This window comes from Pteropus medius, unplaced genomic scaffold (assembly GCF_902729225.1).
Source record: "Pteropus medius unplaced genomic scaffold, Ma_sr-lr_union100, whole genome shotgun sequence".
Lineage (NCBI taxonomy): Eukaryota > Metazoa > Chordata > Mammalia > Chiroptera > Pteropodidae > Pteropus > Pteropus medius.
Window position 1 is genome coordinate 4,329,930 of NW_024340848.1, and position 72,089 is coordinate 4,402,018.

At 35.2% G+C, this 72,089-nt stretch overlaps 1 protein-coding gene and 2 pseudogenes across 1 annotated transcript; 2 read left to right on the forward strand and 1 right to left on the reverse strand.

Moving 5' to 3' along the window:
* Window positions 1–11,987: 11,987 nt before the first annotated feature.
* Window positions 11,988–12,106, reverse strand: LOC120582769 (uncharacterized; annotated as a pseudogene).
* A 21,650-nt stretch (window positions 12,107–33,756) lies between these two features.
* Window positions 33,757–33,875, forward strand: LOC120582795 (uncharacterized; annotated as a pseudogene).
* A 14,807-nt stretch (window positions 33,876–48,682) lies between these two features.
* LOC120582659 (spidroin-1-like) lies at window positions 48,683–54,755 on the forward strand. Its single transcript, XM_039837987.1, has one exon. The coding sequence runs from the start codon at window positions 48,683–48,685 to the stop codon at window positions 49,784–49,786; it is 1,104 nt and encodes a 367-aa protein (XP_039693921.1). The 3' UTR covers window positions 49,787–54,755.
* The last annotated feature ends 17,334 nt before the right edge of the window (window positions 54,756–72,089 follow it).

A 72,089-nucleotide genomic window follows, 5' to 3' on the forward strand; every position in this document is an offset into this window, starting at 1 on the left:
CCCTATATTCATTTCAGCATTGTTTACAATAGCCAAGACATGGAAGCAACCTAAGTGTTTATTTATAGATGGATAGATAAAGAGGATGTGGTACATATATGTCATGGAATACTACTCTGCCATAGAAAAGAATGAAATCTTGCCATTTGAGACAACATGGATGAACCTAGAGGGTATTATGCTAAGTGAAATAAGTCAGACAAATACAAATACCATAAGATTTCATTTATATGTGGAATCCAAAAAGAAACAAAACAAATGACCAAACAAAACAAGACAGAAACAGACTCCTAGATATAGGAAACAAACTGGTGGTTACCGGCGGGGAAGATTGGGGGGAGAGATCGAGGGGGAAGGAAGAAATAGGTGAAGGGCATTAAGAGTTACAAACTTCCAGTTATAAAATAAATAACTCATGGGAATGTAATGTACAGTATAGAGAATATAGCCAATAATATTGTAATAACTTTATGGTGACAGATGGTAACTAGACTTACTGTGAAGATCATTTCATAATGTATATAAATATTGAATCACTATGGTGTATACATGAAACTAAAAGGATATTGTATGCAATTATATGTCAATAAAAAAGGATTGAAGTAAAATGAAATAGACTTGAATAGGGTGAAAATCATGTTATTAACATCATAGTTTGCTGATTAAATACTGGTTACATATTAGCACTTACGTATTATATTAGTTTTAGGAAGAAAATACCTTTTAACAATTCCTGTTCGTCTCCTCTAAATTTCATAATTTCTATTCATGATATTATAAAAGTATTTTTACTTTTGAGATTTAAAACATTGAAAAATAGCTCCATGTCTCAAGCCACTGCAGCTTCAGAGTTAGGAGGCATCAGTTTAGCTTTTAGAGACACCGAAGTATCAGCCTTTTTCTTTCAATTTGCGGTTTAACAGCATTTCTGAATATCACTTAACAAACTCACTTTCCTTTCCATTCAACTTCCCCTATTCATGTTTTTATTCATTTATTTATTCATTCAGCAGATATTTATGCCTATCTGCCATGTGTAGCAGCTTTGCTAAGTGAAGAGATACAAATAAAACATTGTCACTGCTTTCAAAGAAATTCATTGTCTAATAGGTAAGAAGAAATATATGAATTTAATTCAATATGAATTTTTTAAGTCGACAGTTCAAAAGAAAACCAAAGGCATTTTTGTGGCATCCATATGTGAATTATCATGTCAAACCCCTACTTTAAACCTCTCCGTGGCTTCCATAATTTTTAGGAGGCACTTGAACTCGGTGCACATGACCATATGAACATCCCTGGACTACCTTTGCCAGGAAAGCCCTCTCCTGTGGCCACAATGACTTCTCACAGCCCAAGTTATGCCAGGCCTCTCTTCTTTTCCTATGCTGTGCCCTCTGCTTGGCATGCCCGTTTGTACTTTCTCTTTTGCTAGATAATTCTTATTCTTTGGGTCTGAACTTAGGAGACTTCTCTGGAAAGCCATCTCTAACTCCTTATGTTTATTTACATCCCTCTCCTCTTTGCTCCCGTGGAATTGTGTACATATCTTATAGCGTTTATATTTCCCTTTAATTTATTTCCTGATAGACTATTCAGTTCTTGAAAGCAACTATCTTCGACCCTATTATCTACAACAACGCTTTCTTTCATAATATCTACCTTGTAATCTCAGCTGATTTAACATCTTATAAAATGAATAAATAAATATACCTGTATATAAAGATACAGGTGGAAGATAACAGAAAGTATAAGAACACACAGAAAAAGCACACAACATAAAACATGTATGAATTGGGGCAGAGAGCACAGAGGTGAAAGTTCCTCCACAGAGGTAGTGCTTCCTGTGCCAAGCTTAGAAGGGTAGTTAAGGATAAGCCAGGCACAGTGAAAGAGCGGGGAATGTGTTGATATGAACAAGTGTCTTCACGCTGAGGAAACATCACGCAATATGGCACACAAGTGAAAGTGAGAGTATCCAGTTCTCCCAGGTAGATTGACCTTTTGCTGCTCCTTTAAAAACAAGACAGAACTGCCTACCCACAGCCAAATGTGGAGTGTGAGGTAGTTACATTTTCCCTTTGGTACTACCTACTATTAGGTTATAACCGTTTGTGGGTCTAGGTTAGATGTTCCTCACCTCCCCTCATTATTTCTTTCCTTCCTTCTTTGCCTCTCTTTACCTGGCTCTCTGCTTCTCTACCACTCTCTCCTCCTGTTTCCATCTTCCTTTTCTTATAGTCCCCATCTCTGTTAAAATAATGGCTGATTATAAGCATTTTTGCCCTCAAATTTCAGAACTTTTTTGGACCTTAAAGATTATCCCGCCCAACTCCATTCTATAGAAGAGGCATATGGGAATCAAAACAGAACAGACTCTTCTAATTTCTTACAGTAATTGTTCTTAGTGTTAAAGCAAAAATACAGGACCCAGTCTCCTAATTTCTCATGTAATAGCTTTAGATTCTATTCTGTCAAGCTGCTACGACCCTACTGGATTTTAGGAATCTGTTGAAGCCCAGAAGAATAGTTTTAAAGCTCTGATTCCTCACAGCATGACAACAGATTTTCTCAATATGGATGGTGATATTGACTTCCTGGAGATTGAAATCATAGGAATGTGGGAAACAACATTATTTTAACATTATAAATGTAGAGCATGAATATTTCCTTTATGTAAAATATTATATATTTTACATCAAAGCACAATATATGTAGCAGAGTGAAAAATTAACTGTATTGATGGCTGGCATAGGCATTCATCTTAGGAATTCTGTATTTGATGGAGTGGCCCAGGTCATGTGAAATGAGGAGAAGATTAGCATGTGGAGTTAGCAAGACGTTTGAGAAACTACCTCATACTTCAAGACCTCTTAGCTTTTCAGTAAAATTATTAAACTCTTGAAATGTTTTGTGTAGAATGATCTTTGGTGTAAACTAATGAATGACAGGCCTGTTTGCTCAAGCTAGTTTAAATCACAAGTAAGGAGGAATTCACTATGGCAGCTGCTACTAATACCTGTTAGCATAATAACCATGTGCTCTTCTTCTTAATTAACAGAACTTTTTTTTTAAGGTTAAATGTGTCCAGGTACACAACATACAACAATGAAATATAACTGAAAAACTGCTGGCGATTTGGCTTTCATTCTATAAGTGACTCTTCAGCTCTTCCTTCTATTTTTTTCCTACTAAAAGTGTAGTCGGGAGACTGAAGGTGAAACAGCCATCTTGCAACCAGGAGGATAAAAGCTGTATGTTGAGGACAGAGGAACAGAAAGAAGAAAAGAGGTGGAGACAATGACGACGCTGTAAAGTTAGACCGAGGAAAATAATCCCTAACTTGACTGAGTCACTGCTGTTGCGTTTCTGTTACACACTGCTACGAGCAAGTGTGTAACAGATTGATACACACTTGTATCAACAGATTGATACACACTATGTATCAACAGATTGATACATACTAATTGATACACACACAAATATATAGGAGAAAGGAGAGACAGGACCACAAGGAAGTAAGCTGGAGGGGAATTTGTACAAATCATGGAGAGGCCTTTGAATTCTCAAAAAACCATGAATTAGAAAATACAAATAAATTACACCCAAAATCTGAGGAAAATGCAAATTCCAGTGTATATCTTTGCAGCATGGTCTAACAAGGATTTCAGTTTTAACTATATCTATATTTATCCTAAGACTTGGATATATCTAAGCAAACGTATTAGGAGGTGGTACTAGGAGGTAGGAATGGCAGGAGTCTATAGTCCAAGAAGACTTCTAGAGAACTCATTCTTAGAGGAGAAAACATAGAGGTGTAGAAAATTATTTCAAGGATAAAGGATTGTTGTCAGAGGGAAAAAAATGATACATAGTATTTTTATATTAGATTGTTCTCTGGCCAAATGCCCAAAGACTCCTGCCTGAGTCCCAGGACAAGAAGGCTGCAAAAGGAAAGAGTAAAACTAAAATGAGCTTTCTCTAAATACCCTCCTGTGATAGCTATCACTGCAGTGATGGCAAAAAGATTGGTGTTAGTGACAGGCATTGCAATGACAATTTCAGTAGTCTCAAGTTCAGCTATTAGACATTTTGGATCAGAGTTCTGAATTTCCCCTACACATAGCATGACCACTGACACTACCTGTGGTAAGTAGAATTCTAAAGATGTCCCCTTAGCAAAGATTCCCATCAATAGGTTATTCAAACATGAATCTAGGTTACTGCTGTGAAGGAACTCTGCATATGGAATTAAGGTCCCTAATCAGCTGACTTTAAAATAGGGTTGACTCAATGTAGTTACATGAAATCTCAAAAGCCAAAGAGAAAGGTAGAAGAATAAAGCAAGAGAGTTGAAAGAGAAGAGGAAGTCAAAGAGATTCAAACTATGAGAAGGACCTGATTTGCCTTTGCTGGCTTGAATGATGGAGGGTTTTGAACCAGCAAATGCAGGCAGTCTGTAGAAGCTGTGAATGACCCCCACTGCCAGCCAGCAAGGGAAAAGAATCTCAATCTTCTGGCCATCTAGAACTAAATATTCCCAAAAAACTCCATTAAGAAATGCAGCTTCCCTCCCCGATAAGAAAAAGCTAAAGGAGTTCATCACCGGCAAATCAGTATTTCAAGAAATGTTAAAGGGACCTCTTTAAGAAGAAGAAGGGGAGGAAAAACCTATAAATATGAATAATAAAATGGCAATAACTTTTTAGATACCTATCAATAATCACTATAAATGTAAATGGATTAAATGCTCTAATTGAAAGACATAGAGTAGCTAAATAGATAAGAAAAGAAGACCATACGTATATTATCTACAAGAAACCCACTTTAGATCAAAAGACACACACAGACTGAAAGTGAAGAAATGGAAAAAGATATTTCATGCAAATGGAAATGAAAAAAAAAGCTGGAGTAATAATACTTATATCAAACAAAATAGACTTTAAAAGAAAGGCTATAATAAGACACAAAAAAGGACATTTTATAATAACAAAGGAATCAATCCAACAAGAGGATCTAACCCTAGTAAACATTTATGCACTCAACATAGGAGCATCTAATTATATAAAGTAAATATTGACTGACATAAAAGGAAAGATCAACAGCCATACAGTTATAATAGGGAAATTTACCATCTCATTGATACCAAGGGACAGATCTTCCAGACAGAAAATCAACAAGAAAACAGCAGCCTAAAATGACACATTAGACGAGATGGATTTAATTGATATTTTTAGAGCATTTCACCCCAAGCAGCAGAACATACATTCTTTTCAAGTGCACATGGAACATTTTCTAAGATAAGACCACATGTTAGGCCACAAAACAAGTCTCAATAAATTTAAGATTGAAATCATATCACGTGTCTCCTCCTACCACTATGCTATGAAACTAGAAATCAACTACAAGAAAAAAATCTAAAAAACATATAAACACTTGGAGGCTAAAAACATACTACTAAACAATGAATGTGTTAACAATGAGATCAAAGAAGAAATCAAAAGATACTTGAGAAAAATGAAAATGAAAACACAACATAAATCTATGGAACACAGCAAAAGTAGTCCTAAGAGGTTGATTCATAGCAATACAGGCCTGTCTCAAGAAGCAAAAAAAATCTCAAATAAATAATCTAAACTTACATCTAAAGGAACTTGAAAAAGAACAACCAACAAAGCCCAAAGTGAGTAGAAGGAAGGAAATAATAGAGATCTGAGGAGAAATAAATGAAATAGTGTCAATAAAACAATACAAAAGATCAATGAAACCAAGCTCATTCTTTGAAAAGATAAACAATATCAGTAAACCTTTAACCTGATCCATCAAGGAAAAAGAGAGAGGACCCAAGTAAATAAAATCAGAGATGAAAAAGGAGAGTGACAATTGACTCTACAGAAATACAAAGGATTATAAGAAAATATTATGAACAATTATATGCTAACAAATTGGACAACCTGGAAGAAATGCATAAATTCTTAGAAACATTCAATCTTCCTAGACCAAATCAAGAAGAAACAGAAAATATGAACAGACCTATTACTACTAACGAAATCGAATCAAAAAACGCCCAACAAACAGAAGTCCTTGACTTGATGTGAATTTTACCAAATATTCAAAGAAGAATTAATGATTACCATTCTGAAACTACTCCAAAAAATTCAAGAGGAAGGAAGGCTCCCAAGCTCATTTACAAGACCACTTGATTCTAAAACCAGAAAAAGACATTACAAAAAAAAAAAAAATTATAGACCAATATCCCTGATGAACACAGATGCAAAAATCCTCAACAAAATATTACCAAACTGAATTTAGCAAGACATTAAAAAGATCATACACTATGATCAAGTTGGATTTATTCCTGAGATGCAAAGGTGGTTCAATAGTCACAAATCGATTAACATAACATACCACATGAACAAAATGAAGGATAACAATCATATGATCATGTCAAAGAAGGAATAGGGGGAACACACCTCAACATAATAAAGGTCATATTATGACAAACCTACAGCTAACATCATACTCAATGGGGAAATGCTAAAAGCACTTTCCTTAAGATCAAGAATAAGACAAGGATGTCCACCTTTGCTGCTTTTATTCAACATAATATTGGATATCCTAGCCACGGCCATCAGACAAGAAAAAGAAATAAAAGGCAATTATTTCTCCATACCTCTACTAAACTCCCATCTCTTAGGGCAAAATCATACTGTTATTTTCTTGTTTGTCTACTTCTATTCCTCTAGCCAAGTCTTCTCATTTTTTTTTTCTATTTTGATACAAAAATTCTGACACCTTTTCTTTAAAATAGTAACAGTTTGTTTTCTAATAGCTTTGCAAGAACAATGGTTGCGTTTGATTATTGCTAAGGCCATTTTGCACAACAAGCATGTATTATTCTGCTCAGACTGTCCTAGCAAAATACTACAGATGGGTGATTTAAACAACAGACATTTATTTTCTCACAATTCTAAAAGCTAGAAGTCCAAGATCAAGGTACAGCAAAGTTGGCTTCTGGTGAGACTTAATTTTCTGTCTTACAGATACCCACCTTCTCTCTGTGTCCTCACATGGCCTTTTCTCTGCAAAGCACAGGGAACGAGAGAGCTTTTTGGTATTTCTTCCTCTACTTGAAGGACCCCGGTCCTATGGGTTTAGGGTCGCATGCTTATGACTTCATTCATTTAAATTTAATTATCTCTATAAAGGCTCTATCTCCGAATGCAATTACATTGGGGAGCTAGGGCTCAACATAGGAATTTCGAAGGAACACTTAGTCTATATCAGGACAATAAGGTCTAGCCTTACTTGCATCTCAAGTATTAAGAGTTACACTTAAAATAGGCATGTAGAAGTTGTGCTCTTGGCAGCTTTGATGTTTTTTTTACCTTGGATATATTCATGGCTCCTTACTATCAAGTTCACTGGGGATAACTGTAGAGACTGTGTTATTTCTCTTTCAACTTTCCGTGATTTAAAGTTTGATGTTTTTCTATCTTTTGTAATTTTATTGCTTTCACATTTGTCTTTAATTCATGTTCCAGTGGAAATTATTGAAAAGTCTGTTCTGAAAAAAAACAAAAAACAAAAAAGAAATCACAAAACTGAAACTACTGTTTCTATTTTTTAAAAAATATATTTCTTTAAGTGAATAGTATCGAGGTTGAGAAAATTTTGCTTTACCTTAAGTCTGTAGGAACAATATGTAGTCCCTGCTCTAGCTCTGCTGCATTTGGGAAAGGCAGTCAGCTGAGGGGTCAGGAACTTCACCATCTCGGCAGGGATCTGCATCAACCAAAAATACAGGTTCCTTCACTACCTCTCTGCACAAGTAATGCAGTTCTAAATCAAAGCCCCACAGAATGCATAAACCAAAGGCATATTTGGAGAAAGACTTCCAAAAATATTTAAAATATTAATTCACTTTTCCTGTGAATTAATTGTAATCTAGATATTGACTATGCTATTTCTGAAGTCTCTGATCAATTTAAAAAGAATAAATTTCAACCCTGATATTATTTCAACAGGTACTTTATAAACACCCTTACTGTGAGAGAAGTGAAAGTTACCATTATTAACCTCAGGAAAAAATATTGTAAAAATAGCCATTCTCCCTATATTCTTATCAACCGATACCAGCTAATATTGAACATCTAGAATTTTTAAGTTGATATTTCAAATAATATAATTAGGTCTGGTCTTCAACCTAATTTACCCCTTAAACTGTATTATTTATCCTTTTTTTTTCTTACTCGCATAGTCACTCTGGAGATGTAAAAAGGAATTTCTATTTTACTCTTCAATCAACACTTTCTGGAACCATTTTGTTTCATTCTTAAATCTGTATGGTAAGTACCCCCAAAAAGCTTTAAGCCAATAATCCTTGCTTTGGATTTGTGATTATCAAGATAATGTTCTACAAAAAAAATCACAGACATAATTTCAAATCAGAATCCCAGATGATAACACAATGACCATTTAAATCAGAGGTTAGCAATTTTTTTCCTATAAGTCCAGATAGTAACTATTTTAGGCTTTGTGGGTCATAAGGTCTTTTCTGTCATAACTACATAACTTTGTCACAGTAGCACAAGAGCACCCATAGACAATAGGAGTGGGTAAGGCTGTGTTCTAATAAATCTTTATTTACAAAAATAAACCCAAGTGGTGGCTGGATTTAACCCATGGCTTTAGTTTGTGTAGCCTTGATTTAATCAAAGTGTGTTTCCGGTACCAGCAGCATTAACAGCATCTAATAGCTTGTTAGAACACAAATTCTTATATCACACCCTGGATGCACTGAGTCAGAAACTCTGGGGATGAGGTTGCAATCTGTGTTGTAACTAGCCTTCCATGTGATTCTAAAGTTTGAGCACTAGTTAGTTGTACTATTAATATTATACAGTAATATAAATTTTCATTACCATGACAGGTTTGCTTATATAACATTGGTTGCAACCTATTAAAAGCAGTGATGCTTTCCAATTTTATAAGAACCATATAGCATTTTTATAACATTATACAAATTGAGCCAGGATGTTGTATTCATGAATAATGAGCTCTTACACACTAAGACCTTAGCATATTCCTCTTTCTGTACTCTATTCCAAGCAGCACATAGTAGGTGCTCAAAAAAAACTTTTTGAAAACTAAATGAAAAATAAGAAAATATGAAAAATAATGTACTTATTGATTTTCCTCAGAAGTATAGATGGACAAAGAAATTGATTAACTGTGCTTACTGCAATTCTTTTGCTTTCTAAATATTGAATGAATAAATGAATGACTAAAAGAGGGGGTAAGAAAAAGTCAGATTTTTCAGTGAATGTTAAAATAATATTCTCTATGCCTAAATAATTTATAAGTGTCAGAAATGGGAACATTCATAACTTCAAGCACTGACAGACATTATGGAATAAAAGTCAAAGGTTTATATTCTTCCTTCTAGTTTGAAATTTCTCATGATTCTCTGTCTCCAAAAAGTGAAAACAAGGTACTTGGAAGTAAGAAAAATTTCCAAAATGTAAGTGCAATTTTGGGATAAAGTTACTAAGGGAAAACAAAGTGAATAGTTCCTCAAAACAGTAGGTACTTTCTTCATATGCACCCTCGCCTCCCACTCCTAAACTGCATCCTCCCTAAGCCAAACCTAACCCCTTAAGGGTGCCCCATGGAAACAGGCTGGAATCAGTACAGACATGGTAAATCTATGTCTTCTAGTAGAGGGCATTTTTCAGCTTGTTTGGGACAAGTATCAATCTAGCAAATGTCAATGACAGAATGTTTTCAGAAATCAGGGTCTCTAGAAATTCTCTATAAAGAAGCAACTTTAAGTGCTGCAGAATTTACCTGTTAGTTTTTTCTTCCTATTTTCCTAACAGTTATTACTTTGTAACACTGCGATGGCATATAGTAGGTATTTAATCAATATCTGTTAAAAGAATGTGTGAATCCACAACACATATATTTTATGTTATTTATATACCATATATTACATATTAAATATCCATCAGTGGCTTCATATATAATAATTATAAAAAACTAGACACCGTAATAAAAATACTGTTCATCTATCTTTGGAATTTTGGGCATGTATCTATCTTTATAACATTACCCAGCAAGGATATCAGCAAAGTGGTGAAGTAGGATATACTAGCCTTTGTTCTACCACATAAAACAAAAATTAAAGATCTAGTCATGAACAAAAATAGCCCTGGAAGGGCTCAATAGTCCAATTAAGGGCCTACTGCAACAGAGTAAAGCAAAAATTGGAGAATAACTTTACATAAAGTATCACTGGGGAAATTGATCCAAATAGCCTACGCAATCTTGAGAAAGAACAAAACTGTAGGCATCACACTTCTAGATTTCAAACTGTACAACAAAGCTATAATAATCAAAACAGTGTGGTACTAGCATTGAAAGAGACAGATAGACCAATGGAACCGAATAGATAGCCCAGCAAGAAATTCATGTGTATATGGTCAATTAATCTTTAACAAGAGTGCAAGAATACACAATGGAGAAAGGATAGTCTCTTCAATAAATAATGCTGGGAAAACTGGATATTTACATGCAAAAAAAAAAAAATGAAACTGGACCCCTATTTTAAACCACCAACAAAAATTAACTCAAAACAGATTAAAGACTTACATGTAAGACCTGAATCTATAAAACTCAAAGAAGAAAACATTGGGGAAAGGATCCTTGACATTGGTCTCATAAGGATTTTTTTGGATATGACATCAAAAGGACAAACAACAAAATAAAAAAAAAACAAATAAGTAGACTACATAAAACTAAAAAGTTTCTGCACAGCAAAAAAAAAAAATCAACAAAATGGAAAGGCAACTTACAAAATAGGAGAAAATTTTTTGTAAACCACTGATACGGGGTTAATATCTAAAATGTATAAGGTACTCATATAACTCAGTAGCAAAAATAATAATAATCTGATTTAAAAATGGGCAGAGGACCTAAATAGACATTTTTCCAGAGATATATAAATGGCCAACAGCTACTGAAAAAATGGTCAAGATCACTAATCTTCAGAAAAACAGAAATCAAAATCAAAATGAGATAGACATCACCTCATACATATTAGGATGACTATTATCAAAAAGTCAAGAGAACTAATGTTGGAAAAACATGGAGAAAGGGAACACTTGTACATCATTAATAGGAATGTAAATTGATACAGCCACTATGGAACACAATATGAGAGTTCCTCAAAAAGTCAAAAATAGAGCTACCACATGATCTGGCAATTCCACTTCTCTAACTGAAAAAAATGAAATCAGTATCTCAAGGAGACATTTGTACTCCCACGTTCATTGAAGCAGTATTCACAATAGCCATGACGTAGAAACGACACAAGTCTGTTGACAAATGAATGAATAAAGAAAATGTGATATGTATATACTATCGATATATTATGTGATATAATATATGAAATGTTATTCATCCATAAAAAAAGAAGTCCTGCCATTTGTAACAACATGGATCAACATGGAAAACATTAGGCTAAATGAAATAAGCTAGGCAGAGGAAGACAAATGGAATCATTTATATTTATCTAAAAAAAAAAAAAAAAAAATCAAGCTCATAGAAATAGAGAGTAGAATGGTGATTTCCAGAAACTGGAGGGAAGGAAAAATGAGTAACTGTTGGTCAAAGTGTGCAAATTTTTAATTATAAAATGAATAAGTTTATAAAATGAAAGAATTAAATGCTCCAATCAAAATTAAGATGGCTGAAGAGATAAGAAAACAAGACCCTTGCATATGCTGTCTATAAGAGACTCACTTCAGATGAAAAAACACACACAGACTGAAAGTAAAAAAAATCTGGGTTAGCAATACTTAGACAAAATAGACTTTATTATTTTATTTTATTTTATTTTATTTTTTTGGTGAGGCAACCCTTGGTTGACCTCACAGATTATAAGGAACTTGTCAGTTTACAATCCCTTAATTTTTTACTTTTTATGCTTACAGCACCTGGTCTTCTCAGGTGGTCTTCCATCCAAGTACTAACCAGGCCTGACCCTGCTTAGTTTCCAAGATCAGATGGGATTGGGCTTGTTCAGAGTAGCATGGCTATAGATTAGACAAAATAGATTTTAAAACGAAGGCAAACAAGAGGCAAAGAAGGACCCAGAAATCTCACTTCAGGGTATTTATCTGAATACATTCAAAATACTTCTTTGAAGGGACATGTGCATCCATATGCTCATTGCAGAATTATTTACAACAGCCAAGATATGGAGGCAGCCTGGATGTCCATCAGTGGAAAGAGGTGGTACATATATACAATGGAACATTACTCAGCCAAATAAATAAATACATACATAAATAAAGTCTTGCCATCTGCAACAACATGGATGGATGATGTAGAGGGTATTGCACTGTGTGGAGTAAGTCAGATAGAGAAAGACAAATGCCATATGATTTCATTTATATGTGGAATCTAAGGGACAAAATAAGCAAAAAAAAACAAGTAAACTCATAGATACAGAGAACATTTTGAGGGTTGCCAGATGGAAAAGGGGCTGGGAGGTGGGTAAAAAGGAGGAGGGATTAAGAAGTACAAATTGGTAGTTACAAAATAATTATGGGAATGTAAAGTATAGCATAAATATAGTCAATAATATCGTAATAACTATGTATCATATCAGATGGGTACTAGATTTATCAGGGTGATCACTTCATGAGTTATATAAATGTTTAATCATGATGTTGTAGGCTTGAAACTAATATAATTTGTATGCCAACTATTATCGAAAAATAAAAGGCAAAAAAAATAAGATGCATAAGTTTTGAGGATCTAATGTACAGAATGAAACTGAAATTGATTGCCAATTATCTGAATATTTATAAATATAGAATCTAGTTATTTAGAAACAAAAATATAATAATTTATATATTTGAGTTATTTATCGAATTACCTGACAATTTTGATTATTTAGATATAGCTTAAAATTTTAGCTATACAAGGAAGATTTGGTTCAAGATAGTTTCAAGGAATTAATTATTAAGTAACTTCAACCATTATTAATTTATGTATGACAATCTAATTAAATTCGATTAGTATTTTTTACAAAGTTTACTGTGTGTGTTTAGTATTAGTCTTTTCATAATATAATTTCACAAATAAAAGTAATTTTGGTTATTGAAAATATGTCCAATTTGCTTTTATTGTTGCTTTTTATTGTTGATATAAGTTTTAGAACTTTCATTGCTGACAATACTTTAGATGTCTTATTAAAAATTAAATGGAAATATTTCAGAGTTGCCCATTATTTTTCATATTCTCCAAAAAGCAATAATAATATCAAGGTTTTCATCCTTGGATCAGCACAGTGTGTCATTTAGCTAAGTCAACTGAAATCTTTTTATGTAAATTATGGAGCAGAAACATTCATTTATCAACTGAATATCAATGGACAGAAGAGGTACTTGTTACAACTGATAAGGGAATCTTGTGTCTATGGGAGAAAACGGTTGTGTTTTTATATCTTTACAACTATCAGTCCTCTGTTGGGTTAAGATAAGAACTATTATATCAACTATATTCATCAGAGGCAATAGTAAATAATTTGAAAAAGTGAAATAGTGAGAAACTAAATGTGAAGTAAATAAAGTAGAAAGAGTTTTTACAGATTTTTTAAAAAAAATTTTTTTAAATATGACAAGTTCTCCAGAAATTATAGTTAAATAATTTTATGCATTTCCTTAAAATATTATATATCAATTGATCTGTTGCTCTATCTATACCTAAATCAGTGTTTTTCAGAAAATATATAAAAACATAAATGACATATAATTATCTAAAAATAACATTTTAAAAGCAATAAAATGTAATGCTTCATAAGTAAAATGTTACATGCTGTTCCTTTTCAAATTTTGAATTATTTAATATAGTAAGCTTCATTTTTGTCTAAACTGACTTCATAAAATAATTTTAACAGTTTAAGTATAAAAATAGTTTTAAGATACAGAGATTTTTAAAAATTTTTATTTGAAAATAATTTCAAGCTTACCAAAAGTTGCAAAAATTAGAACAGTAAAAAAGTCCATATACTCTTTCACTTACTGTTAAAAATTTATCCCATTTGCTTTATGATTAGATCTGTGTATGTGTGTAAGTACATGTGTGTTTTCTGAAACACTCAAGGGCAATACACTTTATAAACCTTTTCCTAAATATCTCAGTGTATATTTTCTATACTGAATAGGAATAGTATTTACTTAACTATAGTATAATTACTAACTTCAGCAATTAACTTTATTTAATAAGTCAACTGTTATTCTTCCAATTTTGTCAATTGACCCAATAATGTCCTTTATAATAATTTCTCCTTTAGTAAAGAATGAAGACTAGAGTCAGGTATGGCATTTAGTTAAACTTCATTAGCCTTCTTTAGGAAGACTAGGAATGGAACATTTCCTTAGCCTTTCTTTTTCTCTTACGACACTGACACTTACAAAGAATAAAGTCCTCCTTTTTCCCAATAGGCCATTTCTCATTTTAGATTTGCCTGATACTTCCTCATGATTAGACTCGGGGTATCCATTTCCAGTTAGAATATTGTATTGGTGACTTTGTGTCCTTTCAGGGTGACATGAAATGTATATCTGCCCCTCAATGGTGATATTAATTTCGGTCACTAATCAAGGTGTCCTCTGATCACTAATTTTTTCCCGTGTAACTAAGAAACAGTTTGTGGGGAAACTCTTTAAGACCATGCAAATATTCTGGTACTCTAGATTTAGTATCCACTATTGATTCTTTCCTCGTCAGCTCTTTACTATGATGGTTGCAAATGCTCATTTTCTAACTCCAACATTCTCTCCACTTTTATAAGCCAGCCCTCAGCATTCCACTGTGAGAATTTCCTTTCTCCAATATGCATGCATACCTTCATTCATTCATTCACCTATATATCCACCAACTGAGGCACTCATACATTCTGCTGCTTTTTTCACCAGTTTATAATTATTGGACCTAATTATTTTGGTGCTCAGATTCTCCCATATTTGGCCAGTAGAAGTCCTTTCAAGCTGGATCCTATGTCTTGTATCACATATATTTCTCTGTTTCACTTTCTTTCTTATTTTTTTCTTTAGTTCCTCTTTGCCTTATGGCATACATAACAAAATTTTTATTATAGGCTCATCTTATACTTACCTTGACTCCTCTAAGAATAAGTCATTTTTCCAAGGAGCCCTGGCATGGTATTAGAGACCAATAAATGAGTGATGGGGGTGGTCTGCAAATGTATTTTTATTAATAGTTAAAAACTAATTAAATCCTGTAAAGTTGAATTAGTTCTTTAACTAAATGAGATTTGTCTTATACATAAAGGAAATACCTAGTTTTATTTTACCATGTATTGAGACTTTGTACAGATAGTAAAAATATCATGGAGCTTTTCTGGCCCCCAGAAAAGAACTTTTTGAAGATATTTAAGCTTATCCCATGATGGCATTTTTCAGTGCTCCATAGAAACCACTAGATATTTCAAGATATTTCTTTAAATGGTTCAGATCAATCTAAAAGAAAAATTTGTTCTTTGACTGGGAAATTCCTATAACTATTTTGATGAAGGAATAAATTATTTCATATTTTCATGCCCTAATTTCCCCCTAAGGGCCCAATCCACCTTAAAAAGAACTTGAAACTCTACATTTGCATGTCTGCATGCATATATATATATATATATGTCTGCATGCTTATATATATATGTTTCACTTTAACATATCTCATTAAGGCATGAAACAAATATGAAGATTTGTCTCACCCCCTCTAAAGTAAGATATTTAGAGTGGTGAGGCTTGATTATAGTTATTTCATTTTCCTGGGAGCACTCTCTATGATCCCCATTTTTGTCAAGACTAGAATATGGTCCTCCTGACTTACTCTATTACAATTTCTTGCCTGATGACTATCTTCCTTATTAGAGCGGAGGCCCCTAAGTGCAGAGACCAGTATGTCCCCAAGGCTTATTATACTGCAGAACTCAAAGAAAGATTTGTTAACTGATTTAAAAAAAAACCGTGATCTAACATGGAACATTGTAGACATTATTATCAATCTTCAGTGTGTAGATGTATGTCTCAGCTAAAAACCAAAGACCACATTGCAATTTCAGTGAAGTTGGGGAAACTAAAGAAAATTTTGTAGAGTAAATTAGAATTTACTTTAGCTTAGTGCCTAATTATTTTATGAATTTCCACCAATTTGATGTTTTTGGTTTTCTCAAATATTCATTATTGTCCCAGAGTCTTTTCTGCTGATTTTAATAGACAATAATGAATCTATGTGAAACAAAGGACTCATTAAACCCACAACTACTAAGGGAATGTATGTAATAAAGAACTGGACATTAGGGTAGATCAAAAAGAGATTTAAATGTTTTTAAAATCCTAGTTAATAATACAGTGCTTTTTAAATTATTGTATAATAACATAACCTGGAATTGTAAAGACTTTTTGCCCTTCTGAGTGGAATAAGTATGGCCCTGCTAGAAATGCTACTTCAAATTGAGATTACAAATATCTCTTTCTTAGATTTTAGAAGAAATTATATAAAATGACTCTGGATTTTTGGTTTTGAGCAGCATGTTACCCTTGCCACGTATTTTTTACAAAGAGAACTGAATCAGGAACCAAGGTGACAGAATTGGACTAATGAATAGAAATTAACAAAAAAGTCAATAGTAGACCATTATAAGGGAAAAATTTTTTATAAACAGCATTATTGTTTTGAGGAAGTAATGAGGAATTATTTGTTCCTTTCTCTTCAGAAACTATACAAAATAGAAGCCAAGAATATGAGATACTGGAGATATTAAAAAAAAAGACTAGTTGACAATTTAGGAAGGATGGATGTATACAGAGAATTCATGCATACTGTAACTGGACAGACCAGATGATAATAATAGTATTAATGACTATATAATAATAGCTACCATATTTTAGCATCTATCACATACCCAATGGTATAAATCCATGCACACAGTCTTATTTAGATGAATTTTTCAAAACGTATTTTTATAAGGATCTACAAAAGTAAATATTACTATCCTCATGTTATAGAAGAAGGTACTGAGACTATGTGAAATTAAGAAAGATGATAAGTGAAGAAATTGAGATTTAAACTTGCCACTACAAAAGCAATGAAATTTTCTCAATTAATAATGTAGATTCTAGATAACTAAGAAATTTACAACTTATATTTCTATAATCAAAATTTTCTGTCCTGTACTGTCATGTTCTGCATGGAACTGTGGGTATTCTTTTTAAATTAATTATTTATTGAACTTTTACTTAAGTAAGTGGTATCTTCAAAATAATAATAATAATAATTAATAATAATAATAGCTAAGACTTAAATGGTACTTAATGTATCAAGTGCTGTTCTAATGTACCCTTAGCCAAATTTCACCATTATCCATATTATTTCTGTATTTGAATATTAAAAACACTTGTGCATATGTCATATATGGATATAATTACAGGAAAATTTTTACCTCATTAATTTCATTTCGCTAATCAAATAACCTAGGCCAAAAATAGGAAATTATATATTAAAGAAAACTTCCTCGCACTATTCCTTGCCTATAGGGAAAGTAAGTGAATTTTCTGCTGTGATTTCATAAGTACTGGGGAAAACTTTCAACTTGCAAACTACTGAATAAAGAGAATATTTTTGTTTAGAACTCTTTATACTAATTAATACCCTACCGATTAATGCCTTTCTAATAGCGTCTCCTATCAAACATTACACATTAAAAAATATAAGCCCATTACAAGCCAAAAATGGAAGATGGGCATGAAAGGGATACAATTTCTTATTTTATAGTACATGAGCCTGCTGGGAAAAGAAAGACCTCCAGGTATTTTAGCCTTTTCTCTCTATTATCCCAGTGCTGCATCATGTTTTCCTTCACTAGACTGTAGAACAAATATCCAATACACTCCTTAGAATATTCATTCATTCATTCACTCATCCATTGATTCCTTTATTCAATACCTACTATGTGTCGTGCACTATTTTAGACCCTGGGGATATCAACAGACAAGAGACAACGTCCCTGTCCTCATGGAACTAACATTCATTCCAGGGCAATTAGAAAGACAATACACACAAAAATATGGAATTTAAGGCCAAGTTTTTAAAAAACACATTAAGAAAAATAAAGCAGTGTAGTTATTTTTCTCATAATTTTAATATAAAACTGAATTGTGATAGGAAAGACAGCAGTGAAGCCATGCCATTACTCTGCCTACAAAGTGAAGGTGGTATGTGATTATATATTTCTAGGTTCTCTATAGTGTAATTCTAAATTATCATTTGCTGAGAGAAAGAAAACACTGTATGTTTCATGGTTTCATTTGAGTTGCAGGAAACCTGAAATATTACTTTTGAGAAAATTCTTATTAATCAAGTCTTTTGTAAGGAGGAGGACTAACCCACTCATTCCATTATTTCCTATAGCCTGGCTTCCTAGGATATCTCCTTTATACTCAGAGACAGCTTGCCAGGAGAACGTCTGTATTTCCATGAATACAAATATAGACCTTTCTTTTAAGCGAGTTTCAGTAACCAGCATATATATTTTCACTTTCATAAAGTATTACCTTCAGAGATGCAAAATGTCACTGTCAGAAAGGACTCGTTCTGCTCCTCTCTAGTGTTACTAGCCGAGATTTTAACTGCAAAACTGCCATTTTTTTTCTTTTATGAGACTTCACCAAAGAATTTTAGATTTGCTCTCACAATTAAGTCTATTTGACAATAAATTCTCTTCACTCTTGTGAATAATCTTATACCATACCCCATCCCAGATTTATTAGAGTTCTAGTGCCTTGAACATCAGTCAAATCCCAGAGGCTAGGCTCTCTCTAACATAGGCAGAATACTAAGGACAGTCCTAAAGTTGGATGGTTTGAATTTTCATGAAGAAGGATCTTTTGTTCTCCTCCCAGGAACTAAACAAAACGTATCACTAGGCCAATTTCTGGAGCCAAAGTTAAGGAGTCAAGCAGAGGCTATTTAACTGAGAAGTAGGCAAGTTTTTAAAGGGAAGAAAGGAAAAACAAAATAAAAAAACTGTCTCTCTTACTTGTATTCTCGGATCATAATCGTTTTAATGGTACCTGTGTTTTCTATAATAATTTCATTTTTCTCCTTTAATAATTCATTTTGTAGAAATGTAGTGATGGCACACTATTTCAACTGTATACATTATCCCACCCACATATTTCCTAACTTGTTCATTTTTTGTCCCAGAACTGAGTACAGTTGCTGTCTACCTCTAGATTACACACCAGCCCAAGGTTCAGAGGATAAGTGACAATGGATATTTATTCAACCCAGCCGCACTGTCTGAGACTCATTCTGATGGGTACTAGTCCAGTGCCAGCACAGCGTCCTAGGTCTGATAGGACCTTTGTCTCTGTTTCTGTGTTCTTCTTCTGCCTAATACTCAGTCAGCCATAGAACTGAAGCCCTTGCAATCTCTCACCAACTCCAGTTCCAGCATCTGGAACCCTTTCGCTAAACTTCTTAACCAGTGTCTTGATCATTACTGCTCATAGAATAAAATAGTAACACAGTTAGGTAGGCATTCAGAAGGCTCGGACGAATCTGGAGAACTGTATGATTATAACCAGCGTACTTCTAAACTTAGCCTCATCCCCAATATTTGCTTTCTGGAAATTTTATACTATGATCATGTGCCATATAAGGACATTTCAGTCAATGAGGGATCCATCTATGATGGTGGTCCCATAAGATTATAATGGAGCTGACAAATTCCTTTTGCCTAGTGATGCAGCAGCTATCCTAACATGATAGCACCAGCATGAAGTGTGTCCCCAAGGTGGTCTGGCCTGTATTACCTGGCTTTCAGGTGTGACTCACCCCTTTCCTCCTTCCTTTCCTCTCTCCCTTCTCCCCTTCCTCTAGATCTCCTCCCCCCTCCCTCACCTGTCTGTCCCTCCACCTGTCTCTCTGCCGCTGCACCCAAGGGCAGTCCGAGAACAGCCAGCAGCCTATGGGCCAGAAGGCACTCTCTCCTCAGACACCTTCCTGGGGACACAGTTACAGTAGAGTCCTGCATTTACTCACGATTTGTGCTGATGCTGGTGTAAGCAATCCCGCTGCGCTGTCAGTCGTATAAAAGTACAGCACATAGATTATGTACAGTACAGCAGTTCTTCAAAAACGTTGTTTCATTATAACGTTGATAGGAAAAAAAATCTGTTTCTGGCTGGGGCCACCGTCTCTGTGGAGTTTGCGTGTTCTCCCCATGCCTGCATGGGTTTTCTCCAGGTTCTCCCATTTCCTCCCACATGCAAAAGATGTGCATCTTTGGTGAACTGGTGTGTCTAAATTGTCTCTGTCTGAACAAGTGTGGATATGTGTGAATGCACCCCACGATAGAGGGGTGTCCTCTCCAGGGTGTGTCCCGGAGTCTTGAGCCCTGAGCTGCCAGGTTACGCTCCACCCACCCTGGACCCGGAACTGAAATACGTGGTGGGGGTGGGAGATAATTATCTCATTTTTATTCATCTTTGTTACATGTATGTATAACTCACATTTATTTCAATATTTAATTTTAGACACGTTTTGGGTCTTCATTTAGAAGTTTGGTGATGTTTTTGTAACCAGAAATATGCCATAGGAACTTAACTCTGGTTTATATTATTAGCTTATGGTAAATTCGCTCCTTCACTTAAAGTCACATTTTCTAAGAAACTATCGACATTAGGTAAGGACTTACTGTAAATAATACGAAAACAAATGGCTTTGTTATTGACATATTTTACTATACTTTAATTATTATTTTGGAGTACACTCTTTCTACTTATAAAAAAAAAGTTTGCTGGAAAACAGTATACCATATTATGCCAGCAGCAGCCTAATAGACTTTGCGTTTACCATCTCTTGATTGCATTGTCTTCTCTTGTGCTTTAACTAATCTCTTGTTGTCTTATACAGTAATATGCTATAGAAACTGTAGCCTAAAAGCAATAGGCTATACCATGTAGCCTAGGTGTGTAGTAGGCCACACCATCTACGTTCGTGTAATTGTACTCTGTGATGTTTGCATGATGAAATTGCCTAATGTCACATTTCTCAGAACATATCCCCAAAGTTAAGTGGTGTATGGCTGTACTTGATTTGATTGTACATTATAAAATCAAAACACTTCATGAATTTTTTACTTTTCATCATCAAATTCTTAAAGAAATATTTCGTCTTTAAATCAAAATATTTGTTCTTCAAAGGATATAATCAGAAAGGAAAATTGTAATGATATTCTGAAAAACAGACACAAAATTTCATCTTTGTTTGTACTTATCTCAAGTTAAAAATCAATGGAAAACTATTTCTATCCAAAACAGAAGAAGATAACCAAATATTTTGAAATTTCAGCATCTTAAAGACAATAAGATAGAAATATGGCCCTGTAAAGGATGTCAAGAAGTATTCTAATATCTTTAAGAAATATTCTCACTTCTGTGAAATAATTTAACTGATAGAAATGAAAGTATGTCCTATTGTTTGACATGATAGAAAGCCAAGACTTTTTGTAATTGAAAACTTAAAGACATTTCACCAAGCCAAGAAACTTGTACCTTGTCTATCCATGCTCTAGTACTTTATTTCAATGTTCTTATTGTCAATGTCAGGCAGAAGAGTATCACAAGTAAACAAGAAAAATGAAAAATGAAGGAAGAATATTGCTGAATAGTACAATCTAAGCAGGCTAATTTACAGAAGCATTCATGTTAGCACTACATACTAAAATAATTCTGTCTTTAATCAAATTTTAAGAATTTAAGCATCAGCCATGTTTCATTTAATTATTTATACCCTAAAATACCCATGTTATTTATTTCTGTGTTATATAATGAATAATGAAGCTACTTGACAATTCTCAATACTGAGGCATGAGAGAATTTTTTTCCTCTGGATACTCGTTAAGAGGACATAATAATATAAAAAACATGTCATTATAATAATAAACACAGCTATTTCTTTTTAACACCTCTCAATGTAAAGCAACGGTTATGCATTAAAAATAAGAAATGCTCCATAAAAAAGACTGTATGGAGATAAAGGGTTTGTAAAACAATATAGTCCAGGTATACATTTCTGTTGGTCTTGTTTAATTTTAAAGCATTTTTTTTTCCAAATTTTGTTTTGGAAATCACGTACTGATGAGAATCGGGAAGGGAAAGTGAATATAACATCTTTAAAGAGAAAAACACATGAGCACAATATTTTGCATATAGGTAGAGTTTTTTTAATAAATGCCGTGATGCACAACCATGGACTACACTGACTATTGCTTTTTAAATTCCAGATCCCCACCCATTAGAAGTTCAGGAATTAATTAAATGGGCTGGGAACTGGCAGTTTAAAAACAGTGGATTCTGATAAGTTCCTGGCAGTGGTGGTGTAGTTTTCGAATCTCCCTTAATTTGTCCATAAAAACAGCCCAGAGAGGCAAACAAGAATAGCAAACCCAGAAATCTTTGAACAACACGTACAACAAAGCTTCACAAACCTTACAATGTGAGCACAAAGGGACAAACCATAAGGACCTACAAGACTGAGATGGAATTAACATCTGAGTGGCAGGAAGCAGAGGGAAGAGAATGGGCTTGATAGCCCTAAGAATAATAAACATCCAAATTGCCATAGGGTACTCACTGGAAATTGTGGCAGGCCAATCTGAAAAGAGAAGCTGAAACTACACAGTGTTTTTTCAAGACCCAAGAGCAAGATGTTGGAACAGGTTGTGGTCCTATGGTACCTAAGCAGTCTAAACCTTATAGACTATTAAACTAACATACCAAGCTACCTTCTAATTTTACAAATATAATACAATAATCATACAAAGGAAATAACTTTTCTTTTAACTGAAGTATTGATAATTATGGCAGGGCAGCAATACCAAAGCTGTTTACCCCTAAGAATTACCTAGAGTTCTCCCACATTTTAAGTGTCTTACAATTAATTTCAACTCTTTTCTTTTGTTCATGCATTAAATAAATAATTAAATTATATGTCTTAAAATTGATGGCAACTTAGATATGAAAGCATACAGTATTTTTCTGTTATCTGCCAAATGGTCCATCAAATGCTTTACCCATGAATAAGGCATTATTTTCTGGTCAAAGAAAAGAGATTCGACTGGTACAATAGAATTCAATGCTACCTCCACCTAGAGACAGCAAAAATTATAAACAATTACTATTGGGGATAAAGAAAAACACACTCCCAGCTCTGTTACACCATACAGTAAAATATTTGATCACTTTAATTATATTTTTTAATGTTTCCCAATATTTCAGGAATTTATTTTCTGAGATAGTAACATTTATAATGACAAGTTATGCATTGTTTAATAAATGTCAGTCCTATGGAAATCAGGGCAAAGTAGAAATCTGAATAAAATTGAACACAAAATCCATAGTACTAATACCATTTACATCACTGGTGCTTACTGCCATTCTATAATTTTTTTTTCTGATGCTCATAAACACACAAAAAAATGACTTATTTTAAGTTAATGAATATTAAAGTAAAAATAATATGAATAGGAATTATAACAAGGTACTGTTGTGACTGTCATAAATTTTTTATATGATTATGTGACAGTTCATCAGCTGATGTATTAGTCTGGGCCTAATGAAGAAACAAAAATTACACAGTAATTTAAACAAGGGATGTTTAATATAAATCATTATTAGGTTATGATAGGGCTATAGCTATAAAGATGCAAAAAGAATAGTAAAGCGTACCTTAGCTTTGAGGGAAAGTGCTTAAAAAAGGACAAACATGTATGAAGGGTCCCCTTCTTAAGACTGAGGGTCACACCTATTGGAAAAGGTGTGATGGCAGCCCACTGAATGGCAGAAAATTTGGCTGCACTACTGGGCCTGAGGTGGTCCACAGTCAGCAGAAAAGCAAGATATGGGAGAGCCACAGCTAGCAGGAAAGTTTGCAAAAGGAACAGGGTTGCTGCTGCAGGAGAAAAACCTGGAGTGTGTGGTGTCAGCATCAAAAGGGCTGCTAAAAGATGGCCACCATGCCCAGGCCGGGTATACAAGTTTCCCTGGGAACCATGTGCTCTGGTGCAGGCCTGGTCTGAGCTGCACTGCACATCTTCGTACACCCACACCACTGACGAACCATGCAGCAGGAGCAAGAGAAGGAAAAACCACACACACAGGAGTCACGGAGTTACACCCTTCCTCCTAGAATGTCCCTCCCATACCCTGTACTGACTAAATTTACACCAAGCTCACATGCTTAAAGAAAACATGCTTAAAGAGTTCAGTACAGACTCTCAGAACAAGTAGTGAAGGGTGAATTTGGAGCTGAGAGGCAATAAATTCATGACTGGCACAGCAAGCAATTAAAGATATCTTGGAAGTGTTTGCTCTAAGAAAGGTATTGTAAGCCTTGGGTTAGATATTAGGAAAAACACTGTCATTAGGAAGCCGTATCGTGTAGCAGGAGGAAGGGAATAAAAAGGAGAGAACTGATGGAAATTCGAAATTATGATCATAAAGGATATGCCTAGAAACAGAGTTCTAGGTAGTTGGAGGTAAAACACCCTTTATTTGTATAGTAAATTTACAAAATGCAATATGTTATCTTCTTTTGATCCTCATAATCATCTCGTGAGATTGATTGAGTTATTACTATTGTTGCCAATTTATAAATGAAGAAACTGGGGCCCAGACACATGAACAGACTTACCAGAGTCCCAAAGCTAATATCATAGGATTTGATTTTAAATTCTTAGAAATGCATGTCTAGTACTATAGTACTTAACCCGGCTTGGACAATGAAATTATACTAGAGTTGTGTCAGGGTCCCATTGCCCAGAAACATGTTGCAAAGTACAAATGAATCAATAAATAGGAGTATACTCTCTAAGTTTAGCCATTTTTGTAATTCACTGAGATAGCAGCTACTTCTCTTCTGCAATTCTAAATAATCCCCATCTTCTCACAGCACCCCCTAGTATCCTTCCTCTGTCTCTGTCTCTCTGTCTCTCTCTCTCCCTCTCTCCCTCTCTCTCTCTCTCTCTCACACATACACACATGCACACACACGAACACACACACATACACACACACACACACACAGCCTGGGCATAAAGTTAGTGCTTATCCTAGAAATTTTGAAAGGTCTAGCTGTAAATATCTTTAAACCTTATAAAAGTCACTCCCGGCTGCTTTAAAAATAATTTTTGTATTGTGCATCCATCCCTTGGAAGAATTAACAGAACACACAAAGGTAAAATTCAACAATTTGCAAATTCTAGTTAGATTTGCTAGATATTAATATATCTATTTTCCCTGACTAAATAAGTTGTTTTGTTGTCGTTTAAATAATTGTTAATGTCATATAGTTAATTTCAGACTCAATCCATGAAGCCTTTCGAACTTACTTAAATCTTTAGTTCTACTGACTACACCCTGCTCTAAGTATTTAAATTGTGTCTGAGGGTTGAAAATACGAGAATTAAGGTAAAAAAAAAAATCTGTCTCTGCCTAATATATCCAGATAATAGAAAGGAATACTTTATTTTGTTTGAGTAACAGATAATTTCCTCTGCTTTCCGAGTCACTTTGGATATTTTTATAAACAAACAATCACTATCAACTGTTCGTTTTGTTTGTTTTTTATCTTTTGGAGGTATTTACGGTGCAATCAAATTTTAATTGTTATGTCCAGTTTGGATGTGATGTACATCTGACGCTTTCCTTTTCTTTGGTTCCCTGAGTGGGCGTTACTACTAAATATCACTACCAGAGGGTTAGGCAGGTTAAGGATAAGTCGGTAAAACTAAAAATCGCTACTAGAGACAAAAATTTTTAGAAAAGAGTCATGTCACTGGCTAATTTATAATTAGAGTCTCTGACTATTTAGTGAACAACAGCAGAAATAATTTAAAAATGTGTCGTCTTCAGAATCTTTATATGAATGAATGTGATTATGATAAAGAAGACAAAGAAACGAGCATATTTTTCTGTGGCTGCCCTTTCCTTCTGTATAACTTCTTTCACATCTGCGTAAATCTCATACTTGAAGCAACTTATAATAACAGCAAAATTTAATACCAGTTTTCTAAATTACTTTAAATAAAATAGCTTTTTAAAAAAAAAAATCTGAGAATCTAAACATGAGAAACATTTAACATGGGACTTTCTTCACAAGATTTTTTAAGTAAGTGTTTTGTTCTTCTTTTTAATCATGCTATTTTAACATCTGAAAAACAATTTCCTGTGGTCTCTCCGTAAAGTTGCAAATGCCATGTCAGCGAAGGCAGAGAGAACCAAACCCTGCTGTATGGAATGAATGGTAAGGGTTGTAAATGATGGAATGAAAGTGGCTCTGCCACAGAATATTAAATATATAAAAAATTATATTTAATAGAACAAAGGTCATTACCACTGAGTGGGAGAAAATGCCACATGTTCACACTAAATCACACTAAAATCAAAAGACATTTGAAAATAAAAACTTTGAAAGTACTCTCAGGACACAGATGGATCTTTTAAGAGAGCTCTTCAATCATTCGACTCTGGTTTCTGCAGATGCTTCTCAATCCAGCCTGACAAGCCCCAGATTTTGCCTCATTCTTACCTGCAGATCAACATAGATTTCCAGGCAAAGAAAGTGTTACATATTTGTTATTGTTAGATGATATCTCTTTTTTTACCATTATTTTAAATTTTGCAAATTTTTACCATTATAATTTTTTATTTTCTTGAAACCGTTAATAAAATATTTTCTCATCTTAAATAAACTAAATATGTAGGACTTTACCTGACTTTTTAAATTTTTTCAGGTTAACTCCAACATTTACAATTAACACAAAGTGACAACAAATATTCAATGCAGTCTCTCAACTATTTGTATTACATATGATTTTCTAATTTATTTAGAACTTTAAAGCTAATGAATTTAGTACTATGTCCTGTGTCTGATGAGAATCACATCTTTGAACTAAAATATTTTTTTTCAACCTTTTAAATTATCTAAACTTCAGAATTATCATTAATTACGAATAGGTCAGTTTTGATCATTTGGGGCAAACTTTTCAACTATCATTTGTTTTCTTTAACAGTGCTTGCAGAATTTTGGCAGTATTTTTTGTGAAAAACCATTAGGATTATCATTTCATTCACATGGTGATAATAATTTTCTTTTTAAGTTGACATGCTTTTCTGGTGGCTAAAATAATTTTCATCTTTGTTTGTATGTGCCTACTACTAATTATTTTAAAGTCTGTAAATGTAAAACAATTATTTTAAAGTATATATTTTGTGGTTTACTGTGAAAGATGAGTTAGAAAGCACATGGAAATTCAGATATGAATAGTTATGCTACTTTGGATTATGAATAAAAAGGCAATTTTTAAAGGCTTTTTCTCATGCAACCTTATTCAGAAAATAACATTTAGGTTCGGTTTATATGTACAACATCCTTCACCCTTTTCTTGACTTTAAAATCACTAATTAACAGCTGTTCCATGACTTAAAATAGTCAAGCCGTGCATACTATAGCTAAGGACAGAATGCACAAATTAAATAAAACTGGTACTAAATTCATTGTTTCCCTTTTGAAAGACAATTGTTAAATTGGATCCTACCTCTTGATTCACTGTCATGATGAGAGCCTGAATCCTACTAAGAAACTGTAAATTCATAAATACCTGGCAAACACAACATGTTTTCGTTATACCATTAAAAATATTAGTAAAGAATAAAACCAATTACTAAGATACTATTTATTGCCTGATCATATATTAATAAATATTAGAAGACAGTAAGTTAATTTCTCCTGCATTGTAAGCATGATTCTTTGCAAAATTCTGCAGCAAAACAATAAATTCATGTTGTCTTAAATTTATATACTCCCATGAAATATTTGGGTGAAAATGCTGAATTAGTTAAATACCCTCTTCATAGCTAATAATAATTATTTTCAAATTACATATTATTTGCTAAATACTTTTTCAAAAAATTATAATTTTTACCATATTTTTATTGTAGAAATAGCATCCTTTAATTATGTATGGCAGAGATAACAAAATTCATTTTGTGGATTTCAACTTGGTTATAAAATATTTTCTTTGTCATTCTCTTGTAAGTTCTATATTTCTTGGAATCATCCTTTTTTGCTAGTTTGTAAATTAAGATCAAAATGTTACATACCTAAAATATATTGGAAACTTGAAATCAGAACCACTTGATATGACAATTAAATCCAGACTCTTTTGAATGAAGTGTCTTTTTCACATTTGGCAAATAAGTTACTTTGTCACAATGATTTAAAAAAATATTTCATCAATATAATCTGGAATAGTGAGGAAATAAAAGTTATTGTTTAAAAATGTAAAACGAGTATATTTTCTTTTTGTAAAACAAAAAACATCAAAAGCAATTCACAGAGGGAATGTTATTTCAAGAAACTTTTAAATGAGAAAATGTCTGACATTCTTATAACATCAAAGAAAAATTATAATAGAATTAACAAAAAGATTTCCCCAAAAAACTGTAATCAGCTATCTCTTTTGCACTATTATAGTTCTTACAAAATAAAGAGAAAATGACTTTGGGGTTTGTTATTCTACATATAGTATACCATATATTCCGGTATACCTTCACACTGAGCAATGAAGTTCAAAGCTCTAATTAAGAGAAACAGGAAAATGTTCTTCTTTCTTTTTCAGGTCTACTAAATTTTTCCTTTTTAATCAACATATCTTACATTACCATAAACAAAATCGTATGTATTCCCTGGCTCTCCTCTTCCCACAAGAATTTAAGATTTAAAGAAAATGAACATTAAGCTGCTTCTTTCTTCCAACTGCAGCTATTCCACAGCAATTCAGGATACAGATAAATCTACACATGGCTGCCTTGTTTTGAAAAGTTGAATTTAAACATCCATACACAGCTGGTGGGAGTATAAACTACTAAAACCAATGTGGAAAAATAATTTTACTTTACTTGGTAAAGTTGAACATAAGCATACCGTATGACCACTTTTGTATATAATACTATAGTCTGGAGAAATTCCTCCTCCTGTGCACTGTGAGGCATGTCCAAGTTCATAGTTATATTGATCACAACAGCAAACAAACAAATAAACAAACAAACAAACAAACAAAAATTACTAGATAATTCAAGAGTCCAATGGCAGTGAATAAGATAAATAAATCGTATCGTAGTTATACACTGGAACATTTTATGGGATGGAAAATCAATGAACTACAGTTATGAGTATCAATGAAAAAGTTTTAAAAATAAACACAAATTAAAATTAAAATTAAAATTAAATAAAAATTAAACAACAGAGGACTACAAATTATTCCATTGGTTTCAATTTCAAAAGCAAGCAAACTAAACACACATTGTTTAGGAATAAATCCAAGTGAAATAAAATTATAAAGAAAAGCAAAGCAATAATTTCCACCAAATTCAGGGTAGAGACTATTTCTAAGAATGAGATAAAGGGATACAAGTGGGAGAATGTGCACTCAGGTGACTTCAAAATTTCCTGTAACGTTTTGTTTCTTGAGCTGAGTCATGGTTGGGTACACAAGTGCTCATGTTTTTGTGGGGGGTTTTTTGGTGTTGGTTTGTTTTTCATAACAGCATTCTGTTTTTGTTTTGTTTTGTTTTAAAATTTACATGTGTACCATATTTCACAATGAAACAAAGAAAATGAGGGAAAGAAATTATATTTAGTCATATAAGCAGTTAGCAAATTATTAGTAACTTTCTGATTGTTTTCAAAGTTACGGTGGATCTCAGCCAAGAAAAGGAAGGAAGAGGCTTAGAGCTGACAATACACATTGAGGATAAGTGTCAGAATGATGGTGAGGGAGAGTTTGAAAAAGCTGACCTCCCAATTGCTTTATGCCCTTTAAAGAGCACAATTCTCTTTTTCTTCCTCTCCTTCACCTCCACCAATCCCCTACTCTCACCCCCTAAACTGGAGAACAACTTTAAATATGTACACATTCACATTTTTTCTTGCAAACTAAAGAGCTCAATCATCGCAACTTGTGCAATTATTTATTTAGCATTTACAATGTACCAGGCACCAACTTTCCAAATAAAGCAATGAAGAAAACAAAAACCCAAAATTCAAAAAATTCAAAAACATCTAACGTAGGGGCCGCTTATAAGATTAACACCATTGGTTAGTCTGTTAATGAAAAAAAAAACCCGTTTATTTGTTTTTAAATTAAAATAATTTTAATTACATATACATAGACACCAACACTTCATTCACCCATCTTTTGACATATCATCTAGTCCTTTTCGTTGAGTAGGAGCCCACTGATTAGAATGCATCTTTCTTGCCTAAGCCACACACATAATGCATTGTGTACAATTTCCAGGGTCAGTTTCTTTCAAGTGGAATAAGAACTTAAGACAAGCTAAAAGTTACAATAAAGACATGTTAGCTGAGAGCAAACTTCTTTGGGTTTTGTGTTTGTTTGTTTTTTTCCTCACAGCCTCAATCTTCCACAACCAACTTAACAGTGCCTTAATCACTTGCCTTTCACAGATCTTTCTAAACATTTGATTTCGTTTTCCAAAAAAATAACTGTTTTCTTTTCAAACTTGTCTTGTAACTTTAAAATAAATTATGTCGTTAAAATAACAACTGCAACTGACATAACAGGTTTGGAAACTGACATTGTTTGGGGTTCAAACTCTGTTGATAAGCAAACAACTCAGCTGCTGGAAGTAGAGATGAGCCAACTTATCAACCAGAAAGGATCCTGCTAGCATTAAACATTCGGTGTCTTTGGCATCAGTCAGCATACTATTTTAGGAAAGAAATGAAGAAGCCCTGTTAACCCAGCCTAAGTTAAGATGAGGTTGGTTAAGAGAATTTATACTATCAAATCGATAATTGCAATAATAGTAAGGGATTGTGAGTAAGAAAACGTAATCTGGAAAATAATGTAGAAAGAAGCTTCCTACAGAAAAAATTCTAACCCCTAAGATCAAACTGACAGGCAGTTCAGTGGACCTAAATTCTGCCCTAAGATCCGGTGGTTTTCAGTCTGTGAATCAGTTTAACAGATGCAGAATCCCCAGGACATTTGTATGTTACCAATATTACTTGCAGTGTTTAAAACTGTTTAAAAACAAAAACAAACAAACAAAACAAAAATTTTTAAAAACTAAGAAAAACTAACACAGAAAATATTAATTAAAAATAGCAAAAAAGAATGGCACCACTTCTAATAAGTCCCCAAAGAAGACTTATGACTTTGATTAGCTCCCGAAAGAAAATCATGTCAGAAACCTATTGGCAGAAACCTATTGACATCACACTATTAAATACTGTATGTGGAAAAATGAAAAGCCACAGGGTACTAGATCATATTCTGAAAACCAAAACGATGGACCAAATCTATCTGAGTTTCCCAACATCCCTTTAGAGTCTGCAATACTGATATGCCTTTCTTTTCTTTCTTTTTTTTTTTTTTTTTTTTTTTTTTTTTTGAATGTATATGGACTTTTTTGCTTATATGCGGACCAAGGGTTGCTCCCATGGCACCAACCTGGAAAGACACAGCAGAAAGGGCCCCGAGTGACCTAGAGGAAGCAGGAGGGGAAGAGCTCTGGGCTCTTCACTTTAGAGACAAGTACCCTCTTTCAGTAATGCCATCAGCAGGGGCAGGAACCTCCCAAGTGAGCTGTGAGCCAGAGCTGCAGGCAACGCACCTGCACCCACCAACGCTATGATGTCTCTGGAAAGAAGTCACTTTGAAACTTAAAGTTTCAAATTATGAAAAAAACAAAAACATGAAAATGCAAAAACAAAATAATAGAAGTGAATACATTGTAATAAATTTTAAAAATAAATCCATAAAAAAGTGAAAAAGGCTGATACGTGCACCACCTTCACCCTATCCCAACCCCCGTTCACCTCCCACTGGCTACCCTTCCACCCAACCCCATCCTTATATAGATGGTCAGGATTGGGTCTAACGGAGAGGGTTTGGGAGCTGTGAGGCCAGGGCCCAACTGCCAAGGGTGCAGTTTCAGCCCATGCCAAAGAGATGAGGGATTGTGCCTACCTCCAGGTCCATCACTTCACTCCCAGTGATCTTTGGCTAGAAATGAAGTCCACAACTGGGACCTGGAATTCTCATTACTGCCCAGCTTGCAAGCCTCTCCTCTGGGAATCTACAAGAAAGGCTCTTCCCACCCCCTTCCCTAGGGACTGAAGTCTGGAGGACCCTGGGCCTCTCAGAGCACTGTGCTGGCCCGACTGCTCTCTATCCCTCCTTCCCGGCTAAATCTCTCATTGACCTGCTTTGTGGAGTTAAATATTCTTCCGACTCTCCTGAAGCACCTGAACCCAGATTGTTTTTCTAAAAGCATGCTGCTTCTTTTCACTATTCCTTCCCTTCGAGTCCTTTCCCTCTCACTCCGTGTACACACAAGCACAGATTCACATACCTTGCCTTGCAGACTGTTCTGAGTGTGTTCATATAACTATTTCCAAAGCTCACCTTACTTATTTTTTTTTTCCCCAGGAGATTGCAATACTGCGATATTTACTATAGACTACAGGGGAGGAATGCTACCTATGGACAGTATAGCCCCACCTCTAGGCCCATGTCCAGCGGGACCTGGAGTTCCTGTTGCCTTCCTCAGACAGCTAGAAGCAGGCTGCTGCTTCTAGCTGAACTAGAAGTTGAACTCCAATTTAAAATGGAAACTTCTCCATAACACACGTGTCATCAGATGTGTGCCATAGACTATCTTTGTTTGACTGATCCTGTGATTTTCTCCCCTGAATTTTTAGAAGTGTTGAATGGTACAGAGTTTTGTTTTCATTTGAAATACATTTCAAAATAGTTGCGTTTTAAGAATTTCACAGGATTCGGTGGAAAACTGGAGACATACTTATATTGAGGTAAAATCAAACTTTGGCAGGGAAAAGGTTTGGGATCACTGGCATGCCCAAACCTAGGCATTAGAATTTCGCAGTCCTATCTATTTGTTTTTATTCTTTAATTTGTATTTTGATTTTATTGGTTTAACCTCTCTGTGCTTCAGCTCCCTCATCTATCTACTACCTCAGAATTTTTATGAGGATTAAATGAGTTAATATTTGTAAATATCTATAAAAATGTTAACAGTATGCGAATATTTGATGTTGATTCTCAAAAAGTTATACTTCTAAGAAGGCTGTGTAATAAAAGAATGAATGAAATGCTTAAATATCGTTTACTTAATTGCCAAGGTTGTTTTTGTTTTGTTTCGTTTTGTTGTTTTGATATTAGAATTAGGGTTAGTTCTTTTTTTATTCTCAGAACTATAAACAATTTTAAATAGTGATTGAATCAGAAGAAAGCTTCAGTCAATTATTAATCTAGCCTCCATTCAGTCTGGTTTTTCCATTGATTTCTAATGAGATTTTTATCTCAGAATGGAAATCATTGGTAAATGTCATGTTTAAGTATAGTTATTTTACATATAAATGGTGCACATAATCTTTATCAGTAGTGCCCACAACTGACTGAAGATGTAGGTGGGTCCAGAGAGCTGTTTCTTCACCTCCCAAGCTTACTGATGCACATGCCGAACATATAATTACAATTCTATTCTCTCCCTCTTCCTTATTTGTATCTGGGCCAACAAAACTTGGCATGAATTAGAAACATGGATGGTCTATGGCCATGCCACCTTGAACAAGCCCGATCCTGTTTGATCTCGGAAGCTAAGCAGGGTTGGGCCTGGTTAGCACTTGGATGGGAGACCACCTAAGAAGACCAGATGCTGTAGGCATAAAACAAAAAAAATAAGGGATTGTAAGCTGACAAAGTCCTTGCAATCTGTGAGGTTGACCAAGGGTTGCCTCGCTTAAAAAAAATAAAACTAAAAAAAGAAACATGAAACTATTGTCAGTTGCTATATTCATTCTTTTTTTTTTAAGTATTAAGCTTGGTCATTTTTCTTCTTCCACAAGTGTGTAAAGCTGTTCAAAATCCCCTTCATAGTTCTATTTTTGTAGACTGTTGAAAAATAGTCAAACTTTGCCAAGACATACACAAAAGAGTCCACCAGCTTAGATCATCACCATAGGTCCACATCCATATTTTTTTACAGAATTCAGTATAAATAAAATAGATACAACAGGTCATGTGCAATTTCAAGCAAGCTGATAGCCCCTCTCCCCTTCTCTCTAACGCTAAGTACTGCCTCTCAAAAAATAAAACTCTAATATAGAGCATAGTATGCAATATTTTATTTTGTCCACTAAGGACAATAACAAAAACTTTCCATCATCTTAATTTCAAAAGAAGGCAATTTAACACAAAACAATAAAATGGACATATTTAAGAATAACTAACAGTCCTTAATATGGAATGCATTTAGGATTTTCAAAGTAACTACATTGCTCTTATTTTCCTCTTTTCATCATAGCTTAGGAACCTTGTATAATCTGTTGAGAGAATAGTGTGAGAGACACTACCATAGATCATGTTATCTATAATACACTTGTCTTTGTCCGCTTGGGCTGCTATAACACAATACCATAGACCGGGTGGTTTAAACAACAAATATTTATTTCTCACATTTCTGGAGGATGGGAAATCTAAGATCAAGTTGCCAGCAGATTCAGTATCTAGTGAGAGTCTCACTGGTTCAGTGAGATCTTCTCGCTGTGTCCTCACAGAGTGGAAAGAGCTACAGAGCTCTCTGGGGTCTCTCATAAGGGCAGTAATCCCACTTATGAAGACTCCACCCTCATGACCTAGTTGCTTCCCAATGGTCCCACCTCTTAAAAGCATTACACTGGAGGTTAAGATTTCAACATATGAATTTGGGAGAGAGGACACAAATGTTCAGTCCACAGCAACAGTTTAAGCACATACAGCCCATATCTCCTGAGCACTCCACTTTTACCCCTTCAACATGAGATATAACAAACTGATCTCGGTTTTAGGAAATGGTGCAAAGAGTTACTCTTTACTGTTTTATAAAATCAAGTCAACTAACTCTTTTTAAAACATCAAATATTACAAACGAACTTGCTAAATGCTATAGTAATCAGTATTTTATATTGATGCTTAGAATTAAGCTTCATAAAAATTGACATGTAAATTAGCAACTTCATATAAACAAATGCAAAATGGTTAACTTGCATTCTAATTATGTTAACATTACATACTTTAAACACATTAACAAAAGCACATAAGTGTGCATTTTATTCTGAAATCTCCAAGACCTTTTCTTTAAGTATAGCTTCACTGATTCGAATTTTGTTGATTAGATCATGTCCTTCACATATAAACTATATTCCAATTCATCTTCTGAGATTTCTAATATTGTTTTCAGCAAAAACAAAACAAAAACATATAAAACATTATCAAAATAATATGAGACTATAGATTTAGATTTTTGGCTTGTTTTCTTCATACTCTTTTACAGTATTTCACATACATTTAAGTCAACAGTGTTTTTTGTTTTTAAATCCTATAGGGGTTCTTTCTAAAGCATTCAACTTAGTTTTCTTAGAAACAACAATTTTCCCTTCCAACTCTTATTCTATTAGTTTATGTAACATTTAATGCAATTACATAATTACAATAACAACTAGCATAAATCAGTTTGGAAACAATTGATTTTTGGCAAGTCCCCAACTCTGACTGGTGGGATCAGAAACATAGAACTTACTGAAAAAAAGCCTACTAGCTCTAGCGAATACTCTGTGGCCTTGGGTCAATATGTCTTGCAGAGGAAAGAGAGAGTTTTGATTAATGTATTGAATATAAGAACCTATATGTCTGAGTTAACTATTTTCTCATTTAATTTCATTAACTACTAGAAAAGCTAATCATGAATGGAATACTAACACTTTAGCATTTCCACATCATTAAATGACACAGAGAAAGTTATAATAATTATATTCGTTAAAAAGATAATTTTTAAAACAAAATTGTATCTAGAATATCTTGGCTTTTAAAGGAGAAAGAGAGAGACTATAGGTCTCGAGCAGCAATGTTAGTTAGATCTACTCTGTTTCCTACCCAAATTTTCAAGCTGACCATAGAGAAACCATTATATAAACAAACTTCATTTCATTCATTTTGCCCTCTGTATTTTTCAAAAACTCATGATTTTTATCACCCTTGTCATTTATTTTTTCTTTCAATCCCATAATAAATATTTTAAGGTCCTTTCTAGATAGTCAAGGAAGTATTTTTGACGTTCAAAGTTCTCCTTCTCAAAGTATAGCTATGCCTTGTTTCAGTCCTTCAGGTTCTGGTTTGCTAGGTTGATAAGTTAATAGTTAATAAGGTATATCAACATGAATATAATGTGAATTCACATTAAGTAAGGAGAATTCACAAGCAACATCTAAAACTCAAAACATCTTTAATTTATTTTGACCCAGAAAGTCAGTCTCTGTGCGAATGAGAGAGAATTTTTGGCATACTTGTTAAAATATAAGTTTCCATTGGAAAAGGTGCATGCTATATATAATTTCTAGAGGAGTACTACTCTCTTTTTAAGTCCAGCCAAAAAGGTTATTCTTAACAGAATAGCTAAAGTCACACCCTTATTGAAAGGCACCTAGTCACCTATAACCCACAAGCCACTGGCACCATGTTTCCCCTGAAAGTTAGAGGCATAAATCAAAGCAAACAAAATCCCCAAAAGTTAAGCTCTCCACTCTACGAAGTTTGGCTGAAACTCTGCCTTTCCCCTCTACCTCTTCCCCTAGCATTTCTGAAGCTTTCTGTTTTCTTTCATTGGCTTTAAAGTTACATGAGCTTCGCTTTTAATCTAAGGAAAAAAAAATAATTCCACAAATTTTGACTGAGATGTCACTTTTACATTGCATTACCTCTTTAAACTGGAGTTCTTTTTTAAAGTTCTTTTCAATTGTTCGATTATTTTTAATAAAATAATTTATTACATCTTCTTGTATTGTCAAACGTGGTTTGTTTTTAAAATATTTATAATATGTCCTTATCCATCATAAAGTTATAATTTAACAAGCATGCCAGATATATGCATGATACATATATATACACACACACATATATATGTGTGTGTGTATATATATACACACACACACACATATATATGTGTGTGTGTATATATATACACACACACATATATATGTGTGTGTGTGTATATATATATATACATATATATATATATGTGTGTGTGTGTATATATATATATATATATATACACACACACAGGCTTCCTGGATCAAAAAAATTTTTAAAAAGCTTTTTTTCTAGTTTTGAATGTAATTTCTAAATTTGTCCCACTCCTTTGGTGAGATCGTTTTGTGGTGTGTCTTCCGTGCAAGGAGTAGGAGTCAGCCTTAATAATTAGGTGCCTACCAAAGTAGGCTTCTGAACTGTCTTAGTTTATACGGTTTTGAAGCCTTAGAGAAAGATTATATGTTTCCTTCAGTGTAAGCCACTAAAAGGAATTATAAAATTGATGTTTCTATAAAGCCTCTTTCAAAATATATTGACACTGTGGTTGATGGCCTGCATTACTAATGGTTTATAAGCAAGATTTGCAAAGATAGCTGATTATATACACGGTTCATTTTATAAGACTATTTAAAGGCTTTTGGTTGGTAAAAGTGCTATAAAGTATTTCTAAAAATACTTATAGGGTCTACCGATACAAAAAAGAAAAGTTAAAGAGTTCCATTGATCCAGATTCCTATATCCTATGAGGATTGGCCTGTCTCTGATTGTTTCATTGCATGAATAGATTAATTCTTAGTAAATCAGAGAATCATAGTGAATGGGACAATGCAATATGTAATTATGCCAATTTACTGAGGTGTTGGCATTTTTTTGTACCTATTCTGAGTAATAATAAATTCATATCTCTCAGAATAAGGCCAGAATTTTAGAAACAGTCGAGTCTTTTTCTTTCATGTGCACACATATGCCACTTAAAATGAATTAAATTTCAGAAGATTTAACTTAAATAACATCTAGAATTGTTCTCCATTGATGTTTTTCTCCCATGTACCTTTATCTGTTCCCAGTTTGGCAGAGGCAGGGGCTGGTGCAAAGGGTGTTGAGAAGAGTGACTGAGTAGAACGAAAATGAAGTTAAGAAAAAAATAAGTCAAAAAATTGGAATATTTGGATTGTGAAGAACTAAAAATAAGATGGCTGCCCTTATAGACCTTATATACAAGCAGAGGCAGAAAGTAAAAAATAGACATAATAAGAAAGTAAATTAAATTGAATATTTTAAGACAATAAATGCAAAAAAAAAAATAGGGCAAGAAAAAGATTGGGGAGATTTGCAGTTTTAAATGCATTCTACAAAGAACAAGGGAAAGTATACCTGACTCCAATTCTTGAGGTGGGGGTAGGGGGATTAGGAGACAGGCCCCTGCAAAAGAACCTAAAGAAATTTCTGATGAGCCTTTGCTCTTAATAAATAAGGAGTGAAATCAGCATTCCCTTTCCTCTTGCTTTCTCTTCACCCATCCAGCAAATGCTGGCAACTCTCTTAAACTCAGTTCTCTGTAAAAACAAGACTGAAGTGGTACAGGCATATCAGTGAAGATTCACTTTTTATTGTATATTTATTTTAAAAACATGTAGACACATACCAAGAAACCCTGTGTCCAGCATCTCCTCACTACAGGCATTATGCTGTTTTCCCATACGATACTTCTATACATGTCCATTCTACGGATATTTCTCCTTGAAAAAAAACTCTCTGTGTTATATACATTTCTGTATCTTACTCAAGGATTATTTGTTGACTGAATAAATGAATTCACCTATTCATTCATTAATTGTTGAACAGTGGATTTCACCAGTCAAAGAAAACCAAAAGCTCGTTCTATCATGCTCCAAAGGAGGCAAAGGTCAAGTTCAATTTAAAGCAAATGTATCAATTTAGAGAGAATTTAAAGGTTATTTTTTATTCCCATAAATCTTAAACCAAGAAGAAAAAACTGGAATAAGTTTTTCCTTTCCTTTATACTAATTGCATGACTAGATTGAAATGTATTATTCCTCTTCCTTCATGAACACACAACCTATCTAGTTCTGTATGTCCTGCTCATATGAATATGTCTGTTAGTGGGGAGAGTGGTAATATAGAAGAGTCTATGCAGAGTTTTAGATACTTTGTAAAATGGCCACTTTTATGGTGTAAAAGTTACTACAACTTCTTCAGTTATAATTTACTCTTAAAAAATAGAATGTTTTGAGAATCTGGCTCAATATGTATAATATAATTTAGTATCTTTTCGACAACATAAAGAACCTAGATATTGGCAAATACTCACAATATATTTTAACTCTATATTACAGTTAATAATAATAATGGCTAATATTTATCTCTGTGTACTATTTATGACCTTCAACCATTTACATTTATTATCTCACTTATATCTTAAAAACAACCTGATAGATATTAATCGATATTCTTGTTTTTAAAATAAGGATTGAGAGGTAGAAGGTTGTCCATGATTATAGGCTAGAAAATAGAAGAATCCAGACTCCCACACGAATCTTTATTGCTTGAAATTCCATTCTTTAAACATTGGTGTATATTGTTTCTACTTTAATATATATGGAAATGTTAGATGTTTTATAGACCACCTGAGAAGGTTTTGAGATGCCTTTAAGACTTCAGGAGAAGTTAAAAGGAATTGCTTAATCTGTATTATACTCTCAATTTTCTATTATCCAGGATTGGCAATATGAAAATAAGTCTTGATTTTTGTTTCTTCTAGCATTCAGAACAATGGTAACTTTGCTATTCATTGAATCTCTATTAGAACTGAAGAAAGTGAGATTTTTTTTTTTTAAGGGCACATTTTTTTATTATTTCTTTTAAAGATTTACCAAAGGAGGATTTGGTGCTTTGGAAATGTTCAGAATTAAATTATTTAATTTTTCTTCAGTACATGCATGTTGACTAATTCTTAATAACTAGTAATCTCATATAAAATTAGAAATACTGTTCTACCTAGCTTGGAAGTTTTTAAGTAACAAAAATGCAGGATATTTCTAAGGAGTCAAAACAAAAATGAAAAATATGTGGAGTGCTTTTAATCTCTAATTCTAGTTTAGTTAATATTGTTTGAATGTACTCTATATCAACTGTGATAGTATTTCTATAATGTATAGCTAAAATGCAGTGGTTAATTTTGTCTGAAAAGATTAAAAGACATTAGAGCATGTCCTGCCTCCAGGATCAGGAGCAGGGGTACACACAGGGTAGAGCTCTGTAAAAGGTGGCCCTTGGTGGTGTGTCTTAGAATCCACCAATGCTTAGTTTCTTATTGCTGTCAGTCTAAACTTCACTGACCTGCTCTCTCTTATTGATTTAGGACTGCCAATAGTATACCCCTTGAAAAAGAAATATTTAAGAAAGTCCTAGTTAGGACAGAATTTTGTTGCCATTTCAGTTTTACCAGGTAGTGTTGTGATTACTGGTGCCTCACATTGACTTTTTCTTTTTTAGTCCTCACCTGTTCCACAGGGTACTATAGATTTTGTGGGGAGGGATGAGATTGGAAAGGTATCTCTTCTAATCCTAATCCTAACATCTCTTTTGCATTTTTCATGTCCCCAATTTAATGAGCTAGATATCATATTCAAAGATAATAATTACTAATCATTAGAGTGTTCTCATGCAGACAAATCCGTGTGTGGTTACCACTATCAGTTGTATCAGCTTTCTAAGTTAGGGAATACAATCATTTACCTTCACAAGCACATACCTGTGAATGAATGGTTATGTTAATATTCTGTTCAGTTGGTGAAAAGTCAAAATACAATCTGCTATAATCTGTTAAAGCTCTTTCAGAGTTTTAGTCAAAAGTCAATCTGCTAGAAAAATCCATTTCTATCCCACATCTACTTTGGTTTTATATCAGGGATATGTAATATAGTATAGTAGTCCCCCCTTATCCTACCAAACCCTATATATACTATCTTTTCCCTATATATACATACCTTTTATAAAATTTAATTTTTAAATTGGGCAGTTTCACAAACATAAGATTTGTTCTTACCACAGATCTTAGTAACCTCAGCATACGATATTTTTCTTTCCTTCTTAAATCTAAAATTCTTACCTTTTCACTTGAAGGAAGCACTTTACTGCATCTCTTTGGCATATTCAAATTGCCAGCATCACTACTCTTGTGCTTTGAAGCTATTCTTAAGTAAAATAAGGGTTACATGAACACAAGCACTGTGATACCAGGACAGCCGATCTGATAATGGAGATGGTGACTAAGTGACTGACAGGCGTCATGTTGTATACAATGTGGATACACTGGACAAATGGATGTTTATATCTTAGGTGTGATGGATCAGGACACCATGAGATTTCATCACACAACTGAGAATGGTATGCAATTTAAAATTTATGAATTGTTTATTTATGGAATATTCCATTTAATATTTTCAGAGGTCAACCACAGATAACTGAAACCATGGAAAGAGAAATCACAGGTAAGAGAGGATGACTGCATGTAGTTCCCAGGAAGTCAGATGTATCAACCTATATCTAGCCCACTGCTGTACTTCCCCACTTATAAGGAATTAATTTTGATATCAGAAAAATGATATCAAATGATGTCTAATTGATTCATGGACAATGGAAGAAAACAGTGTCCCATGTGCTTTGAGACAGAAAACTTTCATCTGGGGGCCACAGATGCTCTGGGAATCACTAAGCCATCATAAATAAAATCTCTTACGAAGATCCATTTATAATACCAGCAGGTGATTCAGCACCTCATTTCTGTTTCTGTTTCTCTGATCCTGAGTCAGTCAGTTAATGATCAGCCTCTCCTGTTTATATTGTTCTGCTTCCCTGCCATTTTTATTACACCCTCCCATTCAGCCATTATCAATATTTTATGCCTGAGTCCCAACTCATTTGTGATTTCATAGCTCAAAAACCTAGTAATCTTGACAGATTCTAGTGTAACTATCTACACTGTTTCTTAATCCTGGTCTCTTCTTATCTCTAGTCTCCCACTGGTTCCTACAAAGATTTCAACTAAGACTCTTTGCAAAATACTACATAAGTGTAAATAAAACCCCCCAAAAGTCCATCTCCCTTTTCATATAGAATTCCAAGCCTTAATTATTAAATATATCTCTAAGGGTACATTCATAAAACAGTTATTACATTCATGATTCTGCAGATATGACTTTCACAGTCATTGATTAATTCGACAAAAAATTTTGAGCGCCTACTCTGGCAATTATTTTAGATGAACATACATTAGACTTCATAATAGCTCTTTTTTACCAATATTTGGCACTAATCTTGAACACTGGATATTGAAATAACCAGCTGCTATAGCTAATGCTAGATGTGGATCTAAACAATGTCTATAGGAAAAGCCAAGTCACTCAGTTAAGGTAAGATGTTAGTCATCTCTTAAACATTTAATATTGAAAATGAGAAGCCTTTTGCTAATCTTAGAGGTTAGTCTTTTCTTGAATATTTGATATTGTGAAAGCCAGCTCTTCTGGCTAAAGTTAGGAATTAGTAGTTTCTTAAATATGACCTATAATTGATTTGTCTGTCCCATCCATGACTCTAAATGCAACTAGCTCATCCATGCATAATCATTTAGAGTACACACAAAAGCCAGCAATAGATAATATGCAGGTAGTTAACCATACCATCCTGCTGTGTCTCATTAATCCCTTCTCTTGAGTTCTTACACAGATTCCTTCCTCTTTGTCATTATTGCTGTCTGTATTGTTTTGAAATTGAAAGATAATATAGATAGGACAAAGAACATAAAATACACTAATTATAAGTGTATGACAATGACTTTTTTATAACCATGTAACCACCCCTTAAGTCAAAAATATACTTTATCTCCATCACCCACTTTCTAGGCTATTTTCCACACTCATTCCCATCCTCTGAGATCTGTCTTACTCCTTATTTTGATATTCTGCATGGACTTTTATGGCTCATAAACTTCAGCTGCCCTCATCCCTTACTATCTTGACTTGGCTTTCAACATTCTCTTGGATTAATTTTGCTTGCAGCTCCCAGTAACAACTACCAGACCTCCCAGCCAGAGAAGTACAATTTGCTCTAAATATTTTGCAAGCACATTATAACACTGAGCACATCCAAGTATGTAAAGCTAAATCTAATATCATTTGCTTTTTAATTTATACCCACATAATTTTTGGAAATTCCTATAAACAAATATATCAGACATAGATGGTGTTCCTACCACCACAATACCATCATGTACGTATTCTCAGAAAACGAAGGAAGTCACTCACATTCTCGAGGATGATTTCTGAGGCTTGAGTGGGTATCGATTCCTCTTTGGACAATTGTAGTATAGAGCCCCAACTCATTTCTCATAATGCTTTAAATTGGCCCTTACTTTCATTATTTCAGACATAAAAATGTCATTTTTTGTTTCAATTCAGTTTTGGTTTTACCTGGTCAAAACTTGGTAATGTACTTCCTTGTTTTGAACATTGGTATGTGAAAAATAAGCTAATATATTGAAATTTACTATCTGCATATAGAAAAGACTTAACTGGCATTTAGGAGAACAAGGGTGCATTGTTTTGCAGGATCTTCCAAAAATGTATTCTCTTTTTTGGAAGTTTCATGTAAATAATACTCCATGTGTTTATGATTGTATATCTATTCTGGTGAGCACGTATAGAAATATAGCGATTGTACCACCACAAATCTTCAGTCATAGCAAATTGTCATCCAACCTTTTAAGTAACCAGAAAAAAACAAATTATTTACAATTATAATTCACATAACCAATTACAATTTACATTAAAAAAATAATAATTTTCATTACCTTGATATACATAGAAATTGTTGGGCCTGACTGTCAAGGTGAATATAGGTACTCAAGTGTACTTTTGTAAAATAATATGACAACTGTGAAATATGAGTTATTTTAACCAATCTTAAAGAGGTAATTATATAATCAATATATTAAGTTGCTTCTGGAATTGTTAACTAGCAAAATAGATCTAGATAACAGGCTGAATCAGCTTGTTTCCTCTGATACAAACTGAAGTTAAAGCCTGTATTTGAAAGCAAGAATGTAAAAACATAAGAAACTGTTAGGAAATTAAATAAAATTGATTAAAAGCATTAGCGTTTGGTCATTTTTCCTACCTGGGACTATCTTATTATGTCTTTTATTATTTTTAAAATTTATACTACTTTCTCGTAGCTAAGTGATTGAGAAAAAAAAAATTTTAACTAAAACATGTCTGATGCAGAGAATTTTTTTTTAAATACAATCCAAGCTTGGAATGCTTTTCCACTGTTAGGTAGATTTCTTGGTTAAACTGCAACCCCAGACAGCAAATATACAAACAGCACTCGGAAGTTTTCAACATGCCTTGTAAACCAAGATTGCTACAGATCACACACTAAATTTTTCAAAATTATTTCTGAAGGTTTGTCTTTGGATTTGTTTTCAAAACTTTATGTCCATAACTCTTTGGTGAAGAATTTGGAATATCCTGGGTGTTTCTCATGGTTTTTCTGTGTGTGTTAATAATGCATATATGTAATGTGGACGAACACTGGTCCAAGCACCTATTAAGATTAACCAGCTAAAGGCACTGATTGGTCAAACTCTTTCATCTAATGCAAGAACTAAGTACTAGAGCTTGCCAGTTCCAATTTAACATAAGCATGAGCTTGGAATCTTTTAAAAACAACGTTCAGATCTCACTTGTGACCAACTAAATTGGAACATCTGCAAGTAAGGGCCAGATATTTGCTTGTTTTAAAGGCTCCTTGGACAACTGTAAAGTGTGGCCAAGTTGAGAACTACTGAATTAAATTAAGAACAAAAAATTAAAAATAAGCTACTTCTAATTTTGATTTGTATCCTTCTGGTAAAAACAAGTACAAAACTAGTGAAATATTTTACTATAATATACTATAATGATACATCACTTTTAAATGTTTAATTAAAAATGTATTAAATGTTTTCTAAATCCATACAATTTTATATATATTCATAAACATCAATGCTGAATCTCTTTAAAGGTAAAGGCTGTCTCTTTATTGTGACAAATAGTAACCAGTATGCCTAACTTTCTTAATTAAACAATCATCTGTTACTCCTATTTGATTCCATAGAGTACCACAGTGACAATTTCAAAGATACAAACAACAAAAAAGCACTTTCTTCAAATTGCTTCTTTATTCAAAACCACACATTTATTCATCTTTCCCCTATAATTTATAACTTCAACCAGTGCCAGAAGAATAGCAGGCACGTAATAGATTATTGTTAATTTGGATTGAACACTTTTAAAATTCTAAATATAAAACATAATATGGTATTTTATAAATATAAAACATAATATGTATTTTCATACATTTTCAAATACATATTGTAAAAATTCCAAAACGTCATCATTAAATTTGTCACTGAGTTCATTATTAAAGAGTTCAAAATATTCTTGATTTATAACCAGTTTATTTTCCTTTTCTGACAAAATTTAAACACTGTGAGAAAATAATATAGGAGTGTATGCTTAAAATGCCAAATTGCCAAAATATGAAATATACTTAATTGTAATATTATGTTGAAATTTATTTCCTTTTCTGAAAAAATTTAAATACTGTGAGAAAATAATAAATATAGGAGTGTATGCTTAAAATGCCAAATTGCCAAAACATGAAATATACTTAATTGCAATAGCAAACTTGTAGGATTTCTCCAATTACTATTTAAATTTTATGTAAATATAGTTTTAAAATAACACTGATAGTCATATTTGTCTTAGTTCTTATGTCATTCTTAAGTTTTCACATCTATATTTTTAATATTATTATTGCTTCATTAGTTTCTTAAAATCCTATAATTATGCCTCAAAACGAATATTTTAACTGAATTTATTTTTCAAAAATTCAATACAATTAAGTCAGTTGATACTGACATAGTCAAATAGCAAAAGGTAGGAAGTAAAATTCTGAATGTTATTAATAAGCTAAAGAAATTTATATGTTCTCAATTCATAACAACTATGTCTATAAGGCTCAGAAGCATATGGTTGAAAAGTGAAAAATAAAGATACTTATCTACTACTTGCTATATACAACGTAAACAGTCAGTTATATGGAACTGTTCTGATGTTGAACTGAGCTTTTCATTTCATTTAAAATGTTCTGGATCATGTAAAACAGTACCGTGTGTTTCAGCTAACTTGAGAAGGCAGTGTGTCTACTTTGGCATTTCAGATAGTTTTATTTTTACATTCCTTGGTTGCAGAAGGCATTTGTTAGCAGTTCAGATATTTTTCTGATCTTCGAAATCATAACCAGAAAAGCTTCACTTTAGTTATAAAGCATACCTAGCCGTGGCCCCTGAAATTGAGAAGGATGAGTTTCTAGTTAGTTAGGAAGGACTTTAAAAATATGTAAATTGGCTAAGCTTCAAATTCATTGGGATTGAACAGTTTTCGATTATTCTAATTTTACTTACAATAATTTGTTTATTAATTTTGAAAGGAAGTATGAGTGAACCCCTTAAAAACAAAATGCAATCAACTAATTGTGAAACTTTCTGGGGTTTCCAAGTAAGCAAGTTTAAAGTAATTTACATTTTCCAAAATCCCGATTACCGTAAAAAATGTATAAATTAAGAATTAAATCTCTCATACTGTAGTCACAATATGTAGAATACAGTTATAGGTATGTTAGATTTCCACAGAAATATTGTTAAATGTTTAAAACCAGCTTTTTAAAACTAGTATTGCAGTATTAACTGTAATTGGAAAGAAACTAAGAGATAAATAACTGTTCTGCTAAGAAACCTGCATATAGGTGGGATTTCCCATGATTCAGAGTGTGATGAACGCTTACTCACAGCACCTCTCCCCCCACCACTCTGATTTAAAGCGGAAGATAAAGTTTTAAAGAGAAAAGGAAGAAAATAATGTAAATTAGACTTCATAAAATTAGAAATGTTTTCCTCTTTGAAAGACAAATGACTATTACAGAAAGATTAAATATAAAATTTCAGATTTGGCCACCTATTTTGATTTGTAAAGCAGATATACCAGAAAATTGATCCTTAATGTGGAAGAAAAGCAAAAATAGTTAATCCATTACATTTTACATCACTAGTTTGAAAATTAAATCTAAGCAAAGAACGATAAAATGAGTCAGAAAGATAGTAAATAGCAATATTGTCAAGATTTGAAAGTCAAAAATTTTAACATTTGGACATTATAGACATCTGGTAATGTTTTTTACAGTTGACTTGTAAAAATCACGATACAGTGGTATGTGCTTTCCAATACATACTTTCTGGATTTTAAACCAATTTAAAATTACTGTATTTATAGTAAATAATATGAATCCTCACTTCTTTTAACAATTATGTTTCTGAGAATTCTGGAATTTCCTAAGCCACATGTGTAGAAGGAGGTGCCCCGGAATGGGCTTTTTCTCAGCTTTGTGGTTGTTTTATGAGGTTCTTTCGACCTCTGTTTTTTCTGCAGGAGAGCCAATTCTTACTAAATGCAGCGGAGTGTGAGAGCAGGATCAGATACTGCAGCTGTGAAACCTCTGCTCGGGCACGCGTTTTGGTTCACACTCTGCCGGGTTTAAGGAAACACATTTCAGCGATTTGGGCTTCCACCAGTCTCGAGTGTAATGCATTTATCTCTGTCTAAAACGATCTTTGCACTGAGTAATCCCGTTTCCATGTGAGAGTAAGTCACTGGATTTTTCTTATCTTTGATTCATGATAGCACGAAGCAGGCCCCTAATTACCACCAAGACCCACCAAGGGCAAGGAAAGTAATAAACAGTAATTACACCGCGTATACGTCGAGTCCCAAGGAGAGCAGGACTCTCAGGAAACCGCAGGAAACGTGCGCTTGCAGGACAGTGTAAGGCGCGCGGGGGTCTGCACGCGCGCTTAGCTTGTTAACGGAGGGCGTGCCGGAGGCGTGGCGCGAGGTGTCCCAGCGAGGCGCTCAAGGCAGGCGGTAGTGGGCGGGCGGCGGGGGAGCGCGGCCCCGGGAAGGCAGCGCAGCACCGCGAGCCGCTCTGGGCTCCCGCTCTCGCAGCCGCCTAGCCCGAGCCGCCGTGGGCGGGGCCTGCAGTGATTGGCGGGCGGGCGGGGAGGTCGGAAGTACTTTGTTTTTTATGCTAATGAGGGAGTGGGGCTTGTCCGTATTTACGTTGAGGCGGGAGCCGCCGCCCTTCATTCACCCACATGGTCCTTCGAGGTGCTGCTGCTGCCGCCCGACCTGCGCCTTCGCGCCACTTCGCGCCCTCGGGCGAGGCCGAGGGGGTGGGGGTGACCCCCGCCGCGCCGCCGCGGCTCGCGCCCCTCGCGAAGCCTCTCCGCGGGGCGGGCCGGCCGGCCAGCCGCACCCCCGGCCTGGGGCCTCCGGTCGTAGTAAAGCGGAGGCGGGTGGGGAGGCGGGAGCGAGAGGGAGAGCCCACGGCGGGCGAGGCGAAGATGGTGGCGGCTACTCCTCCTGGTGAGTCTGCCCGCCCCTCCGCCGAGTGAGTGAAACCTGTTGTGTGCGACCCGGGTGCGGAGGGAGGGCGGGCGGGTGGGGCGGAATGGCCCGGGGCAGCGTGGCGGCGGCGGCGGCGGCGTGGCCGGGGCGGGTCTCGGGCCGTTGGCCGCTCCGGCGTGTGGCAGCCGCGATTCGCTCGCACGCGGGCTGGCGGAGGGGCAGGGCCGGGGGAAGGAGGGTGGGAGGTGGCGGCGTGCGCGCGGCGGCCGCGCCCGGGACCCGCACGGACCCTTCCTGGGCCGCCCCGGCGGGCGGGTGGGCGAGCGCCGTACACAATGGCCCTTCAGGGAAGGGAAGCGCGAGGCTCGCGCCCCTTCCAGGGCTCGGGGAGCTTGCGGGACGCGTGGTCTCGGGTAAGGAAAGTTTCTCCTGGGGGCGAGAGTTAAAGCGTCTCCAGAACAAAGCGGCGGCGGTAGCGGCACATGGGGCAGGCCGCGGGCCGGGAGGGGGCGCGCCCACGAGGTACCTGCGCGCCAGCGGGCGGTGCGACGTGGGCGGGAGCTCGCGGGCCCCCAAACTTTGTGTGCGCGTGGGTGGGCGGGGGGCGCGGGAGCTCGGGGCAGCGCGGCCTGGACGCCACCCCCACTCCTCGTGGGCTTTGTTAACCCGCGTGGGCAGTCCCCGGGCGGGGCTTGCAACTTCTCGGCCCGTAGTCCGCGGAACAGGCCCGGGCCGGCCTCGGTTACGGTGTGGAGCCACCTTCGCCCACCCGCTGTTTGGGGCGAGGGGCGCGGGAGAGCCGGTCCGGCTCGGCGGGAGCGGCGGCCGAGCCGCCATGTTCCTGCGGGGCGGGCTGCGCGGGGGTGAGGGCGGGGGACATGGCGGCGACTGCGCGCCGCCGCCGATTGTTCCTGGCTTAGGCCTTGGGCCGCGTGCGATGGGCACCGCAGTCGCGGAGCCCCCGCCCCTCTGGGCCCAGCTCGGGGGGGCTGGGGGACACAAAGGAGGGGCGGCGCGCTCGCGTCCCTGCCGCTCTCGGGCCTCGGCGCCGGCGGTCGCCGCGCGGCTGCCGCCGGGAAACGGGGTGGGGGGGTTGCCGCGTCCGGCAGGGCTCGACTCTGACCCACCGCCCCCTGGCGGTCGTGCGGGGAACCGCAGGGCCGCGCGCCCCCTTGTGCGACATGTGCTACCGGCCCGGGCTCCATGAGCGTGGCGAGCACTTTGCAGTCTCGGGTGTTAATGCCGCCTTTTCTATTCCTATGCGGGAGCAAAGGGGACGAGAACTGGAGAAGGAGAAGGCAGGCTCGTCGCAGCAGTATCGTCGAAAGGAAAAATAAGCAGCATGCCGTCGCGACCACCTCAGTTGGGGAAACAACTCTTTATCCAGGCTTGCAGCCACGAGGTCTTGATTGGGGGAGGGGTGATGAAGAATAGCCCCTTTGCTGCTTTTCCCTCGTTGGAGCTGTACAGTAGAGTTAATGATTGCTGATTATACTTGAGTTTTTCAGGAGCTTTTAAAGTAAGAGATGAATCTAATACTTGCGGGTTTTTCTACTTTATTCTCTTACACGTTTTCACTCCATACATTGTTGGTCTTTTAAACACCGATGGTATTGCCTGGCTACGATATCCTCGGTTTTGCAGTGGGTGTAATTGATAAATAAGGGGGTTGGGAAAGAGTAAATTTAAATATGAATTTGGAGGGTGGTAATAAATTTGTCTTTTTTCCCTATCTCCCCCCACCATCCCAGTCATACACGTGGACCTAACTGCACCAAAAGCTTTTCTAATGATTTTTGCAGAAAAAGTTTTCCCAAGTGGGTAAGTGTATTCTAATTTAATATTTCTTTGAAACATTCTCTAGACTTTAATGTTTGGTTTGAATAAATAAGATGGGATTGGGTTTTCAAAGAGTGAAATGGTTATTTTGTGCATTGTCAGTTTACTTTTTCTAGATCATTAACTCAATAAAGATCAGCCAATTTATAAGTTAGTAAAAGTACAACGTAAATGTCTATAAATCTTTGGGAACTAATGCAGTTACAAAATGTAATTTTAGAACTGCTTTAAGTTGGGTGATAAAATAGAACTAATCTGGAGTAAGTTTTCAAGGTTTAACAAAACAAGTGGGATGTGTAAGATCTACAGCCAGTTAATACTTTTGAAATGTAGTCTGAACAGTAATTTTATCAATCAGTTTACCAAATATTTGCTAATTGGAAGCCAGAAGAAAAGAAGAATGTTTTGCCACGTGGATGTGAAGATTTCATCTAAAAGGTATATGAGTCAGATTGCCCTGTTGGTACATTAGTTTTCATGCATTCTGTTTTTGATTTTTTTTAAAAGTATGCCTTTGGAAACGGCCAGGTAAAAGAAGGGCCACCACTTTCTTCCATAGTATTGGAATGATGGTTAGTTAAGATCACATTAACTGTGAAAAAAGATTTGTCTTCTAATTTTTAAGTCTGTATGTGTTTCTAAATGCAATTTGCAGGGTTGAGATAATTAAATTCATTTTCTTTTCCCTGTTAGGGATTTTGCTGGATTTTGTATGCTTTATAGCCAATGAGTTTAAAGTGTTATTCTAATTATTTCAAATTTTAGCAGGATTAAAGAGAACATCACCTTGTAAAACTGAAGATTGACCAGTCAGAATAATGTCAAAGTGCTTACAGTGCAGGTAGTGATATGTGCATCTACTGCAGTGAAGGCACTTGTAGCATTATGGTGACAGCTGCCTCGGGAAGCCAAGGTGGGCTTTAAAGCGCAGGGCCTGCTGGTGTTGAGTGCTTTTTGTTCTAAGGTGCATCTAGTGCAGATAGTGAAGTAGATTAGCATCTACTGCCCTAAGTGCTCCTTCTGGCATAAGAAGTTATGTTTTCATCCAATACAAGACAAGCAAGTACATAGGTGTTTTAATACTTTTTGTTTGCAGTCTTCTGTTAGTTTTGCATAGTTGCACTACAAGAAGAATGTAGTTGTGCAAATCTATGCAAAACTGATGGTGGCCTGCTATTTCCTTCAAGTGGTTTTTACTAATTTTGTGTACTTTTATTGTGTCGATGTAGAATCTGCCTGGTGTGTGTGATGTGACAGCTTCTGTAGCACTAAAGTGCTTATAGTGCAGGTAGTGTTTAGTTATCTACTGCATTATGAGCACTTAAAGTACTGCTAGCTGTAGAACTCCAGCCTCGGCCTGTCGCCCAATCAAACTGTCCAGTTACTAAACACTGTTCTATGGTTAGTTTTGCAGGTTTGCATCCAGCTGTGTGATATTCTGCTGTGCAAATCCATGCAAAACTGACTGTGGTAGTGAAAAGTCTGTAGAAAAGTAAGGGAAAATCAAACCCCTTTCTACACAGGTTGGGATCGGTTGCAATGCTGTGTTTCTGTATGGTATTGCACTTGTCCCGGCCTGTTGAGTTTGGTGGGGATTGTGACCAGAAGATTTTGAAAATTAAATATTACTGAAGATTCAACTTCTATTTTGCAATGTTCCAAAAATAAAAAGTATTAGAAATCTTTGTAATTTAAATAAAACAATCAGTGTAAAATGTGCATATGCAGCTTTCGTGTTTTTTTAAATTATTTTTTTTTGTCCTTTTGTACTAAAACTACTGTAAGGTTGCATGTCAGATTTGACTAAGTTTTTACTATTTTTTTTTGTTGAATTACATTTATTTGGTTATTAAGCATTTTATTATGATCGTAAAGGAAATATACTTTAGTAAATACATGATGGTAATCTGTAGTTAGGATATGTCTCTTTCGCTTTCTTTGAACCTGGCATTCAGGATGTTTTATTTAATAAATTATGTTACTTGTTCATTACGTGAGTATTGAAATTTGGTGAAAGTGCTATTTTTAAAGCAATTTGTAAAGTTATTTAAGCATGGAATTTAGATTGTTGGGGGGGGGGGCTTTTTTCTAGTAAATAATATTTTACCAGTATTGTGGGTTCATGATGTTAACTGGCTATGTACTGGTTTTCTTGGTAATTGTTAATGATGTGTGAACTGTTGGTGATCCTTAGACTGTTTTTAGCTTTGGAACTTAAAAAAAGAGCAGGACATGCTTATACAAAGTGGAGTCACAATTATGTGTATGTGTACATGTCTCTATAATGCTAAGAGTGTAGTAGTTTGGTAAGAATCTGAAGTTAATTTTTCTCTTTAATTCTGTAATTAACATTTATGTTCCCTACACCCTTCATAAACCAGACTTTCACAGCAATGACAGTTCTAGGTTGTGTGACTTAGATCACGGAAGCGGACCCTAAGAAGTGAGAGCTAACAGTATTTTATTCTTTTTTTTCATGTGTTTTGTGTCTGGCTTATGTTTCATGTGTGTAGAAAAATGTGGGTTAACTTAAGAATGGTCAGATAAAAAAGGATCGGTAAAAAATTGAATTTTCGTTATACAAAATAATTTCCATAATCCTGTTTATTATGCCACCCAATAAATGTACAAAACATTTTTAAAGTACATTATGTGATCTAACAAATATTGGCCTCTTGAAATTTAAGGAGTTTAATCATGGATCCCTGAATAGAAAGGTAAGAGTTGCACAGTTCTGGAGTTAATTAAAGGGTAAATTTTCAGAATGAGCAAATATTAAGAATTTGTGTAGTGATTTGTAAAACAAATATTCCTTAGTTTGAGTTCTTAAACCTTTTGAAGAACCTAAAAATTATTTTGTTGGGTTATTTATTGACAAACATTGCTTTATACTAAATGTTCTTATAAGTTCCATAAGGTTAGAGTTAGTCGCAGTAGTCAACAAAATAGTGTGCTGTGGTTATAAGGGAAAAAAAGTGATATTTACATCTACCAAACCATACAACTTTACTTTTAAAGCTTCTGGGGAAATACCTCTAGCATTATTTAAAGTGGAACAGTGATAGAAAGCATAACAGGTTTTTTTTGTTTGTTTTTTAAATCTAAAATGTAAGTCAGATTTTAATAAAATCTTAAATGGTTAGCTCTCTGTAGACGATAAGTTTTCTGTAGTGCTTGTGTTCAGAACTTAATCAGATTTTAACTGAGACTTAATATATAGTAAAAAAGTTAATGTGTGTAATTTCTTGTGAGGCTGAGATTGTGTAGTGTTTGATAGAAATTGCATTTGATTGGTTTCTGGCTTTAAAATGTGTCAAATTTTAAGATTTTCTTGGGCATAAAAGTTTTTAAGTAGCACTAACAAGCCATTCAACATAAAGGTTGACATTAATTTAGCTATTTGGAGATAACAAATAAGTTGGTCATAGCTGATGATTATTTAATCTCTAATTGACCTTGGGAAAAACAGCTCTGGCCTTTTTTCTTAGTGTTTTAACCTTGAAATGCTTAAGACTTAGGGTACTGTCAAACATCTTGTTCTTCCGCATGTTATGCGTATGTACAGATCTCTAGCCAATGCTTAAAAAGAAAGCACTAAAGATTTTACAAATTTTTTTTTTCAAAGCTGTTTGTGAAGTAGTGATTTTACTAAACACTTTGAGATCTTCATTTTACAGGCAAACCTGTCTAAGAGAAAAGCAAGCCATTGACTTGAGTTTTTCATATAGTTTTGAAGAGCCCTACAGAATGATTCCTGACAGTGCTACCTGCAGCAGCCTGGAGAACAGCATTGTCCTGTCCAAGTTTGTGTATTTAATGAAACAACTGTTCTGTTAGTAACTGACAGCTCTGGTATAGTTTGTTTAGCGTGAGAGAGTTGGGAACCTCTGAGCTGAGCAGTAAAGGTAAGAGCTCAGTCTACAAGACTAATTTTTGGTGTCTCATGGGAAATAATATGCCTACTTGAGACTTTGCAGATTATTCTTTAGCTTATTAGAGATTGTTGAGTTTAATGTGCATGTAGTTTTCTTTTTTGATAGGTTAGTGTGTTAGTGATAATATTAAAAAGATAATATTGTGTTTTAAAGGATAATTAACATTGGTGTATCCTATTAATTTTCAGACCATAGAAAAATTGTTTTAAGAAGTTTAGTTTTATTTTTCCAATAATATGAACCATAGACACAGCATTCAGGGGTCCCTACTTATCATGTGTTATAATTTAGTCAAGCTCTTTGAGTTTTGGTGCATTTAATGTAAATTAAATTATGCATTTTAAAGCTGCTTGTTAAGAAATTGTCCAGAATGAGAATATTGAAATAAAAATTTTAAGATTACTCTTGTGACCGTTTTTCTGTTTTTTGTTTGTTTCATTTTGTTTGTTTTTTTATAAATGTACTTAACATCTTTTGAGATAATTGGGCAAGTGGGGGCAGATACCAAAGTGATGAACGTGTATTATCTTAAGTATCTATGACATCTGTATTTGTATTTCTAATTCCACAGACAAGGAAATGATAATAAAATTTATTTGCAGGAATATAAAACTGATAAATGGAGTCTGAATTCAAATTCATGTCAACAATTAATCTGTAAAAAAGTTAATCTTCTGCCTACTATTTTGAATCTGACATGCTCAAATCATACCCAAATTAACTTAATTTGGAGATTGATTTTTTAGATACCTGATAATGTTAACAAAATCAGTAAGGGCCCCAAGTATAAATTGTTTGTTTATTTAAATTACAGATCATAGGGACTAAAATTCAGCCAGTTGAGATTTTATTAATCTAGTTAAGTAGGAAGCATCTCATTTTGTTCTTGCTGCAGTGCCATGCACTTGTTAAAGTTTTTATTGCTAGGTTGAAGTTTAAGGAAACCAAAGTGAAAAGTCTTAACTGGCTTCTAGTCAATTCCTAATTTATTGGTCTAGGGTTAAATGTTTCTTAATGGAGCTATATTGTTTAAATTGGATATGTTCTGAGCAACCCTGAGTTCAGTAATTTGTTCAAAAAATCGTAGTAAATATTTTTTAAATAAGATACTACGTTGTGGACAGTAAAACGACTATTGATAATTCCAGTCCTGTATAGTTTTGAGTGCTTTAAAAGTTTAAGTAAATGCCAACTTAAATGTAGGTTTGGTCATTAATGAAACAAGTATATAACATAGTATAAAGGTAAAGAGCAAAAATACAATGGTAGCAAGTATTTAGTACAATGTCTCCATTTATTCCACGGTTATATCAAAAAGCCTGAATTTAAGGGTATATGTACTTAATAGAGAAAATGAGCATATACCTGTTTATAAAATGTATGTAATATGAAGTTTAAAAGATATGACAATCTTGACCTAATAGGCTAAAAGACATTAAGAGGTTTTTAAATTCTGTTGGTACACTTGAATCATTTTTTATACTTAGTTGAGATGTAATGATTTGTATGGGAAAACACTGCTATTCAACAGATTGGAGGAGCTGAGACTTCACAAGAGTAATTGAAAATTGTCTATATTCAAGTAAGGTAGTATGCCCCTATTGGATCAAGTCCAGTTACATCCCTCAATAGAAAATTATGGCAGAGGCCAAGGTTCAGTGAAGACTGTTAGGATTCTAGAGTATACATTTGCATGGATATTTTTTTAAATGCAAAGTCCTGAAAGTTTAATCCATAATGCATTAGATAGAATCTTTGGGGCATGAGGAGCTGGATGCTACAAAAGACAAGCATTAAGAATATACCCACTGTCCTAGAATTGTCCAAAGTGATGAGCTGTAGGAGTGCAGAACATTGCAGCAACACCTTGGATTTTGGTGCTAAGAGACTCGCTAAATAGGACTAGAAAGTAGACATGTTTTGTATACTTTTAGTAAGGGCTGAATGTATTGCTTTGGGATGACACCTTTTATCTGAATCCGCAGGCTTTTCTTTACTCCCAGCATTAGGTGGTGGTGATGGCACCTTTCTGTTCCAGGCATATTTTGCTTTGGCAACAGTGTCTAAACACGGTATGCAGTGGTCTTTGCTGGACATGGATTTCATTATGGTCCCAAGGTCACACAGGAAAGTGATAATCTAGTTCTCTGCAAGAACTCTGAAATTTGCACCCTTTCACATTTTTTCATTGGTGTCTAAAATTCCTTCTAACTCGAACTAAGATGTAGTTTGCCATGTTCTGAATATCTCATTCCTCTCTTAATTATACAGTTAATCACGACGTAATAGACTGCTGCTTTTAAAATACAACATTCTTGCTTGAGCCCTCAGTTCACTCATTAATCATCGTGATACAATGACCTCTTATTGAAGTGTTTGCCTTCCTTGATTCTTTCAACTCTAGGCTTTTTTTTCATGGACAGCTCTTCCCTTAGCTTGGAAAAATTCACCCCCTGATAGCTATCTTCCTGTTTTCTAGTCTACAAATGTCAAACTAGCCCCCAACTGGTCTGTCATTTTTCCTATTAAGACTGGTGGTATCACGTGGGATCTTGTTAGAAATGCAGCAACTTGGACCCTCCTCCAAACTTGAATTGGCATCTTACGTTTTTCAAATTCATACCCCTCTTCCCCGCCCAGGATGCTCCATAAGGGCAGGGATTTGAAGATGTTTGGTTTATTGATGCCTATTCAATACCAAAACACTATCCAGCACATAGAATTTATTTAAGAAATCTGAAGAGTGAAAGTGCCCATGGTGAATATGATTATTAGAACTGAGGTAGGCTCAGTGGCAGTTAACAGCAAAAATGAAGTCATTTGCTACTATATGGGACTTGAGGTCTCATCATTGTAAAGCACATTATCTCAGTCTGGTAAAGGGTTAGAGTTGGTGAGTAGGAGATAATCTAACAAGTTGAAACTACATGTTCAAAGGATGTTAAATGGTAAATCTATGTTCCATTCGTGTGGCAGTATAATGGTTATGTGTTGGAAGTAAATGAACTCATCACAAAAACAACCAGGGTGAACTCTAGAAGGTAAACATGAGATTGTGCTTAGTGGTAAATTCTCAATGTGATTTTTGTCTGAAGTAAGGTCTGTTTTGTAATTATTTTTTATACTTGCTTTCTCCAGTCTCAAATCACCACCCCCACTTCTTTTTTGGTTATCAAATAACGTCAGTGCTGACCAAAATACTATGTGTTAAAACTTGTCTTCACCTCCAACAGAAGGTTTCAGGAATACAAGAAGCCCTACACTGGTATATGAATAAATTTTGAGTTGTGTTTTTGGTGCCGTGGGTCAGTGTCACTAAAACCAGTATGCTTGAGGAATAGTCTGTGATGTAAAAAAAGAGATGGTAAAGGGAAGTTGAGAAAGGAAAACCAAGTACCCTCTCAGATTAGTTTTAGGAAAGAACAGTAAAAGTTGGCATGGCAATTGATTATACCTTTGTGAAGTTCATCTACATTGTGAGCCCAGAAATATGTAAACTCCAATTTCAAGACTGCTCTCCTAAGTTACCATGAGGTACTTGGCTAGAGAAACTTAAAGAACAAGAAGGCTTTTATAGTGTAATTTTAGAGAGAAACTTCCTGGTTTCAAGTACCAGCTTTCCTCAATAGCTTAGGCAAGTTGTCTTTAGCCTTCCCATCTCATTGAGCAAGGTAAATAGCTGTCTGCCATTCCAGTTAACATACAAAAAAGGCCTCCATTTACCCTGCCTTCAAATTGAAGTTTCAGCTTCACTTTGCTTGGACGGGTTTAGATCTCAGGTCCACCTGAATTAGTCGGGATTGATCATTTTCACTGATTTTCAGGCGCACAATGTTTATCAGTGACAAAGTCGGCTTTCTCTTCAAGAAGCACACAGGATACCTAGGCAGGATGGTGGAATGGATAAAAGATAAAGAATACAATATTAAGGGTTGGGGTACATCTTAGCTGGCCCCAAACAGCATGATTTCAGAGAAGGAAGAGAATTTTCACATGTCTAAGAGGCAAACAACAGGTTTGCAATGATCTTCACTTGCACTTGGCATGACGGATTCGGCAGCTTCTAGGTTTCAAGTGTCAAAGAGATCTCTATCCTACTTGGGTCTTCATCTCTGCTATTTGAAAGCACAATATGAATTATCCAACAGGTGATACTAGGTTAAAATTAAGGTGTCAGCAGGGCTACTTGAGGCTCTAGGGCAGCGGGCCCTAATCCCCAGGTGGTAAACTGGGCTGCACAGCAAGAGGTGAGTGGTGGGCTAGCGAGCAAAGCTTCATCTGTGTTTGCAGCTGCTCTCCAGTACTGGCATCACCGCCTCAACTCCACCTCAGATCATCAGGTATTAGATTCTCATAAGAGCACCGGTGTCTGGTGCCAAAAAGGTTGGGGACCCTGCTCTAAATGGACTATCCGTTGCCTTGCCTTTCCAGCTTCTAGACACTGGTATTCCTTGGCTTGGCTCCTTTCTCCATCTTCAGATCCAGCAATAGTAGATCCAGCCTGCATGCCATACTACTCTGCCTCTGACGTCTCCTGACTCCCTCTTCCACTCCTTTGTGATTCCTTGAGCCCACCCAGATATTCCAGACTAATCTTAAAGTGGCAGCTGATTAGCAGCCTTAATTCCATCTGCTACCTTAGTTCTTACTATATCAACAATTATATTTGCAGATTCCAGAGATTAGGATGCAGATATTTATGGGGTGGGTGAGGGGAGGAATTCTGCCTTACCACAGCTCCCCTTCTGGAATTATGTCTCTTTGGGACATTGTCATGTCCCAGGCCTGCATAGCTACTTAGAATTTTATTTAGACTAAGCTTAAGTAAAAATGAATTAAAAATATTTTTTAACAAGCCAGTGAGAAAAAATAGAACAAACCCAAAGACTATCTTGAGTTTTTCTCTGTAGTACTTAAGTGCCAGTTTATAGAAGTTCTAAGAGAAAATAATTATTCATAAATACAGTAACTAATTATCATTCTTGTCTGAGTAAAACATTTTCGCCAATAGGAAAGGCTTATTGTATTATAAACATTCTAGCAAAAAATTGTAGAACTACATCAGTCAGCTAACAGATAATTTAAAAAAAGGTCTTCAGAATGGGGAAACCATGAAATACATGTTAGCCAATAAAATGTGTAAACATAAAAGAACTGCTTTTAAGAAGTGAAGATACACAATGTTAAACCGTTAGAGTCTAAAACCTCAAAATTAGAAAAACTGGGGAATGAGCCATTGGAGACGAAGAAGGTAAATAAATTTATTATTTGTTAGAGTATAGAAATGGTTCGAATGTTTTTATTTCAAAGCAACCACTAGTAGAATACAACTAAAATTTGAAATCACTAGAAAAAGCTAAAGAAACAACCCACAACGCAAAAGACAAGGAAGGAGGAAACAAAATATATTAATGGAAATTAAGCACAGAAAATATTTTTAAGTAGTTTGTGTTTTAACTCAAAGTTTTACTTAGATTTCATAACTTGCAGACCTTGACAATTTGTAATTTGTTAGCCATCGGAAATATAGTCAGATGGTGGTTTGGCCATGCTCAAAAGTAAGTCCTGGCCCTCCCCTCACTGCTCTCTGACCCAGCAACAAGATCCATTATACCTCAGCACCTTGAAAACAACAAACACTTTATTTTGTATTTCCCCAAAAATGACTGCAAAATAGATATTAAATATCTGTTGAATAAATGGAAGATCACTGCTAAGTATTTTACAATGAGTGTATTTTCTGATGCACAGCAGTAGGGATTTCCGCACCACCTTTCAATTTCTCGTTTGACGCCAAATTTTGTCCAGAGGTCGAGGTTGAAAAGATTATGCTTGCTTAGATGGAAAGAATAAAAGACTGTGTGACAGGGTGTGAGGGGGCAGTAGTTATAAAGAAAAAGCTATCTGCACATCTATATGTGATGTGTAAGGGTGACGTGGATGGCAGAATGGAACAGGATAGTGATCTGGTGGGTTCTGAGAGCTTTACTGGTGGACAGAGTGTGATAAAAAGGGTTCAGAAGAGAACTCAGAAGTAACCAGTTTTCCTGCTTTGTAACAAGAAGTGGAAAATGGGTTCATGACCTTGGGGCCACTTTTTTATTTTTGGACCATTGCCATCCTCCACCAGATCGCTATAGTTCTTGAGAAGTAAGCTGCTTAATAAACTGACAAAATATTTGATGATATGTAAGCGTAGCTCTATTCTAAATGCTATGTGTCCTCAAGAAGCTTGCAAGTGATTTGAGGTAAATCTTACATGAGTAAATTAAAATTAGTAAAATAAAGTGGTAACTGACTCTAAAAGGCTCAGAAAGTGTCACTGGAGTTCAGTAGGGAAGTGGTTAAACAGAACGTGCATCTGGCACACAATACACAGGTAATTAGGGCAGATTTTAACTCAATCTCATTTAGCATACATAAATGCAATAATCAAGTTTTTTACTGATTTTATGGTATGTTGATTCTTGTTAATATGAGGAATCTTAATATTTTACAAATTTTACCATCCAAAAATGGAATATGCAGTTTAGTACCAAGTGAAACCATTCAGCCAGAGTTGACAGATAACTACCATCAGAGAATAAATTCCTGATTTTCTTGCTTTATAGAATTTGAGGCATTTCACTGCTATAGAAGTGTTTTGCTTTCTTAAAAGAGTGATAGATATTAAAATATCAAAGACCCTCAACGATTTATTCATTTTAAAAACTTATTCAACCCTGCTGATGTTTAAAGCCTGCAGTAATATTTTAATTATAGCTCTATCTTCAAAAGGATGCCATCTAAAAGAAATTTTCATTTTTCATATAAGGTTATTACTTTGTATTCATTTGATTTATAAAAAACTTAAGGGACAGCGATACATTTATACAGTTGTGTAATTCAACTTTAAATTACAGGTTTCTTACACATAATCAGTTATGGATAATGATAGAATAAAGAAGCACTATGAACCTTTAAAAAATTACCAGGAAAACGTTAAAATCATAGTTCAATAATTGAGTGAGGTTCCAGGGCACGAATTAAATAAGCATATTATATAATGCCATTATTTGATATAGCTGAGAATGACTTAGCCCTGACCTTTGCCCACTTTAGTACAATGCTAGCAAAACACAGAGAACCTGCTACTAAGATGCTGAAGAAAAATTTGAGATTAATGATTGATTTTTACACTTTAACCATGTTTTAATAATCTAGGTGCTGCTGATGCTATTTCGTCTTAAACTCATCAAATAATTGGGCCAAGTTTGAGGCAATCAATCTCTACTAAATAGTTAACCATAAAGTATATTTGTATTAGCAAACAAAATGCTTTCAAAATGTTTCACTTTTGAAACTGTTTGAGTTTTTTCTCTTCATCCAGTGACTTTGTTTACAAAGGTAAACTGAAGTGGAGTTAAGCAATTGCCTGGCAAATTTGATCACTGAAATGACCATACAGGATAAAACGAATAAACTGATTTTTAGAAAATCTACTTAATGACAGCAGATCTTTAAATTCTTCCTACATTTTTAGGAGTTTTTGTTTGTACTAGGAATTGTTGGAGTTACAGTTCTACATTATTTTCCTTCTTTCCTTCCTCTGTCCCTTCTTCCTTTCTTTCTCTTTCCCCCTCTTTTTTTTTTCCTCTCTCTCCTCTTTTCCTTCTCTATCCTTGCTTCCCTCCTTTTTATTCTCCCTCCCTCCCTCCCACTATTTATCCATTTAATCAATCATCAATGATATACACATGGTTAATAATTTTGTCTAATCATTATTAACCCTATCCTTATAAAATTTCAAGTATTTGTGGGCCTCTCAAGGTAATTTGAATACATTTTTAGTTTTAATGGGATGTTTTACATTCATATGGAAAACTCAGAGGCAAAGTATTATTTAAAACAATATTGAAACATGATGAAGACCAAAATTATTTTCTACTGGATTCATTAACTTACTACCATCTGGATTAACTGCCTATTTCTTAGACAATAATCATAACAATATTTCATATATCCTAGTCACCTCAACTTCGGAGTGCCTAGGATTTGCATGGTGTGTAATCTGTCTTGATGCCTTCTTACTCTGAGAGTTAAATGAAAATCTTTCAAAGATTTTTAAATCTCATGAACCCATGCCCAAGGAACAGTGAATTTAAAAGATTGCATAATAATGTCAAAGAAAAGCTTCTTGTCTTTCAAGACCAGGAAAGATTTTCCGGAATATGGACAGCTGTGGTTGCAGGGGAGCAGAGAGTACAGAGACATCATGACTGTTTCCTGTCTTTTGAGGGTTGGGTACAGAAGGTAATAGGAATCCCAGTTATATTGGAAATTCGACAGCCCAGACTTGTTACCTCACTTAGGTGACAGGCATGAGAAAGACCAGATTTCTTGCTTCTCTTTGTGACACAGAAGAGAGGTAGAATGGTTCCTGTGCATTTAAAGAATGGGTATCAGAAGGATCCGTACCCCTGAAAGAGTCGTGCTTGAAAAGGCCTTCAGTCATGAATGAGACAACCCAGCGGTGATGGACATGGTCTGATATCCAGAGACCGGTGTGGAAAAAGCCTCTCCCCACCCTGAATTTGTGGCTAAAATATGTACCAATTACTGGAGACAGAGAATACTAAGAAAGCTTTATTAGAAGAGTTAGAAAAGAAGAGGTGGTCGTTACAGGAGAAATGAGATGGAATTCAGAAATGGTCTTTGTGGCTAATGTGAATTTTGACTTCTGAGCCCACAATAAAGTGAGAGGAGACCATGACTAATCCCCACGAATAGTAAAAAGTGGATACTACTAAAAAAAAAAAAACCAGCAGCCTCCTTATTCCTGGAATCTTGACCCCACAGCAAGGGAATACTTTCTACAATCATTCCAACCTTACTTATTTATTTAAGTAATTAAATAATTCTAGTATCCATCCAGAAGAAAAAACAGATGAGATGAGAAAAAGTTGAACAACATGGAAAATATACTAGGTAATATACAGTACCTAGTATATTTCATATAGTGCCTAGTATGAAGTTACAGTAATAAAATGAGACACACTGGAAGTAAGATAAATCAATGGAACAAAAGTAATATACTTCCAACAGCCATTGTTATATATTAGAACCCCAAAATATGTAAGAAAATGGCAGAACCAAAATTAAAGTATAAACATTACTCTAAAGAAAATATTTGAAATAAATGTGGGAAATAGAGTTACTATTACTATATATATAAAAAAAGAAATCACAAATTTCTCTAAGAAATGAACAGGCAAAAGATGTGTTGATAATCCATGGAAAATGAAAAACAAGTGGCAAATACAGTGTGTGCTGCTGATTGAGAAAAATGGCCAAATTGGTGTCAGGCATGTGCAGTATGGAGGCTTATTTATAAGATTCAATACCCATGGATTTTTACTTGGTGATAAAAGGAACATTTTTAGAAAATTCTTAATATACATTACTACATTTTTATTCTTGTGACGGATACTGTTTATTTCACCCTAATATTTTTTTTCCCATCCCCATTTAGAAACAGGATCAGCAGCGTTTACCTGGGCACATGGCTGCCCAGCTAGAGACTACTGGCTCCTTTGCAATAGGAGTGGCTATATGACTAAATCTTAATGAGAAGTAAACATAAGTGATATGTGCAACTGCCACGTTATTTCCTTTAAAACATGTCCTTATCTTCCTCTATCTCTTTTTCCCATTCTTTGGGATGAAATGTGAAATTGGTGTTAGTGTGTCAGTTTTGACAATGCAGAGAAGCAGAGTGAAATTCCAGGGGTTGAGAGCAACAGAGTGAAAGGAATCTGGATCCCTAGATAACCTTTGGTGACCTTTTGGAGCAGAGCCTTACACTTTAAATGGGATTGCTCTCATATTAAAGTTTTGGACAAAGACCTACATTGAAGCAGTTTATTTTAGAAGTAATCCCAAAAGCAGAATGAAGGAGAGGGGAGTGAAACAGAAAAGGAGTTATCCAGTTAGCCACTCCTAAAACTGCCTGGTGTTCTGTCCCATGAAACCTTTTGAAGGACCTTATAAAATGCATTCTGAAACTGCCTGCCTAGGGATGAAAAGGGGGAATCATTTTTCTATTGGTTCTCATCTCCTGCTGACTCAAATGGCTCCAGGGTGTTAGCCACCCCGCTCTCTGGATAGCACATATTTATCTACTGGATTCCCTTGGGCAGAAAGTGAGAGATACACTGCACAGGCCCCAGAAGATCTACATGCTCTATAAAGCTAGGCAGTTTGCATAAATCTCTTTGCCTCAGAAGTGGCTGGAGTAAGGTGTGATCAAGCTTTTAAATGATGCACAAAAGTTTTCCAATACAGTGTACTCTTTGCACCACTCAGATCTGCTAGTGTCCTGCATTGATCCCAATCCATCATAGAAGTTCTTTAAAGTTATGGCTGGCCATAGTCTCAGCAAGCACATATTATGAGAGGGTTAGTGGAATAAGTTACAGTCCTGTTATTGCAACTTGCTCTGACTCAACCCCACAGTTACTTCTCTGCCATTCAGTGAACCATACCGACCCTCTCTAACAAGGTCTGGGGCTCAGTCCTTGAGGAGTGGGGGATAGGGCTTCTTCCTTAAGGCTCTATCTCAGCCCTAGGGCTAGTGGCTGCTCCTTATATCTGCTAGTCCTGTATTACTTACTCTTCTTTTTACTTCTTGCTAGCCAATTCCTCATTCTTCCAAATCCCTGTTTAGTTAGTGATCATCATATTAAATTTTCCTTGTTCAAATTACCACATAGTTTCTCACTCCTGATTGGACCCGGACTGATATAAGATGATACCACAGTAGATAATGAAGAAGAATGAATCTCCCAGGGGATAAGCCAGTGGCAATGGGAGCAGTGGACAAACAAGTTCCTTTCAGAGATTAGAACCAGAGCATAACCAAGGAATTTACTTTATTGCCTGGGAAGGAATCTTCTCAATTGCTGCCAAATAGAATTTCATAGTGGTTGCTATGTTTCCCATTCTTTATTTTTGGAATGGTAGTTTTTATTGCACCTCTTTATCCTACTTCATCATTTTGTATTAAGAAATAAAGGAGTGCACGTAACTTGTCTCTTAGATTATAAATTGCTAGTCCTTAAAGAGTCACCTCCACATCCCACGGAGAGATACAAACATCACTTGGAGAGCCTACTGAGAACAATAACTGGATGAGCTTTAAGTTGCAATTCTTGGGGATGGCCTGTGTCTTCTGTACAGGAAGATTGATGCCTGTGGATACTTGGGGGCTAGATGCCAAGGGCAGAGATTTCTGTTTTTCAATATTCTTTCTCCATTTTCCTTTTAATAATAAAACTCGAGTTTTTGGCAAGTACTTGCCCAGCCAGAAACTATATTTTTCCAGTCTCCTTTGAAGGTACGTAAGGCTGGGTATTTGACAATGGGATGGGAGGGGAAGAGATACATGTAACTTCCCAGTCTTGTTCTTAATGTAGTTAGGTGTGTGCTCCCTGTCTCTCTTTTCCTTGGTCTTTAATAAAGACAGTGTGCAAGAGAGCCGGTTTTGAATATGTAGTCAAGGGGAAACTCTTAAGGGGGTTGGAGAACTCTACATAGAAAACCTGGGTTCCTGAATGCCCTTGTGAAATAGTCTTCTGCTTGCCCTGGATTGCCATCTTGCCTCTGGACTATGTGAGAGAAAAATAAAACCTTTTTTTTGTTGTTTGTTTTTGTGAGCTAATGTATTCTTGGTCTCTTTGTTACAATAGCTTAGCCTGTTCCTTAATTAACACGGTTTTCTTTCTCATATTCCTTTTGCATTAAGTATATTATTTTCCTTCTGACATGGAACTTTTACAGCATTTCTTTCCCTGGAGTCTTCTCCTCCCATTTTTTTGCAGAGAGGAGTTTGCAGAAATTTTTGGCCTCATCTCATTACTCTTTACTGTCACTGCCTGCAGGCAGAGCCCATAATGTAAATGTAAAATTGTGTTCAGCATAAGTTCCCTTGAGTATGTAATTATAATGCATTCCAGGGTGCCCCTAAATAAGAAGAATCTGTTTTTCCAACCTAAGATTGCTTTTGGTGCCATTCACACAGTAAGATATAGACGGAGGCAATAGCTGTAGTAACTAACACTAAATGAGGCAGACCACAATATAAAACGTCATCCATTTTCATTGCTGATGATGTGAGGATTCAGATAATATAGAAGCCCCAAGTGTGGAATGGAAGAATTCTGTTTATTTTGGAGGTGTATAAAATATTTAATAATGAAATAGTATTTTTGCTCATCTTCAAAAGCACTAAGTGACTTAGTTCTGTTTTATGCTAAATGCTAAGTGATGATTTACAAAAATGTTATTAGTATTTTTTATCATCAAATTGCCAATATTGATGGATCAAAGTTTAGATATTGGCTTTAGTTATATAATCTATAATAACTAAATATATATGTACATAAAATTATTTAATATACAAATATACTAAAATATTTTTTATACATTTATATATGAAAAGCCTTTCAAATGTACATATAAAACCAATTCTAGCAAATGTGATTGACTGTTGATAGTCAACTCTTTCATTGACTAAATTCGAATATACTTATTTCAAAATTCAAACTCTTGTATGAAGCGAAGCTTCATGCATACATATATAAATTCATCATTTATTCATAAATAAACATAATTTATTCTGTTTGGATTTTAAACAATGACAAGACTCAGAGAAGATGGATATAGAAACTTTATATAGAAGAAAGTAGTTTGTGAATCACTTAGTAAAAATATTCAAGTAATTAAAAATAAACACCTTCAATTTCTAAAATAAATGAATTTAATTGCTGACCATCAATTGATGCCTTTGAAAATATATTTTGGAAAAGTAAAGGAATATAATTAATTTTAGAACTGGGAATCAAATAGAGGTAAAAAGTTTAGAAACAATGTAGTGTTTCCCTAATTTTAATCATTGTTAAACCACTTTCATGATATTTGAGACATCCATATAACCTCTAAAATAATATTTACCTAATCATTCTATTTCATTACATTACATTTTTACTTAAATATTTTTAATTTTAAAAATCCAGCATCAAGGTTTTACATGCCAACAATATGCTCAACGCATTTTTTAACTATCTCCTTGACTGAAAAATATTCTTTGGCGTGCTATCCAAAGTCATCTCACATGGCCTGAAAACCACACTTTGGTTAATGAGTGATATAGCATTTCAGTATAGAAAATTCTTTTAGTATTCAGGGCATAAGTAAAATATAAATATATGTTATACTTAAAATCTCATTGTGGCAAAAGTATGTTCATGCCCTGATCAACCAGCATTAGTGGTAATAATAGGTATGTCTCTTTTCCAGCACTTTAAGATACAAAAGCTCTTGAGCAAACCAATAAATCTCAGAGCACATTTTATACAGAAGTGTGACTTAGAACAATATGCTGTTATTAATAAAGTTAACTTCACTAAATAACCTGCTCCAGTTTCACATTTACCATAGTTAAAGAGATAAAGGCAAATGACAGGGGCTGCCAATGAATTATATCTCTAAAACATAAAAGCATTTATGTTATTAAAAAAAACTTTTATGTCCAACTTTTCAGGAATGTTTCATTTGCCCAAAACAATCGAATAGTATCCTTAACAATTCTCTTTGAGGTAAGAAAATAATGGTCAGCATAACATTGAACAATATTTTTGATTTTTGTATTTATGTTTGCACATATCTATAAATTCCCAATTTGCAAGCAAGAACTCCCAAAAATTCAAATTGTTTATTGGGTAATAAATAAAACAATAAGAAAGGTCATTTTATAAAATACAGTGTGCCATTTTTATTGAATATGACATATCTTTCTGAAGGGTAGTGGATTTGGAATTGGAGACAAAGTATTTATGATAGTATTCTTCTATCATCCAATGTCTTGGATTACCATCTGCTTACAAATGTGGTTATGGACCAAAATGCTGGATGGCGTCCAGCTTCAACTCCATTTAATTCTTGGAGTTTTGCCCAGATCAAATGTGCTTGATAAGCTGGGACAATATGCATGCTTTTCACGGACTAAAGCTGAGTAATGAAACCCACTCCGGTTGTTTAGAATACAGTAGAGAGTCCTAGCAGGACCATGCAGAACAAGTCTGTGCACAAAAGTCCCTCAATGTTCCATCAACCCCACACTTTCCCAGTGTGCTGAAAGAGACCTGTTCAGGCTGACTTTGGAGATGTATTCCTTTTTGTACCTGTGTTACAAATTACCACAAATTTAGCAGTGTATAACAATATTCATTTATTAGCTTATAGTTCTGTAGGTCAGCAGTCCAGGCACAGGATGGCCAGGTTCTGCCCAGGCTCAAGTCAGGGTGTCAGCCAGCCCCTGTTTTCAGGTGGAGCAAATGTCCTCTTCCTAGCTCATTGTGGTTATTGGAAGAATTCACCTCTCTGCTGTCATTAGGGCTGATATCCCTGTTTACTTGCTGGCTGTCAGTGGTGGTCAGCTCTAAATTCCTTGAAGCTGTTTCCAGTTCCTTACCATGAGATTCTCCCTATCTCAGCAGAGGAGAATTGCCCTTTGAATCTCTCCAACTTCCTCTTTTGTGAGCAGCCAGAGAAAATTCTCTGCTTTAAAAGGGCTTGTATGATTGGGTCAGGTCCTCCATGGTGATCTCCCCACCTCAAGGTTAATGGTGTCATAGAACAGAACCTAATCACAGGAGTAAAACGCATTAAATTCACAGTCCTGGAGATTATGCAGTGGTGTACGCCAGGGACAGGGAATATTGGGGGACATCTTAGAATCCTGCCTACCACGGAGGCTTTGTCACTTTTAGCTTTACAGATTTCTTTGGCTTCTATCTTTCCACCCAAGTTTTTTTCTCTTTATTTTTTTCCCCCAAAAGTAACTCAGAAAAACTCAGATTGTCACTAAATTAGTCTACATGTAATAAAATATACATAAAAGATGTGTATTCCTAGGCTTGAAACATATTTCAAGGTGACATAAAATAAGCTTAGATGCTATTCATCATTCTCATTGCAAATGCAGTTTCAACTAAACCATCACTTTATGGTGAAGCATTCTTGTGACACTATAGTAACTGACAATATGGTTATAATAATGAGGACGTTGTATTAATTCAATACGATTTCTTTCTAACTAATGTTAGGCATACTGTGTAAACAAGTAGAAGGTTTATTTCAATACTAATACTATTTTATTAATTTATGATGTATATTCTTTCTACAAATTAAATATATTTTTAGGCTGTATGGGATTAGTGTGCAAATGGTGAAAAATTAATTATTGGTGATTTGGTTGTGTCCACCTATCTTGAAATGCCTGTCATTCCTCCATGTTTGATTATTAATTGGATTCTTCTTTTCCTTTTCCTTCTAAAGTGTTTTCTATATATGTTTTTAGATTTACTTTAAACACAGTTGTAATCATGTATATATTTATATAGTGAGATTTTTTCATATAGCATTAAAACACTTGCATTTTTATACTATTTATAAACACATTCTTAAACATTAAATCATTGATTATTTCATAGTTAAATTCTTCCACTAGAAACATTAAAGTTGAGGTTTTTTTTTAATGTGGTAAGAATACTTAATATAGGATCTACCTTTTTTTTTTAAATTAATTGGATTCTTATAGTAACTAATTCTCAGCCAAAAGCTTTGAGTTATCAAAGCATAAGTGAAAAGGTACTTATCAAGAACACAAGTCTGATTGGGAGATGCTCACTAAAACACTAAAATTGATTACTAAATATCAAATGACTAATTTCAGCTCAGGATAAAGACCAATGATAGAGAATAAAATATGCATTGGTGTAGTGTAGTGTAGTGAAAATAATAGTCAGACACTGGATAAGCTATTTAATTGACTTACCTGTGTCTGCTTTTTTTTTTTTCTCCCACTGTAAAAGACAGGGTGATCCTCCAACTTTATTGAGTCATAAGAATTGAATGATTTATCAAATATATAGCCTGTAATAAATGTTCAATAGATACTTCCCTTCCTTTAAAATGAATGGGCTAATTTAACAAATTAGATTATTTTAATGAACTTTAAAATGGAAAAAGTCACAGTTGAGATGGACAGAGAACACTCCATAGACTTAATTTGATTTGTAAAAATTTGTAGATTCAGCTACTATAACTGAGATATTCAGATAACAATGGCTTAAATAATGCTAAAGTACTTTTGAAGTATTTGAAACAAAGGATATATAATAGTGGAATTAGTTAGATAATGGAGTAGTTGAGAGAAGTCAGATGGATAATATGTCACCCCAGAGGTGAGCAAAAGCAAGGGATACCATTTCCCTATACTGAAAGCACAAAGGAAGGATGAGGTGTTCCTGAAACCCAGGAGAAGAGATTGTTAAGGAAATGCAGCCGGAGATGCTACTCAAGGTAGAGGAAGAAATAATCTGGTTTCTTCCTTCTAACAAAAGGCAGATCATATCGGAGCATGAGAAATAGCCCTTGGAATTTGAGAAGAGCAAAAGGCAATTAATGTAACTGAAGGCAAGCAGACTGTGGACTGGTGCTCTAATTGGTGGAACTAAGAGAAATATAATTTCCTGGATTTTAGATAATTCAAGAGAAGCATAGATCTTGAAAATATTGGCATGAATAATACTGTTAATTTATTTTCTCAGAGCTTCAGAACCACCACTAACAAAAAAGAGCTGTCAAAGGCAGAGACTTACTCCCTGAGCCCTTCTCAGGCTGGTCTATGGGGGAATACAACTGGTGGTTGCAAGACAGGCAGTCTGGGGAACAGTAATCAGGAATGCAGGCCTTGGCTGTTCTTGGCCACAAAATATGGTATAAAGTGTGGAACTACTATTTGTTGTCTCACTTTTGCTCTTTTTTCAAAATATGGGAATTCTGCCTGGCTTCATTATTATATTTGGTATTTTGGGATATGGAAGAGTACGTTTTCCAAAGGTGATCACAAATGATATGTAGCCCATCCTTAATGCTCTGATTACGGTGCCATGTTGACATGTGTCCATTGAGATGGGTAAGGCATCTGTGTTAACTCTCTTTGAAGCTGGGAAATCTGGAAAATCTGTGACCTTGGGAACAGTGACAGTGGACTTTTGAGGCTGCATGATAAAACGAATACAACTTCTTCCTGGTCCTCCTGTGATGCTCATCCTTGGAACCAAACTACTGTAATTTGAGGAATCTAAGTACCCATATGAAGAATTCACGTGTTGATATCTCAGCCACCATTTCAGCTGAGAGTCAGTACCAACCAAATGTGAGTAACTGAGCCTTCAATTGATGTTAGCTAAAGCCTTCAAGCCCTTTCAGTAAAATCTAAGAAGAGCAGAGATAGCATGTCCCCACCAAGCCTTTCCCAAATTGCAGACTCATGGATGAAATAAATGTCATTGTTATAAGCACTAAATTTCAGAGTGGTTTGTGACTCAACAACAGATAACCAGAATATAGGATGATTGAACTTATAATTTAGTCAAATGTTGCCAAACATGACAAATCACATCTGATAAAAATATGTTTCTCAAGAGATCCTGGACATATCATTTTAAGGAGTAGCTGGATTTGATTTTGTGTCCTATGCCTCTGGGGAAGTGTAAATGCATGCTCACTTGTCAGTGGGATAATTATATTTACTATATTAGTCAGAGGAAATGTGGGAATTGTTTGTAGATGTCTAAAATGATGTTATAACTAGATTTTTCCTGTCTGTATTTTGATGGAGATATCAGTGAT

Bases quoted from the DNA above. Each gene is read 5' to 3' on its own strand.
- LOC120582659 (XM_039837987.1), top strand. From the start codon at position 48,683: ATGGCCCGGGGCAGCGTGGCGGCGGCGGCGGCGGCGTGGCCGGGGCGG.